The 72,089-nt window shown below is 42.2% G+C and overlaps 2 protein-coding genes and 2 long non-coding RNA genes across 12 annotated transcripts in view; 2 read left to right on the forward strand and 2 right to left on the reverse strand.

Annotated features, from left to right (window-relative positions):
- Positions 1 to 10,028: 10,028 nt before the first annotated feature.
- LOC146394569 (uncharacterized) lies at positions 10,029 to 28,861 on the reverse strand. Its single transcript, XR_014835343.1, has 3 exons — positions 28,731 to 28,861; positions 10,295 to 10,356; positions 10,029 to 10,144 (listed from the first exon to the last, which is right to left on the reverse strand). It is a non-coding gene; the product is annotated as an uncharacterized LOC146394569 (long non-coding RNA).
- Positions 28,862 to 38,997: 10,136 nt separating this feature from the next.
- DUSP21 (dual specificity phosphatase 21) lies at positions 38,998 to 39,813 on the forward strand. The gene has a single exon (XM_005673571.3). The coding sequence runs from the start codon at positions 39,156 to 39,158 to the stop codon at positions 39,723 to 39,725; it is 570 nt and encodes a 189-aa protein (XP_005673628.1). The 5' UTR covers positions 38,998 to 39,155; the 3' UTR covers positions 39,726 to 39,813.
- Positions 39,814 to 63,141: 23,328 nt separating this feature from the next.
- Positions 63,142 to 72,089, forward strand: part of KDM6A (lysine demethylase 6A) — a 199,810-nt gene continuing 190,862 nt past the window's right edge. For all 9 annotated transcript variants that reach the window (XR_014835286.1, XM_085007699.1, XM_085007700.1 and 6 more), the window contains exons 1-2: positions 63,142 to 63,664; positions 63,899 to 63,962. Coding sequence is in view for 8 of the 9 variants with exons in the window: in XM_085007699.1 (XP_084863825.1) it covers positions 63,504 to 63,664; positions 63,899 to 63,962 (225 nt within the window). In the remaining variant the exon portion in view is untranslated. The remainder of the gene's footprint in view (positions 63,665 to 63,898; positions 63,963 to 72,089) is intronic.
- Positions 70,873 to 72,089, reverse strand: part of LOC146394570 (uncharacterized) — a 4,359-nt gene continuing 3,142 nt past the window's right edge. Inside the window, exon 2 of the long non-coding RNA XR_014835354.1 lies at positions 70,873 to 72,089. This exon is cut by the window's right edge and continues 1,877 nt beyond it. This is a non-coding gene — a long non-coding RNA (uncharacterized LOC146394570).

The following is a 72,089-nucleotide window of genomic DNA, read 5'->3' on the forward strand; positions in this document are numbered from 1 at the left end:
AGGGATCAAATCCAAGCCAGAGCTTTGACCTACACCACAGCTGCAGCAATGCCAGATCCTTAACCCACTGTGCCCGGGGGGGGGGGGGGGGGGGAGGGGAGAAGAAGGGGGGGAGGGGAGAGTCCAACCGGCACATTCACAGAGACAAGTGGGATGATTAACCCACTGCACCACAGTGGGAACTCCTGCTTACACTTCTTTTTAAATGGAAGGATAAACAAAAGCTTTTTTCTTTTAATTGAAACATAGTTGATTTACAATATTGCATTCATTTCAAGTGTACAAGCAAATGATTCAGTTATCTTTTTTCAGATTATTTTCCATTATAGCTTATTACAACTTATTGAATATAGTTCCCTGTGATATATAGTAAATCTTTGTTGCTTATCTATTTTTTGTATAGTAATTTGCATCAGTTAATCCCATACTCCTAATTTATCCCCCCCAACACGGACCTTCCCCTTTGGTAACCAAAAGTTTGTTTTTTATGTCTGTGGGTCTATTTTTGTTTCATATATAGATTCATTGTGTTATTTTTTATATTCCATTTATAAGCAATATCATATAATATTTGTCTTTGCTGACTTACTTCACTTAGTAAAATATTCTCTAGGTCCATCCATGTTGCTGCAAATGGCAATGTTATTCTTTTTATGACTTAGTAATATTTCATTGTGTGTGTGTGTGTGTGTATGTCATATGTATATATATATATATAAAAGTATCTTCTTTATCCATTCATCTGTTGATGGACATTTAGTTTGCTTCCATGTCTTGGTAATTGTAAATAATGCTGCTATGAATATTTGGGTGCATGTATCTTTTCAAATTAGAGTTTTGCTCAAATAAATGCCCCAGCATAGGATTGCTGGATCATATGGTAACTCTATTTTTAATTTTTAAAGGAGCTTCCCTACTGTTCTCCATAGTGGGTGCACCAATTTACATTCCCACCTATAGGAGGGGTCCCTTTTCTACACACCCTCTCCAGCATTTATAATTTGTAAACTTTTTTAGGATAGCCATTCTGACCCATGTGAAGCGATGCCTCATTGTAGTTTTGATAGGTATTTCTCTAATAATTAGCTAAGCTGAGCATCGTTTCATGCGCCTGTTGGCTATCTCGTACGTCTTTGGAGAAATGTCAGTTTAGGTGTTCTGCCCATTTTTTGATTGGGTTGTTTGTTTTTTCAGTATTGAGTTGATTGAGCTGTATGTATATTTTGGACATAAACCTCTTGTTGGTCGCATTATTTGCAAGTATTTCCTTCCATTCCATAGGTATTCTTTTTGTTTTGCTGATGATTTCCTTTGCTGTGCAAAAGCTTTTAAGTTTGATTAGGTCCCATGTGTTTATTTATTTATTTTTTCGCTTTTACTTCTTTTGCCTTGGGAGACTGATCTAGGAAAATATTGGTATGATTTATGTCCAAGAATGAAAAACGTTTTGTAAAGTTACGGAAAGACAGAGGAAACAGGGTGGGAGAGACAGTAATGGAAGCTAGATTTCTCTGAATGTATCTTATTTTGTATATTTTACTGTGAAACCATTTCTTTTCATTAGAAAACAAGATTAAGTTTTAAAAAGCAGCCCCTAAAAACCAAAAACTGCATGAAACGAAAAAATCAAACTGTCCATCACTTTGGCAGAAAAAACACACAGAAGATAATTATTTCAAGGTACTATTTTTAAGTACATTAATTTGTCTCTATACCCCCAGGAATATTCTCTAAAGGCAGGAAATCCAAAAGCACTTTAACCCCTTTCAGCAAAATCATGTTAGTGGTAGTGCTGGCGTTAGCATGATGAGACTGTTTCATGTATACGTTGATGAAATTGGGAACCAAAATTTTTGGTCTGAGGAAATAAATAGAAATATAGATTGAGTAGCAAGAGGTTAAATAAACTCTGTAGTCCTGAATTTGAATTAGAAGTGTTATGTGTGAATTCACGATGTTTTATCTTTATAGAAAAAAAGAAGCATATGTATTTCCAAGCTCTGTCACTGAAAAGGTCTAGAAACGACTGGAAGTTCCCGTCGTGGCACAGCAGAAAGGAATCCAACTAGTATACATGAGGATGCAGGTTCGATCCCTGGCCTCAATCAGTGGGGTCGTGGGTCAGGGATCAGGCTTTGCCATGAGCTGTGGTGTAGGTCACAGACGCAGCTCGGATCTGATGTTGCTGCCAACTCTGATTTGACCTCTAGGAAAAAAAAAAAAAAAGAAGAAGTCTAGAAACAATGACCTTTACTGAGCCCCATGGCAGCTAGGCTCTTCCTCTGCCAACACCTGCCTGCTCTTCCTGCCTCCCACGGGTGTGGAGCCCAAGGGCGCCTAATGAACAGCCTACGTTCTAAGGACCAGCCGCAGAAAACCCTCAGTCCTCAACAATGAACAGTCCTTCCTCTTTTGAAATGTCCCCAGATGCCTCCAAGCAAAGACTGCCAAATATACCTGGATAAATTAGAAAGACGCCCCCCATGTCCAAAAACCGGAGGGAGCAGCATCAAGATGGCAGAGAAGTAAGACGTGATGCTCACCTTCTCCCACAAACGCATAAAACAAAAAACAAACAAACAAACAAAAAAACCCCCATCTACTCATGGAACGATTCACATAGAACATCTATTGAATGCTGGCAGAAGAACTTCAACCTCGAAAAAGGGCAAGAAACCCCAAAACCCCTCTAGAACAGAACGCTCACCCGTCAGAGACTGTCTCAGCATTTCCTCTTTTTATTCTCTAACGTCCTTGAACCAGGCTGAAATGAAAGCAATGGTTTTTTTTGTTGTTTTTTGGGGGTTTTTTTGTTTGTTTTTTTGTCTTTTTGCTATTTCTTGGGCCACTCCCGCGGCATAGGGAGGTTCCCAGGCTAGGGGTCCAATCGGAGCTGTAGCCACCGGCCTACACCAGAGCCACAGCAATGCAGGATTCGAGCCATGTCTGCAACCTACGCCACAGCTCATGGCAACGCCGGATCCTTAACCCACTGAGCAAGGCCAGGGATCGAACCTGCAACCTCATGGTTCCTAGTCAGATTCGTTAACCACTGAGCCATGACGGGAAATCCTATAAAATTTTTTTTAAAAAAAGAAAGTAAGGTGAGATGAGTTCCCTTGCCCCAAATTTGTGAATGAAGTTTGTGTTAATTTTGTCTCAGACCTGATTTTGTTCCCAGGGAACCCAACCTGGGATAATTTATCTATTTTATTTGCTTGTTCGATAACGTCTAACATCTAAATGTCTCCCCCAATGTTCCCTGAGAGTAGGAGGGCTTTGCGGTGTCTTCCAGCTCCCCAGCCAGCCAGAAGAGTGCCTTATACTGGTAGCGGCTCCATAAGGATTGGGCTGGAAACGACATTGAACTGAGACCTGAACAACATGGAGATAATCAGGCAAAGATCTTGTGGAAGAGCATTTCGGGTGTTGGGAAGAGCAAATAAAATTCCAGAAAGAGCTCTTTCCTTCCTGTTTGGTCCCTGTTCTTTGCAACTGTAATTAAGTATTTGGAAGAGTTAAAATATTTTTGGGGCGTTCCCTCGGTGGCTCAGCAGTAACGAACCCAACTAGGATCCATGAGGACGTGGGTTCGATCCTTGGCCTCACTCAGTGGGTTGAGGATCCAGCGTTGCCGTGAACCGTGGTTTGGGTCACAGATGCGGCTCAGATCTGGTGTTGCTGTGGCTGTGGTGTAGGCCGGCAGCTGTAGCTCCGGTTGGATCCCTAGCCTAGGAACCTCCATATGCCTCGGTGCGGCCCTAGAAAAGACAGAAGACAAAAAGAAAAGAAAAGAAAAGAAAAGAAAAAAGAGAAGAGAATAAAAGAGAAAAGAAGAGGAAAGAAAAAAAGAAAAGAAAAGAAAAGGGGCTTCCTGCTGAGGTGGGCTTCTGGCAAAGAGCTGCTTACATGCTTAACAGGGACCTCCTCCGTGGGTTTTAGCAGGCCTGTCAAGGCCTCTACGTTGCATGGAGAATTTTACATGTGGGTTCATTTCTGTAAGGCACGCCTCCAAGGTTTTCACCTGCTTCTCAAAGAGTCTGTGACACACCCCCATCAAGTGAGTCCCTATGTCTGAGATTCATCCATGAAAGAGTTCATCTTGCTAGACAGAAGGCTTGTCAAGGAATCTGAAGTGCTGGCTTTGGAATCACTTGTATCCACCATGGAAAGTGGCTTGGTTAAGGCAGAAAAACAGAATGGACAGAATCTGAATCTCAATAACACCCCCATCCTTTTCCCCAGCTATCTCCGAGAGAGACTAGAAAACACGTCCCTTTGTCTATTACCCTCTGAAGCAATTATGCATTAAACAAAAAATCTGTAGGAGTTCACCCTGTGGCACACTGGGTTAAGAATCTGACTGCAGCAGCTCAGGTCCCTGCAGAAGCTCAGATTCAATCTGCAGCCCGGTTCAAGGGTTAAAAGGATCCACACTGCAGCAGCTGTGGTGGAGCTGTGGCTTGAATTTGATCCCCGGCTGGGGAACTTCCATAGGCCTTGGGTGCAGCCATTGAAAAACAAACAAACAAACAAACAAATACCCCGTAAAGCATTTTGCATCTTTTTCCCTCATAGTAATTTAGTCTACCAGGAAGTATGCAGCAGGATCTATAGATCAGTTCAAAATCCAGTTAAAGTTTTGCACAGTCTGGTACAGTCAGCGATCTCTCACATCCTTGGTTTCACAAGCATGGATTTAACTAACGCACATCAGAAATAGTGGCCCCTCCAAAAAATAATTCCAGAAAATTTCAAAAAGCAAAATTTGAATTTTCCAGTCACTGGCAACTATTTACATAGTATGTACAACTACTTACACAGCATTTACATTGTATTAGGTATTATAACTGAGCGATGATTTCAAGTGTATGGGAGGATGTGTGCAGGTTATGTGCAAATATATTTTATATAAGGAACTCAATTATCCACAGATTTTGGTAACAGGGAGGTGGTGGTCTTAGAACCAAGCCCCAGAGGATACCTAGGAATGACTGTTTTTACTTCTTCAGGACAATTTCCTTATCTACTTCAAGGCTTTTGTGAGGAACAAATTAATAATTGTTCAATATATGGTGATGCTGGGTAGAGAAGGCAGTTTCTAGCCTGGACAGAAAGATGGACTAGGCAGGAATTTATCTTCTGTAATATTCCTCCTCTTGCTCTTCCCCGATCTTTTTTCCTGCCCCCCTCCCCCCTCTACCCCCACCCACCACCCCACCCCCATCCCCGGGAGAGAACCCAGGCTGATTCCTCTTCCTGCACGACCCATGTCCTCTTCTTGAAAAAGCACCCTCGGGGTGAAACTCTACTGCTCTGGAAAGAAGACAAGCCTTGAGCTAGAAACAAACCTAGCTAGAGCACTCATTTCCTACGTAGCTTTGGGCAAGTCACATGCTCTGTATGAGGCCCAGTTTTCTCATCCATAAAATAGGAGCAATACTGAAATGTCACAGCAGCGCCAGGCCCTTAGGCATTCAGTAATGATGGTTATTATTGTAACTGTGTGTGTGTGCTGTTTCCAGCCTAGGCCCTCAGCCAGATTCTCTTCTGTGGAGCAGCCTGGACCTATGTCTGCACAGAGAACAAATAAACAGAAGCAGGAACATGTAGCGTCAATGGAATCATACTGTGTGTAATCTTTTGTGCAAGGCTTCTTTCATGAAGCATAATATTTTGAAATCCATCTATGTCTTAGGTATAGCTATAGTGGATATAGTCCATTCCATGAATACACTACAGTTTATTTAGCCATTCTGTTGATACACACCTAAGCTGTTTCCAGATTTTGCCTGTTATGGGTACAGTCGCTAAGAATATTCTAGTACAAGTCTTTGTGTGAACTTGTGCTTTCATTTCTCTTGGGTAAATACCTAGGAGTGAAATTGCTAGGCCACAGGAAAGGTACATTTTTAACTTCACAATTTCCCACTCCCATCAACAATATATGAGCATTCCAGTTGCTTCACAGCCTCACCAACCGGAAGTGGGTGTTGCTCCAACCCAATCATCATAAAGAAGGAAGGATTTGCTGAAGCAAAAATGCCTCTCTTCCTTCTCAATGTCAACTTCCTCATTAGAATTTTAAGGCCTCACATGGCTCTCTAAGAACTCGTCTTTGATCTCCTACAGATGTTGAAGACAAGCTAGCTCTACCCAGAGAGAAAATAACCTGAATGAACTTGGATTTTTTTTTTTTTTTTTTGTCTTTTGTCCTTTTTTTTTTTTAGGGCCACACCCACGGCATATGGAGGCTCCCAGGCTAGGGGTTGAATCAGAGCTGCAGCTGCCAGCCTACACCACAGCCACGGCAACGCCGGATCCTTAACCCCCTGAGGGAGGCCAGGGATCGAACCCACAACCTCATGGTTCCTCGTTGGACTCGTTTCTGCTGCGCCACAACGGGAACTCCTGAATTTGGATTTGTCGAAACTGAACAGAAGACGCATCAAAACAAAAATTGATCAGCCTCCCAGACACTATGAGAATCACCGAGACTTGACTCAAAAAATGCACAACCTAAAAGGTGAGAAGTATGTCTTATTTGGCAAACGTCGTGAGCACTTAGGCCCAGGAGACAGCCTTTGGGATGGCTCTGAGGGACTGTTCTGAAGAGGTGAAGGGAGGAGTTTGCAAAAACAAACCAGGTAGTTGAATATCAAAAAATGCCTGCTAATTAAACAACAACAAAAAAAACTCAAGTTGGGAGTTCCCATCGTGGCGCAGTGGTTAACGAATCCGACTAGGAACCACGACGTTGCGGGTTCGATCCCTGGCCTTGCTCAGTGGGTTAAGGATCCGGCATTGCCATGAGCTGTGGTGTAGATCACAGACGCGGCTCGGACCCTGCGTTGCTGTGGCTGTGGTGTAGGCTGGAGGCTACAGCTCCGATTAGACCCCTAGCCTGGGAACCTCCATATGCCGCGGGAGCGGCCCAAGAAATAGCAAAAAGACAAAAACAAACAAACAAACCAAAAAAAAAAAACTCAAGTTAACGAAATGGTGCTTTTCTATGCATGGGAAGATGCCGGAGTCTGGGCTCATTGAGATCTTTCCTTTGCTATGCACTGTAACTATCTAGGGCCGGTATCCTGTTTTCCTCCATTCTGACTCTCTCTCTCCTCAGGGAGCACAATTGGTGGGGGCTGCAGTGGCTGAGGGCTTCGTGGCCACAATCTCCTTTCTTTACGGATATGGCAGGTGACATCCATAGACCCAAGTTACTTGACGGGTCTATTTTATTCTTTTTTAAATTTTGTATTTTTTTAAAAAATATAGTTTGGAGTTCCTGTTGTGGCGCAGCAGAAAGGAATCCCACTAGGAACCATGAGGTTGTGGGTTCGATCCCTGGCCTCGCTCGGGGGTTAAGGATCCGGCATTGCTGTGAGCTGTGATGTAGGTCGCAGATGCGGCTCGGATCTGGCGTTGCTGTGGCTGTGGTGTAGACCAGCAGCTATAGCTCTGATTCGACCCCTAGCCTGGGAACCTCCATATGTTGCAGGTGTGGACCTAAAGAAAATAAAATCAAATAAATATAGTTGATTTACAATGTTGCACCAATTTCTCTGTACAACAAAGTGACCCAGTCACACACATATATACATTCCCTTTCTTATATTATTTTCCATCCCAGTCTATCCCAAGAGACTAGATGTATATGGTTCCCTGTGCTGTACAGTAGGATTTCATTGCTTATCCATTCTAAATGGAATCATTTATATCTACTAACCCCAAACTCCCATTGACTGGTCTAGTCTAAATTTAATTCCCTGAATAAATATTTAAGTGCTATTTATTCGATAACCCAAGATTGAGTAGATCACCAGATACCAAACTTCATCTGTTAACTAAATCCCATTTGGAGAGACCCTTTTCGGGTTTTTAGATCTATTGCAAGGAAGGAGAAGAAATCCTCATTACCAACAAGCTTAACGTGGAAAGACCTTCTGAGCCTCATAAAATTTTGTAGGAGGAAGGGCCCTGAGGTTCACCCAGCCCGGTGGATCTCCAACTCTGATGTGCATTAAGAAACAGCTAGGGAGTTCCTGTCGTGGCTCAGAGGTTAATAAACCCAACTATTATCCATGAGGACGCGGGGTGCATCCCTGGCCTTGCTCAGTGGGTTAAGGATCTGGCGTTGCCATGAGCTGTGGTGTAGGTCGCAGATGTGGCTGGGATCCTGCATTGCTGTGGCTGTGGTGTGTAGGCCGGTGGCTACAGCTCTGATTCAACCCCTAGCCTGGGAACCTCCATGTGCCAAAGTTACAGCCCTAAGAAGACAGAGAAAGAAAGCAAGAAAGCAAGAAAGCAAGAAAGCAAGCAAGCAAGCAAGCAAGCAAGCAAGCAAGAAAGAAAGAAAGAAAGAAGGAGAGAGAGGGAGAGAGAGAGAGAAAGAAAGAAAGAAAGAAAGAGCTAGAATGGGCCTAGGAATTTTCATTTTCAGCAGCAAGCCTCAACCCAACTGTCATGCCAGTTTTCTGAAGATCTCAGACCACAATTTGGGAAAAAACTGATTTAATTGAAATATCTTCCCCAATGAAAAACCAGTTCATGACAGAACATTTTTTTTTCTCTATACAAATGGGAATTTAATAAATGATCATAGTGGCATTTCGCTTATTGGTTATGAGGTATTAGGATTATTAGATATTAATTTGAAAATAAAATAATATTAGATTTAAGAGGCACCTTCATTTTACCATTCTTGGAATCTCTTAGGCCCAGCTGCCTTAGAGGAAAAAAAAAATCATAATACATTTAAAAATTTATTTGCCACAACATTGTAAATCAACTATACTTCAATTTTCTTGTTGTTTTTTGATTGTTTTTATTTTTATTTTTTTGCTTTTGGGGGCCACACCCACCACAGCATATAGAACTGCTCAGGCTAGGGGTTGAATCAGAGCTGCAGCTACAGGCCTACACCACAGCCACAGCAACTCAGGATCCAAGCCACATCTGCGACCTGCACCACAGCTCACGGCAATGCTGGATCCTTAATCCACTGAGAGAGGCCAGGGATCGAACCCGTATCTACATGGATACTAGTCAGGTTCGTTACCGTTGAGGCACAATGGGAACTCCAAATATATTTAATTTAAAAAATAATTAAAAAAATTTTTTTTCTTTTTAGGGCCTTACCCACGGCATATGGAGGTTTCCAAGCTAGGAGTCAAATCGGTGCTATAGCTGCTGGCCTATGCCGCAGCCACAGCAACACCAGAACTGAGCCGCGTCTTCGACCTACACCACAGCTCACCACAACTCCAGATCCTTAACCCACTGAGCGAGGTCAGGAATCAAAGCGGCATCCTCAACCTACTATGGCAGGCTCTTAACCCACTGAGCCACCACGGGAACTCAAACAATGAATTATATGTGAAATTATTCTCTAGGAATTCCCTGATGGTGAAGAGGGTTAAGCATCAGCAGTCACTGCTATGGCACAGGTTCAATCTCTGGACCAGGAACATGAGTGGGCATGCAGTGGGCACAGCCAAAAAAAAAAAAAAAGAAAGAAAGAAAATAAATAAATTCTTCTCTAGAATTTCTCCTCTAGGAAATACAAAGATTTCAAATGCGATATAAGGCAAACTTTTCCTAATGCCTTTTTTTTTTTGTCTTTTTGCCATTTTTAGGGCCGCTCCCGTGGCATATGGAGGTTCCCAGGCTAGGGGTCTAATTGGAGCTGTAGCCACCAGCCACAGCCACAGCCACAGTAACGCAGGATCCGAGCAGCATCTGCAATCTACACTACAGCTCACGGCAACGCCAGGTCCTGAACTCACTGAGGGAGGCCAGGGATCAAACTCAAAGTCCTTATGGATACTAGTCAAGTTCATTACCGCTGAGCCACAACAGGAACTCCTGGATAGTATTTCTGTAGGAAGTGGTGAAACGTTACTTTTTGACAGAGTTGAATCACAGTTGACTTCAAACATTTACCAGAAAGAAGCATATACATACCAGCGTGTATAGGAGGTGTTCTATTGTTTCCTTGTGAAAATTTGGAAGGAGATTCATTCTGATTGTACCAATGACTCTTAGCCCCCTGGTGATGAATCCAGTGATGTGTCTGCAGTCACCACACAGCTGCTACATTTTGTTAACAATGAAGTTGGCTCCATGTGCTTGCTTTATTCTGCTGCAGAACAGAAAATATATGACGCGATTATGCAGGTATCCCTCAAAGGAAAGAGCGCGTGCATTCCAAAAAAGTGGGCTATAAAGTAAATTTAGCTTAAATGAATCCGACTTAGCCATTGACTTCTATCACAGAATCTGAAATACATACCGCAGGGGCGGGAGAATTGATGCTTGGATGTAGTATATTTAAACTTAATAATGCAGCAGTGCCTGTAATGAGACATATTCAAAGAGAAAATAATAACTCTCTGATAAAATATTAACAATAATGCATTCATACTGAACATAAGTCACATTATTTTAAAACTACTGCAAGTAGAACTATAAACAGTGCCAAATTCCAGAAGCTTAATTATCTGCTTCGCATGTGGTTTCCAAGATGCAATCAGCTCTTAAACTTCCAGTTTACCAGCCTTCAACTACAAAATACTTCATTTAAAAATGTTTATGTCCAAAGTAATTATTTTACCTTTTTTATCCCATTCTGGAATGGGAAAGGACAATTAATGTTCTTCTGCCCTTGAAAATTCTACCTTCTGGCTGGGAAGAAGGGTGACATAGATGCATTCATTCATTCATTCATCTGAATGCCTCCTGTGTCTCAGACATTCTACTAGTTGCTGAGGTTGGTTAAGAAAATAAAATGCAGAGTTCCCATTGTGGCTCAATGGTTAAGAACCTGACTCGTATCCATGAGGACAAGGGTTCGATCCCTGGGTTAAGGCTCCAGCGTTGCTGTGGCTGTGGCTGGTAGCTGCAGCTTCGATTGGACCCCTAGCCTGGGAATTTCCATGTGCTTAGGTGCATCCCTAAAAAGCAAAAAGAAAAAGAAAATGCAAAGGTCCTGTTTCCGGGGAGAACGATAAGAAAGCAGACAACTGTCCTCCAGAGCTCAGAGAGAGTTAAGCACAAGAAGTTAGTACAACCCATAGGAAGTGCACTTAACACAGACCTCTGAAAAATGATGCCACATTGGAGCAGTTAATGCAAGATCTCAAACTGGTGGCCTTAAGGCGCCATCCAACCTGAAGGTGTTTTAGCTGGGCCTGCTTAGGGGTTTTCTGTTTGTTTGTTTTCTTTTTTTTTTAAAGAGCTAACATTTGTCAATTGGAAGATTTCACACACACACACACACACACACACACACACACACACACATACACACTCAGTTTTCTGGCTTTTCTTGAAAACCCAAACAATCTGACAGTATTAGATCCACATTTCCATGTGGCAACGTTTGGTAGAATTGAGCAGTAGCTATCCCTTTTTAGTTCGAGAGCTAGTACCAATCCTTACTACTTCTTGCTGCGCCAATGTTGGGAATGAGAATCAGTCACCATTCATCAGTACACCTCAATTGTGGCTTTCCTAGTAGTAGAGGTCTTTCTCAGAACCTATCTTTCTATATCAAGAAGAAAAATGAGGCGTTCCCTTCGTGGCTCAGTGGTTAATGAATCTGACTCGGAACCATGAGGTTGCGGGTTCGATCCCTGGCCTCGATCAGGGGGTTAAGGATCTGGCATTGCTGTGAGCTGTGGTGTAGGTCGCAGACGTGGCTCGGATCTGGTGTTGCTGTGGCTCTGGTGTAGGCCGGTGGCTACAGCTCCGATTCGACCCCTCGCCTGGGAATCTCCATATGCAGCGGGAGCGGCCCTAGAAAAGGCAAAAAAAAAAAAAAAAAAAAAAAGAAGAAGAAGAAAAGAAAAATGAAAGGTAGACCAAGATGGCCACTTTTTTCACAAAAAGAAGAGTGAGCATGTTACTCCTATTTGGACTTCACCGATTACATTAGAGTCTGAAACTCTTGTTGTAAGGACCAGTAGGAATTAGTCAAATGGAGAATGAGACAGGGATGTAAGAAGAGTATAAGGAACAGCATGGACAAAAGGATGGCCGTGTAGCCAATGGGTGGGACTGCAGATATTTCAGCATGAAGTGTGTGTGGGGAGCTATATAATGAAAAAGCAAGAGATGAGCCAGAAAGAAGTCTAAGCCAGTCCTCTTCCAGGACGAAATTGTGACTAACGGCTTTGAGGAAGTGATTTCACATCAACCCAAGCCTACTTCTTCATTCCAGACAGCAAGGCAAGCCCATATTACCACTTGCTTTGGGTTTCAGATAGGAGTGTCAGATAAAATATGGGATACCCAGTTAAATTTCAATTTCAGGACAACAAAGAATTTCAGTTTTTAGTATAATAGTTGGGACATACTTACACTAAAAAATTAGGAGTTCCCTGGTGGCTCAGTGGGTTAAGGACCCAGCATGGTCACTGGAGCAGCTTTGGTTGCTGCTGTGATGTGGGTTTGATCCCTGGCCTGGGAACTTCCACATGCTGTAGGTGTGGCCCAAAAATTAATAAATAAAAATTTTTTAAAAAATTATTCATTGCTGGAATTCCCGTCATGGCTCAATGGAAATGAATCTGACTAGGAACCATGAGGTTGCAGGTTCGATCCCTGGCCTTGCTCAGTAGGTTAAGGATCCGGCGTTGCCATGAGCTGTGGTGTAGGTTGCAGACACGGCTCGGATCCCAAGTTGCTGTGGCTCTGGTGTAGGCCGGTGGCTACAGCTCCAATTGCACCCCTTGCCTGGAATCTCCATATGCCATGGGTGAGGCCCTAAAAAGACAGAAGACAAAAGACAAAAAAAAAAAATTTTTTTGATTGCTTATCTGAAGTTCAAATTTAACTGGATGACTGGTACTTTTATTTGCTAAATCAGGTGACATTTGATGGCTAGGTCCTACTAGGGTGATTATTTCTATTTCCATATAAAACACAGTCATCAAATTATTACTTTAAAAATAAGATTTATTGGAGTAGGAGTTCCCATTGTGGCTCAGCAGGTTAAGAACCTGACATAGTGTCCATGAGGATGCAGGTTCGATCCCTGGCCTCACTCAGTGGGTGAAGGATCCAGCGTTGCCGCAAGCTGCAGCATAGGTGCAGATTCAGCTTGGATGTGTGTTGCTGTACATACGGTGTAGGCTGGCGGCTGCAGCTCTGATTCAATGCCTAGCCCAGGAACTTCCATATGCCACAGGTGTGGCCATAAAAAGAAAAAAAAATTTATTGGGGTATATGTTGTATTATCTTCAGGTTTATAGCAAAGTGAATCAGTTATACATATATCCATTCTTTTTTTCCACATAAGCTTTTATAGAACACTGAGTAGAATTCCCTGTGCTGTACAGTAGGTCCTTGTTAGTTATCTACTTTATATCAAATTTTCACTTGAAAATAAAGGTGTCCTCTGAGACATCCCAAAATAACCTTAGTGTGTTAGTGGAAAATTAACAATTCTCTTTGTATTGATCTGCTTCTCACCATATGTGGCCTTAACTTTCTTTAGACATCTTAATTCTCATCTGTCTCGCATTCAACACTGCGACACGGCGAAATTGCCGAGGGAGTCTATAAGCTATTGGTGACCTACATAGAGAAGAAAGAAATGGACAGAAGAGAACATGATATGAAGACTCTAAAACAAAAGACATACTCTCTGAGCTAGCCTCACACAGCTCAAGACTGCCAGCTCCTAAAGATTTAGGGGCTTAAATAAGAAATGATACTTGTGGAGTTCCCGTCATGGCGCAGTGGTTAATGAATCCGACTAGGAACCATGAGGTTACGGATTCAATCCCTGGCCTTGCTCTGTGGGTTAAGGATCTGGCATTGCCACGGGCTGTGGTGTAGGCAGCAGACACAGCTCAGATCTGCTGTTGCTGTGGCTGTGGTGTAGGCCGGCAGCTTCAGCTCTGATTTGACCCTTAGCCTGAGAACTTCCATATGCTGCATAGGCGGCCATCGAAGGACAAAAAAAAAAAAAAAAAAAAGTTTTTTTTTTTTTTTTGAGAGCTCGAAAGAGGTCCTCCAAGTCAGAGACTGCATAACAGAGATGGTACCAGCGTGACAGTAAACTGAGAAAAGTTAAATGTGACTCTGATCGTTCTGGTCTGAGTGACTAAAGTCATGGGGAAATTATTACCTAAAGTAAAAAAAATATTCAGCAGTTATAGTAGGTGTGACAGAGATAATAATTAGTTTGGTGAAATGAAGAGTAATTACCATGGGATTAAATTAACTCAAGAACATAGGATGGTTTCAAATAGTAAAAATGTTCTGATTAAGACTTAAGACTTTTTATGAAATTATCTTTCTTTCTGAGGAATAACTTTTAAGCGTCAATCTCTCCTAGGAAGGACTAGAGAAGGAAGTATTAAAATATTACAAAGTCAGAGTTCTCCTGTGGCACAGCAGATTAAAGATCCAGCATTGTCACTTCTGTGACTTGGGTCACTGCTCTAGCACGGGTTCAATCCCTGGCCCAGTAGCTTCCCCATGCCACAGGTGTGGCCAAAACAATATAAAATTTATTTATATATGTGTGTGTATATATATATATATATATATAGAGAGAGAGAGAGAGAGAGAGAGAGAGAGTGTTCCCGTTGTGGCTCAGTGGTAACAAACCCAACTAGTATGCATGAGGATGCAGGTTTGATCCCTGGCCTTGATCAGTACGTTAAGCATCTGGCGTTGCTCAGATCCGGCATTGCTGTGGCTATGGCATAGGCCGGCAGCTGCAGCTCCAGTTCGACCCCTAGCCTGGGAACTTCCATATGTCACAGGTGCAGCCGTATATAACAAAGACACACTGAAGCAGAGAGCAAGGTGTTTGGTTTTTTTAATATTCTCAATGTTTATAGGTGTTGGATATGACATTCCAATTTCACTATTACAAATAGTCTAAGGCAAATGCAAATAAAAATCCTAACGCAGTTCTTATACTCCAGAAAGAAAAAAATGAAAAAAAAAAAAAGATAATATCAACTGCTAATAGGTATATGGAGCACGTGGCTCTCCCATGCACTGCTGGTACAACCACTTCAGATTAACCATTTGATAGTATTTACTAAAGATGAACATATATCAGTGACTCCACTCCCAGGTAAAACACTAACACATGGAGTTCCCTTCGTGGCTCAGCTGTTAATGGAACCCGACTAGGATCCATGAGGATGGCCTGGATCAGTGGGTTAAGGATCCCGCGTTGAGGTGAGCTGTGGTGTAGGTCGCAGGGCTCGGGTCCTGCGTTGCTGTGGCTGTGGTGTAGGCCGGCAGCTGTAGCTCTGATTGGACCCCTAGCCTGGGAACTTCTATATGCTGCAGGTGCGGCCCTCAAAAGTGAAAAACAAACAAAGCACCCACACATGTTCATAACATCATTTTCTATAAAAACCTCCAACTAGAAATAACACAAATGTCCATCAATGGTGGAAGAGTTAAATAAATCTACTTAACGAGTTCATACAATGGAATACTATAAAGCAAGAATAACCAGCTGTGACTCAGTAGGTTAAGAATCCGACTGCAGTGGTTCGGGTCACTACAGAGGTGTGGGTTCGCTCCCCAGCCCAGTGCAGTGGGTTAAAGGATCTGGTGTTGCTGCAGTGCTGCTGTAGGTCGCAGCTGTGGCTCCTTTTCAATCTCTGGCCCGGGAACGTCCATATGCCACAGGTGTGGCCAAAAAAAAAAGAACGATGGGAGTTCCCGTCGTGGCTCAATGGTTAACGAATCCGACTAGGAACCATGAGGTTGTGGGTTCGATCCCTGGCCTTGCTCAGTGGGTTAAGGATCTGCCGTTGCCGTGAGCTGTGGTATAGGTCGCAGACACAGCTTGGATCCCATGTTGTTGTGGCTGTGGTGTAGGCCGGTGGCTACAGCTCCGATTGGACCCCTAGCCTGGGAATCTCCATATGCTGTGGGAGCGGCCCTAGAAAAGACAAAAACAAAAACAAAACGAACAAACAAAAAAAAAGAATGATGAGCTACAATAATGCATAACAGTCTGACGGAATATCACAAACATAAGGTTGAGCAAAAGAAGCCAGACCGCAGAATATAATATGTACCACGTGATTCCATTTATATAAAGCAAGAGTCATCAAACTACAGCCCATGGACTGGACACATGTTTTTGCAATTAAAGTTTTATAGAAACACAGTCACACTCATTCGTGAATGTATAAGCTGCTTTAGCACTACAACTGCAGAACTGCGTAGTTGTGACAGAGACCATCTGGCTGGCAAGCCTAAAATATTTATTACCTAGCTCTTTAAAAGAAAATATACAATGTTCAAAAATAGGCACAGTTAATATATGCTGGTAGAAGTGAGGACCCAGAAATCTGTAAATACTATTATGAGTTTGTCCTTAAAACCACAAAAGAAAATTTCACCTAGACCACAGATGTGGCAACTACAACAAATAAGAATTTCTGATTTTTATTCATCAGTGTTGTTGATATCATTGTGCCCTCTTTAAGACCGGTTTCCATGGACACACTTAAAAGGATCGAAGTAAAGGTAACATTAGTTCAGAAAATATTGTCTCTGTAAATTTCAGACTAATTCAACCAAGGGCAATTTTAAAACACACACACATGCACATCCCACAAGTGACATTTGGTACTGTTTAGAGATTTTGGTTGTCACAATTGGAGAAGAGAGTGCTATTGGTATCGAGCGGATAGAGGCCAGGGACTCTGCTGAACATTCTGCAGTGCACAGGATGCCTCCCTTTATTAATTACCTAGCCCTGGAGTTCCTGTTGTGGCTCAGCAGGTTAAGAACCCGACTAGTGTCCATGAGGATGCGGGTTCAATCCCCGGCCTCGCTCAGTGGGTTAAGGATCCGGCGTTGCCGTACACTGTGGTGTGGGTCACAGATTCGGCTCTGATCTGGCATTGCTGTGGCTGTGGTGCAGGCCAGCAGCTCCAGCTCCAACTTGACCCCTAGCCTGGGAACTTCCATATGCCGTGAGTACTGCCCTAAAAAAAAAAAGAATAACTACCTAGTTCCAAATATGAATAGTTACTCAAGTCGAGAAACACTGGTTTGATGAAAGCCCTAATAAATTTAATGACCCTAAAAGTCAGATATAAATGGTAATAATGGCAATATAAGACTAAAGCAATGCTGTCCAATAGAACTTTCTGCAGTGATGGAAAATTTCATTATCTGCGCTATTCACTAGCCATTACCTAGACTGGGTATAGAGCACTTGAAATATGGCTAGTGCCATTTAGGTATCGAATGTTTAGCTTATTTAATTTTCATAAAGTCGAGTTAAATAAGGTTAGTGACTACCATACTAGACAGGACTAGAGCATAGACTCAAAGATGGATTCCTTGTGTGAATCTTTGAGGTCAATCACCAGCTATGACTTCGGTGAAGTCCTTTGTGCTTTCATTTTCTCATCTGGAAAAGGGAACTTAGGGTAGGACCGAGGTTAAAGGATTGTTGTGCCCATTAAGAGAGTCAGTGAATGTCCCCGATCTCCTCTGATCTCAGAAGCTAAGCAGGGTCGGGCCTGGTTAGTCCTGGAGCTCCTGTTGTGGCTCATCTGGTAATGAACCTGACAAGCATCCAAGAGGACGCAGGGTCAATCCCCGGCCTTGCTCGGTGGGGTAAGGATCCGGCGTTGCCCGTGAGCTGTGATGTAAGTAGAAGACACGGCTCGGATCCTGTGTTGCTGTGGCTGTGGCATAGGCCAGCGGCTTCAGCTCTGATTGAACCCCTAGCCTGGGAGTCTCCATATGCTGCAGGTGCAACCCTAAAAAGACCAAAAAAAAGGGTCAGTGTGTGAAAGGCATTCATAACAAGGAAGGCCTAGGCACATAGCAGATATACATATATTATATATACATATATATATAAAGAATATATATATATAAAGAATTATTAACATATACCCACCTACCATTTTGCCTTATTTACTTTAGATTATTTTTCAAATTTTTGAGCATTTTAAAACTTTTTATTATGGAAAAAATTGAACATCTGCATAAGTGGATAGAATAGTGTAATGAATATCCATCACCCAGCTTCAATAATCATTAACATTTTGCCAATACTGCCATTCCAGTTCTCTTAAGAAAATTAAACTTGATGGATGCAGTTAAAACTAAGATTTTAATCATGAATTAGCTTTGCAATTTTTAAAATATCTTTTCTGAACTGTGTGTGATTGGGTCACTTTGCTGTACAACAGAAATTGAAGAAACATTGGTAATCAATTATACTTCAATAAAATAAATAAAATAACTTTTCTGCATCTATTGAACGTTATATATATTATATATATATATATTTCTCTTTTAATCTGTTATTTTGGTGCACTGCATTGATAGATTTTCTGATGATGTGTTCTTTGCAGTTCTATGGTAAATCCTACTTGGTCATGAATTATTATAATTTTCATATATTGTTAGATTTGTGAGGCTAGTGTTTTACTTAGGATATTTACATCACTGTTCATAACATCAAACTTGTTTATAACTCACTTTCTCCTGTAATCTCCATCTTGTTTTGGTATTAATGTTATAAATTCTCATACAATGAATTAGATATTGAAAAGAATATATATTCTCTATTTCTTGTACAAGGTTTTACATTGAATACTAGTTCAAGCTCTAAGTTCTATATTCAAAGTCTAATTTTATATATTTTTTGTCCACACATTTTTTTTGGCCACAGCGTGCAATGGCTTAATACGAGATCTCAATTCCCAGACCAGGAATTGAACCCAGGCTGCACCAGTGAAAGCCCTGAGTCCCTAACCACTGGTCCACCAGGGAACTCCCTAGGTTCTAAATATTTGTTTTTAATATTCTTACTTTTTTTTGGTTTTTGCAATCTATCAGTATAAATCATAAGAGTTTTGTTAAATTTTCACAATATAATCATTAATTATAAATTTCTCCTTATAATTCCATCCATTTAAAATTATGTTGTTGGTTGAATAAAATTCAAGAAATGATTCCATCACTTTAAAACTTTCTATGTTACTTCGTTTAGCTATGACTTTTATAAGCTGTATATAGCTGGATTTTGTTTTATTTACTCAATCTGCCAGTTTCAGTCATTTGTTGAGTTTATCTGCAAACATTTCTGATGATTACTGATACACCTGGACCAATTTTATCCTAGCATTTTTTTTAAGATGCTTTTTCTCTTCTTTTCTTTTCCTGCCTCTGCTTGCTTGAGAATTACAGATTGCATTTCTGTGATTTTAGTGGTTACCCTTAGTGTTTATATCCATATTTAAGTACATACTTTTCCAAGAAAATCTAAAGTTAGTTGGTATTTTTAATCCCCCTTTGAACACATCACAGATTTTAATCTTTAACTCTATTGAAAAACCTCTCCCACTATAACATTTATGTTGTTATCTAGAGTTTCATTTTTACTTCTTAAATTCAATAAGTTGTTTTCTTCTTAAGGTAATAGTCATCAGGTGATTAAATTTATTGACATATTTTGTCAATTTCTATTCTCATTGCTATTTCCTATACCACATGCCTTCCCTCTGGGCTCATTTTTATTCTCACTGAAGTACATTCTGTAATAATTCTTACAGTGAAAATCTGTGAGCGACAAATTCTTCTAGCACATTGATATGTCTTTTTGTCTTTTTTTTTTAGGGCCGCACCCGCAACATATGGAGGTTCCCAGGCTAGGGGTCGGAGATGTAGCTGCCGGTCTACACCACAGCTCATGGTAATACGGGATCCTTAACCCACTGATCGAGGTCAGGGATCGAACCCACAACCTCATGGTTCCCAGTCAGATTTGTTTCCACTGCGCCACTACGGGAACTCCGCATGTTGGTGTGAAAAGGTCCTTGTTTTATCCTCGGCTTTTTAAAATGATATTTTAACAGGAAATAAATGTCCAAGTTCCAGTTATGTCCTGTCAATAACCTGAAAATACCCATTATCTATTGATGTCAGGAGGCATATGCTAGTTCGATTAATTGCTGGACCTTTGAAAGTAAGCTTTTACTCTCTGCAATAACCTTCTATATTTTCTCTCTAGCTGATGCTTTGCAATTTTTATCCTGTTTGGGACTCAGCACTTGTGATGTAAAGACTCATGTCTTCAATTTTAGAGACTTATCAGCTTTTATATCTTGAAAGAGCACCCCTCTGCCATTTCCCCCACTCTCTTACTTTAGAATACCTGCTTCTATTTCTTACTTTTTGTCCTTTGTCTTTTTAGGGCCCCACCCACGGCATATGGAGGTTTCCAGGCCAGGGGTCGAATTGGAGCTGCAGCCACCGGCCTACACCACAGCCACAGCAACATTAGATGCAAGCAGCGTCTGCAACCTACACCACAGCTCACGGCAACGCCAGATCCTTAACCAACTCAGCGAGGCCAGGGATCAAACCCGCGTTCTCGTGGATCCAAGTTGGGTTCATTAACCACTGAGCCACCATGAGAACTCCTAGAATTCCTGCTTTTAATCCTCCATGTCTTGTAACTACCCTTCCGTGTATATTTTTAATCTTCTTTTCTCTTTGTGCTCTATTTTAGAGGAATTCGTCAGAACTACTTTTCAATTCAGAAAAGTGTCCCTTTAACTGTATCTAATCTAGAGTTTATCCCATCTAGTATGTTTAAAATGTTTCAGTTCTACTTAAAAATGCATAATTTTAAAAATTAATTTAAAGGTGCACAATTATGAGAAAAAGAATGCATATATATATATATATATATGACTGGGTCACTTTGCTATACAGCAGAAATTAGCACAACATTGTAAATCAACTATAATTTAAAAAATGCATAATTGATTCTTTTTCATATCTACCTCTTCTTATTTCTCTTCTGCTTATTTTTAGTCATAATTCCATGCATTTCTTTTATTTTTATAATGGTTTTTATTTTTTCCATTATAGCTGGTTTACAGTGTTCTGTCAATTTTCTACTGTCCAGCAAGGTGACCTAGTCGCTCATACACGTATACATTCTTTTTAATTCCATGCACTTCTGAATAAAAATTATTCTTTCATTATGCTCTTCGGGCATCCTAATATTGTTAGTTTAAAGTCTTTGTTTTATAAGTTATTATTGCCTGCAGTAAATTTCTTATCAGGTTGTTGATTTATAGTTCATCTTTCTTGGCCTGGATTTCTGGATGTGTTTTTGGCATTTTGGCCGTTGGCATCTTTTGTCTTTTTTTTTTTTTTTTTTTTTTTTTTTTTAGCCACCCCCATGGCATGTGGAAGTTCCCGGGGCCAGGGATCAAACTCGCACCATAGCCACCCAAGCCACTGCAGTTACAACCCCAGATCCTTAACTCGATGAGCCACAAGAGAACTCCTCAGTAGGATCTTTTGAATGGCCAGTGGGTGGGCCTCCTCCCTTTTCTTTTTCCTATCCTCTCTAGAATTTCTGATGTCCCCTTCACTCCAGGTCCCCTTCACTCCACTCCCAGTTGGAGTGGAGTACAAAATCAGGTTTTATGATGGCATTTTCAAGGTCTTCTCAGATAGTGTCCAATGGGTGACATAATTCATTTCCAGGTGCCAAGGCAGCATCTGTGTCCTCTCACCATTCTAGATTTATAGCTTGCTAAAAGTCCTAGCCTCTAAAACTTTTTGGCAATAGCTTTTCTCCCCCCTCAGTCTTTTTACTAGATAAAGAGGTGCCGCTCCAGCCATTGGCTTTAAGCGGAGACCCTGTTGACCGTCTTCCTTCTTGTATGGGTTCTATTAACTCCCTTAACTCTGCAGAACAACGATCCGCTTCCAGACCCAGAGCCTCCAAATCCTGAGGCTTCATGACCCCCATCATTTGCTATCTGTTCTTTTTCTGCCCAAGCAGCTGTTTATCTTGCTTTTAAGTCTGGCTTTTTTTTTTTTTTTTCCTTTTTCACTTTTATGACATGCAAAGACACACACACACACACATTTTTTTTCCCCTTTTTACGGCCACACCCGCAGCATATGGAAGTTCCCAGGCTAGGGGTCGAATGAGAGCTGCAGCTACCCATCCTAGCCACAATCGTGGCAACACCAGATCTGAACCGTATCTGCAACCCACACTGCAGCTTGCGGCAATGTGGATCCCTTAATCCACTGAGGGAGGCCAGGGCTCAAACCCACATCCTCATGGATACTAGTCGGGTTCTTTATCCGCTGAGCCACAGCAGGAACTCCTATGACATATTACTTATTGACAGTATGAATTTAGACTGGAGAGGGTCTATTGTGTGCTATCTTACCAGGAAGCCAAATTCTATAACTTTTCACAAGTTGTTCCTTTGTCTATAACCTTCCAGCACTGGTCTGCCTCCAGACTGTCAAAACTGCTCTGAAGCCGCTTTCTTGTAAACTCTTTCTAGATATATTACATCTATATCATGGACATTTTTCTGCTCTGCCTTTACTGTATTGTAAGTATGTGTCTTGATATCTGTTCTCTTAAGGGCCTGAACCATGTTTCATAATTGTCTTTAGACCCTCTGGAATCTAGCAGACTGTCTAGTGCAGAGTAGGTGCTCGATAAAAGTTTGTTTTATAAAACTGAATAGAAGGGAGCAAAGACCTCAAACGAATTCCTGAGAACTGTGTTTTAAACACTTATGCCCAGCCTCCTAAAGCCATTGTGTTGCCTTACTGCTGTCTGAATAGAAACTTCAATTAGAAAGGAAATGGAGACGACAGATTCAGGAAATATTTCACAGCAGAGTCACCGGGACTTGCTGACATATTAGATATGGTGGAGGAAGAAGTCGCTAGAATAAGATTTTTTAACTCTGGTAATTAGGCATCTAATGACAGTGTTGGCCAAGACAGTGAAAACTTTGGAAAAAGCAGATGTGTAGGAAACAAGAGTTTACTGCGTTTGAGAAACTTTGCACACTTCACATGTATGCCTAACATTTCCATAGGGGTGTTATATTTATAAACATTCGAGAAAAATCTCTGATCACAAATTTTCCTCTGGGATGTAAATGGTGTGATATTTTGATAAAGTTATTGGAAATTATCCACAACAATTTAGGAAATGTAATAAATAAAAACATCTTGTGTAAAATTGTCATTCTCCCAGAGTTTGCATAATCTCTCTTGATGAGGCATATAACTGTTGAAGCATTTGCTTAATTGATAATTTGTGCATAATTTTCTAAACTTTGGAACATAATTATCATCACTTGTGTCTCAGTTAACACTGAAATGAAACACTTTGGTGAAATGTTTTAGACACTAACAAAGTTTTAAAGACAGCAAATAAGGAAGGGAGAGAAAAATTTGCATTAACATAAGAACAGCAGGCTTCTGTCAAGCTCCATACAGCTTAGCATGTCTCAGGGTAAAATAAATTTGGACATAATCAGGGCATTAATCTAAAGCAAAATTTAGCACAGTTTAAATGAGTTAAACCAAGACCAGATGATTTTAGTTTTAATTCCAATTTCCTATTACCTATTTGAATGTGGACAAGGCATTTAAAATCGCCACACCTCAGTCTCCTTATCTTTCAAAGGAATTATCATTCAGGATCCTTCCAATTCTGCCAGTGTGCTATTTAAACATCTGAACTCTACCTAACCCTCTTGTTTTTCAATTTCTCATTCATGAATACCCAGCCTGCTCACCTCGTGTTGGGAGAATTTAAATGAAATAATTTATACAGGAGTTTCGCAAAGTTAAAAATGTTTTGCAAATGTAAAGTGTAATAATGATGTAGGATTTAAAAATCATGCTGATGAAATTTTTTGGAATCTGAACGAAACTCAGCTTGGCTATGAGCAGAACCTTACTTCACAAATTGTCAAAATAAGGCACAAAGGAGATATAATAAAAGAGAATGTTAGCACTGCAAAGGACCTTAGACATCACTCAGATTAAGAAAGTGAATTCCAGGAGTTCCCTGGTGGCCTGGCAATTGTCACTGCTGTGGCATGGTTTCGGTCTGGCCCCAGAACTTCAGCATGCTGTGGGCGAAACCAAAAAAAAAAAGAAAGAAAGAAAGAAAGAAAGTAAGTTTCAGAGATGGGGTTATGGGGTTCCAAAATGTCACACAGAAAGTAAAATAACAGAAAGTCCTAGCCACAGCAATCAGACAAGCAAAAGAAATAAAAGGTATCCAAATTGGAAGAAAAGAGGTGAATTTGTCACCAAGGCAGATGACATGACACTATATATAGAAAACCCTAAGGACTCCAGATAAAAACTATTGAACCAACCAATGACTTCAGCGAAGTAGCAGGATACAAGAGTAACATTCAGAAATCAGTTGCATTTCTGTATACTAGTGGTGAAATATTAGAAAAAGAACATAAAAATATAATACCTATTAAAATTACACCCCCCAAAAATTAAATACCTAGGAATAAACCTGACCAAGGAAGTGAAAGACTTATATGCTGAGAACTATAAAATATTAATCAAGGAAATTAAAGAGGATTCAAAGAGGAGTTCCCTTTGTGGCTTAGCAGTTAACAAACCTTACTAGGATCCATGAGGATGTGGATTTCATCCCTGGCCTCGCTCAGTGGGTTAAGGATCTGGCATTGCTGTGAGCTATGATGCAGGTCACACACTCAGCTCGGATCTCTTGTTGCTGTGGCTGTGGGGTAGGCTGGTGGCTGCAGCTCCAATTCAACCCCTAGCCTGGGAACCTCCATATGCCATGGGTATGGCCCTAAAATAGAAAAAAAAAAAATTAAAGAGGATTCAAAGAAATGGAAATATATCCACTCTCCTGGATTGGAAGAATTAATATTGTTAAAATGGCCATACTACCCAAAGCAATCTACAGATTTAATGCAATCCTTATCAAATTACCCATGACATTTTTCACAGAACTAGAACAAACAATCCAAAAATGTATATAGAACCATAAAGGACCCAGAATTGCCAAGGCAATCCTGAGGGGGGAAAAAAAGGCAGGAGGCATAATTCTCCCAGACTTCATACAATATTACAAAGCTACAGTAATCAAGAAAGTATAGTACTGGTAACAAAAACAGATATACAAACCAATGGAACAGAATAGGGAACCCAGAAATAAACCCAGACACCTATGGTCAATTAGTCTTGGACAAAGGAGGCAAGAATACAAAATTGGAAAAAGACAGTCTCTTTAGCAAGTGGTGCTGGGAAAACTGAACAGCTGCATGTAAATCAATGAAAGTAGAACATACCCTCACACCATGCACAAAAATAAACTCGAAATGGCTTAAAGACTTAAACATAAGGCAAAACACCATAAAACTCCTAGAAGAGAACATAGGCAAAATATTCTCTGACATCAACCATACAAATGTTTTGCACAGCAAAGGAAACCATTAAAAAAAATAGTTGCAAACAATGCAACCAACAAGGGCTTAATCTCGAAAATATATAAACAACTCATACAACTCAACAGCAAAAAACACCAAACAACCCAATTGAAAAATGGGCAGAAGACCTGAATAGACATTTCTCCAAAGAAGACATATGGATGGTCAACAGGCACATGAAAAAATGCTGAACATCATTAATTATTAGAGAAATGCAAACCAAAACTACAATGAGGTACCACCTCTCACTGGTCAGAATGGCTATAATTAATGTCTACAAATAACCAATGCTCGATAGGGTGTGGAGAGAAGGGAACCCTCCTACACTATTAGTGGGAATGTCAATTGCTACAACCCCTGTGGAAAACAGTATGGAGGTACCTCAGAAAACTAACTATAGAACTACGGTATTATCCAGCAATCCCATTCCTGGGCATATATCCGGACAAAACTTTCATTCAAAAAGATACATGTACCCATATGTTCATTGTAGCACTATCCACGATAGCCAAGACATGGAAACAACCTAAATGTCCATCAACAGATGAAGGGAAAAAGAAAATGTGGTATATATACACAATGGAATACCACTCGGCCATAAAAAATAACAAAATAATGCCATTTGCAGCAACATGGATGCAACTAGAGACTCTCATTCTAAGTGAAGTAAGTCAGAAAGAGAAAGACACATACCATATGATATTACTTATATCTGGAATCTAATATGTGGCACAAATGAACCTATCGACAGGAAAGAAACAAACTCATGGATGTGGAAAACAGACTTGTGGTTGCCAAGGGGGAGAGGGAGAGAGTAGAATGGAACTGGGAGTTTGGGGTTAATAGATGCAAATTATTGCATTTGGAATGGATTAGCAATGAGATCCTACTGTATAGCACAGGGAACTATATCCAATTACTTGTGATAGAATATGATAGAGAATAATGTGAGAAAAAGAATGTATATACTTTTTGCCATTTCTAGGGCCGCTTCTGCGGCATATGGAGGTTCCCAGGCTAGGGGTCTAATCAGAACTGTAGCCATCACCCTACGCCAGAGCTACAGCAATGTGGGATCCAAGCCGCGTCTGTGACCTACACCATCCGGTGTTGCCATGAGCTGTGGTGTAGATTGCAAATGTGGCTTAGATCCCAAGATGTCAGCTGTAGCTCCTATTCGACCCCTAGCCTGGGAACCTCCATATGCCAGGGGTTCGGCCCTAAAATGATTAAATAAATAAATAATTTTTAAAAACCCTACATGTATACATCATTCTGTTAGGAAAATATGCAGAGATGCAAGGAAGCCTCTCTCGCCCTAGATCTCACCACTTTGCTTAGGAAATTACACACTTTGGTGGCTAGCTTCTATCTGATGACTAAGCTATAGCATTGCATATTTATCGACATGCAAACTGTAAACAACTTTTCCACCCTGGAGGCCTCATCTTCTTTGTCAAGATTTGATACCTGATTTTGCCAAAACATTACAGTAGTTTTTAACTACAGTTGAATGAGATCCTAGAGATGTTCTCAGGTTACAAATGAGAAAACCAAGGCTAGGGAATTCCTGTTGTGGCTCAGCGGCAATGAAACCAGCTCGGATCCTTGAGGACGTGGGTTCAACCTCTGGCCTGGCTCAGTGGGTTAAGGATCCAGCATTGCCGTGAGCTGTGGTGTAGGTCACAATCACAGATGCAGCTTGGATCCTGTGTGGCTGTGGCTGTGGCCGTAGGCAGTTAGCTGCAACGCTGATTCGACTCCTAGCCTGGGAACTTCCATATGCCACGGGTGTGGCTGAAATGGACCAAAGAAAACAAAAACAAAACCAAAACAAAACAAAAAGGGAAAGAGAAGAAAATCAAGGCTAAGCTATTTTAAGTACCTGCTCAAGGTCACACAGCTGCCTAGGGAAAGAGCTGTGTCATTCTACTGGTTTAAACGGGCTAGGAAAATATGCCTATATTGGTAAAATAGTTTGTATAGTATACTATTCTAAACCATTTTATATATATATATATATATATATATATATATATATATATACATATATATATATATATGTATATATATATTTTTTTTCCCCTTTTCTTTTTGGCCACACCCATTGCATGAAGAAGTTCCAGGGCCAGGGAATGAACCCTTGCCACAGCAGTGACCCAAGCTCCAGCAATGACAACACCGGATCCTTAACCCACTATGCCACCTGGGAACTCCCAAATCATTATGTGTTTAATGATGACACATTTTGGAGAAAAGCAAAACATTCTCCTTCAGTATGAAACAAAGGGCAGTCATCAGATCTGTTAAACTCTAGCTTGCTTGATAAATAATATCCTATAATCTGCCTTCACTGACTAAGCTTGCTTTAATTATTTTTACAAATTGCACACCCTCCAAGCTTCATGTAGTAAAAATAATATATCATGGGGAGTTTCCACTGTGGCTCAGCGGGTTAAGAATCCAACAGTATCCATGAGGATTCGGGATTGATCTGGCATTGCCGGAAGCTTCGGTATAGGTTGCAGATGTAGCTGGGACCTGGAGTTGCTGTGGCTGTGGTGTAGGCTGGCAGCTGCAGCTCCAATTCAACCTCTAACCTGGGAACTTCCAGATGCTACAGGTGTGGCCATTAAAAAAGATGGGAGTTCCCATCGTGGCTCAGTGGAAACGAATCTGACTAGTATCCACGAGGACCCAGGTTCGATCCCTGGCCTCTCTTAGTGGGTTAAGGATCTGGTGTTGCCATGATCCCACATCACTGTGGCTGTGGTGTAGGCTGGCAGCTGTAGCTCCAATTCGACCCCTTGCCTGGGAATCTCCATATGCCGCAGGCGTGCCCTAAAAAGACAAAAAAAAAAAAGGTTAAAATGGTAAATTGCGTTATGCATATTTTACCAAAATAATTAATGAATTAATATGTAAAGAAATAAAACTTTAAAAAACACACAAAACCAAAATGTAAATTGCTTACAGATACACACACACACACACACACACACACACACACACATTACATCCACTTTAAGGTGATAATTCACGGCCTAGGTTTTATCTTAAACCATCTTAAACATCCCCTCCGATTTTGGTAAAAAGTCTGTGTGTGCATCAATGCCCAATAAAGATCTAAACAGAAACTTATTATCAAGAGTTACCTCCGACTGGTCGGGGGAGCTACAGGGAGAATTTCAAGAATCACAGGTCCAGGTTATCACCTGTGTTTCTGACCATCTCAGCATAAATCAGAGGTTCCCACAACCCCTTCCTCAGGCTCGGTTAATTTACCCGAGAGGCTCACAGAAATTAGAGAAACATTTTCTTTACTAGATGACAGGTTTATCATAAAAGGATATAACGCAAGAGCAACCAGATGGAAGAGGTGCGTTAGGCAAGGAAGAGGGAAACAGTGCAGGGCTTCAGTGCCCTCTCTGAGCTCACCACCATGTCGCAGTCTCCACGTGTTGACCAACCTAGAAACCCATCCTTTTGGGGTTTTATGGCAGCTTTATTTTCTAGGTATAATTGATTAAGTCAATGGCCAGTGGTGATCACTGCAGCTTCCAAACTCTCTCCCCTCCCCAGAAGTGGCGGTGGAGAGCCTGAAAATGACAACCCTCTAATCACAGGTTGGTTCCCCTGGCAACCAAGCCCTCCTCCTTAGGTTACCTAAGGATTTGCCAAAAGCTGACTCATTAACATAAACTCAGGTGCGCTTCTATGAATAACAAAAGCCACCCATTCCACCTTTGTCATTCTTATTATTTAGGAAATTCCAAGAGTTTTAAGAGCTCAGTGCCAGCAAGGAGGATGAAGACCAAATATATATTTCTTATTGTCAATCACAACATCACAGTATTTTAAAATTTTTCATGATAAAAAGCTCTTTTAAGTGAAAAAAAAACCTAAATATCAAAAACAAAACTATGAAAAAAACGGGAAGTAAATAAAAGCGAACATTTGTTTAAATCGTGGTGTTGGAAAGTCTTCCTAAGGAAAACAAAAATCCAGAAGCTTCAACGGGAAAGATTTACAGATTAAACAAAATAACAATTTTAAGTTTACATATGGCAAAAGCTCCTAAAAACAAAATTGAAAAACAAGAACAAAAGATTAGCAGAAAATATGTTTAACATATACAACAAACAAACGAATAAATTAAAACCCCTATTTTAAGATTTCCTATAGATTGTCAATAAAAGACTGGAAAAATATGTACAAAGGATATTAACTAGTAAATAAGGGTGATAAAATGAAGTTAAAACAATGCTTTTTTTAAATATAGCCTTTTGCCCTAAATTCCCTATCTCTAGTGATAAAGATGCTTTCCACCCTCCTGGTACAGGAAGGGTATTTTTTCTTTTTTTTTGACAAATTTATTAGTTTGCAGTAGAAAAAGCAAAAGTCCAAAAGCTTTGATTCTTCAATAAAAACCAAGCCTCTTGATTAGAGAGCAGCCAGACTGCTCTCTCCCTTCCTCCAAACAGCCCACCCTACTACTAAGGCACTTGAGAAAAGGGAGGCAGAGAAATCTCAGAAAGGCCCTAAATCCCGGAGAGGGCCAGTGCTGCCCACCAAGTCCCTTCAGCCACACAGCCCAGCAAGGAAAGAGCTGGCAGAGACCTCTGCAGGGAGGGTAGTTTTTACATAGGAGATTTATCTCCTGCCTTCTGGGGAACAAAAAAGCATCAGAGTGTTGTTGTATCAGCTCTTTCTTTCTGTCTGTCTGTCTGTCTTTTTTAGGGCTTCACCTGCAGCATGTGGAGGTTCCCAGGCTAGGGGTTCAATCAGAGCTGTAGCCGCCGGCCTACACCACAGTCACAGCAACATAGGATCCGAGCGGTGTCTGTGACCCACACCACAGACCACAGCTCATAACAACGCCGGATCCTTAACCCACTGAGCAAAGCCAGGGATGGAACCCACGTCCTTATGGATTCTAGTCAGATTCCTTTCCACTGAGCCACAACGGGAACTCCTCTTTCTTTTTCTGAAAAAAATTTTTTATTGAAATCTAATTCATTTACAATGTTGTGTTTATTTCTGCTGCATGGCTAAGTGACTCAGTAGTTATACCCTTTATCGTATTCTTTTCCGTTCGGGTTTATCATAGGCTATTGAATCTAGTTCCTTGTGCTCCAGCTGTTTCTTAAGTGCTTTTAAGTCAAGATAATCAGTATGTCAAAGTGGCAGTATTTGGGGGTAACAAATACTGAACCTCTATACATCCCCAAATCAATCAGGATGGTCATGGGTAAATAGTATATGGTGAAACCAGACTATGGAATACTACACAGCCTTTAAAAAGAACGAAGTCAACAACAACAACAGCAAAAGATACCCAAGATATATTGTCAAGTGAAACAAATTTGCAAATTAATATGTATAGTGTAATTACACAAATATGGTACTCCTTAATTTCCGCAGCATTACTCTTATATTACCCACGCTTCAAAAAATAAATCTCTGCTACTACAACTCATCCTGAAGAATCCTGAGAATGCCTCAAAAGACCTCAGCCTGGGAATTCCTGCTGTGGCGCAATGGTTTCATGATCTGGCTTGTCTCTGTGGAGGTGCCAGTTCCACCCCCAGCCCGGCCCAGTGGGTTAAGGATCTGGCATTGCTGCAGCTGTGGAGTAGGTCATGGCTCCGGCTTGGATTTGATCCCTGGCCTAGGAACTTTCATATGCCTCAGGGGCAGCCGAAAAAGAAAAAAAAAAAAAAAAAAAAAAAAAAAACTCCTCCTAGAGCATGCTGTGTTGAATTGCCCACATGAGAAGCATCTTTCTCAGAAATCAATGGCAGAAAATTGAAGTCTGATGGCAAGACTTCTGACTGGAAATATGTTCGTTTTCTCTGAACACACCATTTTCATCCATATGTCTGTTTTTCTTGCCCAGCATTTCCACCTGCCCATTGACATATTATTTCCTCTCTTCCGAAGAAGACTACCGTATCTCTGTGTACCCAGAGCAATTTCAAGTGTAATGCAGGGCCTTTGTTTTACCTTAGGCCATCTTGAACAGTCCCTCTAATTTTGGTAAAAATGTGTGTGTGTGTGTGTGTGTGTGTGATCTGAAAGGAAACTCATCATATTATTCTCAGCAGTTACCACTGAATAAAGGAATTAGGCTTGAAGTGTAAATGAAAGGGAGAATTTCACTTTTTATTCTATAAACGCCTATATTGTTAGAGTTAAAATAAGCCTGGAGTTATGCAAATGAAATATAATGCATATACTATGTTCTACTGCATTTACAATTTCAAGACAATTTAAATCAACCAAATAACTTGCCTGAGATTTTCAGTGGGACCCAGACTCTGCTACTTAGAACCTCAGGCAAGCCTTCCTCTCAAAAGCCTTCGTTCTTACCGTGGACACCGTCACAGGATTATCCATCTTACTTCAGACGAATGCTGTGAGTGCCAGAAAATTCTGACTCAAAATGCTTAAACAGTAAGAGAATTTCTTATCCCACATAGCAAGAAGTCTAGAGGTAGGCGGGTTGTGGGGCTGGTTAAGAAAAAAGAAAAAAAAAGCATGATTACTCCATCAAGGATCTGAGCTGTTTCTGCCTCTCCACACCCTCATCTTCAGGATGCTGGCTTTGCCCTCAGGCTGCTTCTCCACGTGGGTGCAAGAGGGCTGCTGAGATCCGGATATCACATCTGGAAGTGGCTTATTCTGAGGAAGAAAAGCCCTCTCTAGTACTATTGTCTCTTCCTTAGGAGCCAGGAAACCTCTCTTGGAGACCCCTCAGTAGGCTTCCCTTAGCATATCATTTGCCAGAGTTACCTTAAGTTGCCCATTTCTAAACCAGTCATTGGCACGAGGAATGGATTCGCACGACTAGCTTAGAATGATCAGAATCCACTGCAGGCTCTCCTTGCCACTCTAGAAACTGGGAATAGGGATCGTTTCCCTTGAAGCAGGTGGTTGTGTAGACAGGGTAGGGCTCTTGGGGAGGAATAGTCAGAAAGGAAGGGATGCAGGATAGGAGCCCCACACTGCGGATGCTGGTCCTGGAGCCTGTCAATCTCGTCCTGTTCCAAACTATATTCTTTGCTTATCTTTCAGGCAGAATCTGACCTTCCTCATGTACTTCCTACTTCAGGGAATGATCTTGTCAGCTGCCCAAGTTGGAAAGCAGCAAATTGTCATGCTGTTCCTCCTCTCCCCCCTCTTCTCAATCTGCTAGACAATCTTGTTTGTTTGTTTGTTTGTTTGGTCTTTTTGTCTTTTTTAGGGCCTCACCCGCGGCATATGGAGGTTCCCAGGCTAGGGATCTAATCGGAGCTACAGCTGCCGGCTATGCCACAGCCACAGCCACAGCCACAAGGGATCTGAGCCGTGTCTTCGACCTACACCACAGCTCATGGCAGCCTTGGATCCTTAACCCACTGAGCGAGGCCAGGGATCGAACCCACAACCTCATGGTTCCTAGTCGGATTCGTTTCTGCTGCGCCATGACGGGAACTCCATCTTTCTTTCTTTCTTTCTTCCTCCCTCTCTCTCTCTCTTTCTTTCTTTCTAATGGCTGCACCATGGGCATAGGGGATTGAACCACACGTTCACGGCAACTCAAGCAGCTGCAGTTGGATTCTTAACCCCCTGTGCCACAGCGGGAACTCCAGATCTCTTTTCTTTTCTTTTTTTTTTTTTAATTTTTTTTAATTTTTAGGACCGCAGATGTGGCCTATGGAAATTCCCAGGCTAGGGGTTCAATCGGAGCTGCAGCTGCCAGCCTACCCACAGCCATAGCAACATGGGATCTGAGCCACAGCTCATGGCAACACCAGATCCTTAACCAACTGAGCTGGGCCAGGGATTGAACCCGCATCTTCATGATACTAGTCGGGTTGGTAACTGTCTGAGCCACAACAGGAACTCCCAGATCTATTTTCTTAACAAAATAAAATATTAAGACATTGAAACACCCTATCTCATGCACCCAGATCCAGTTCTTTCCCTGGAGGAATCACTATCCTCAATTTGGTGTTTCTTAGTTCCATACAGGTGTGTGTGTATGTATGTATGTATGTATATATATGTATATAAAACATATATATACATATGTATATGCATTTATAGGTATCTGCATGTGTAAACAATGTGTGATAGTGTTGTACTTGTTTTTAAACTTCATGTTACACATTTTCTCCAGCAACTTGCCTTTTTGTACAACATTATACTTTTGGGGCTGATCCAGGTTTACACATGTAGCTATAGTTCATTCATTTTCATAGCTGTGTGTGTGGGATTCTTTACATGACGATGTTGTCAAATTTTCATTTCCTTCTTGGTGGACATTTTTACTGCCTCCATTTTTTCACTGTTGTAAATAACATTGTGAAGTTCCCATCGTGGCTCAGCAGTTAACGAACCCGACTAGCATCCATGAGGACACAGGTTCGATTCCTGGCCTCGCTCAGTGGGTTAAGGGTCCAGTGTTGCTGTGAGCTGTGGTGTAGGTCGCAGATGCGGCTCGGATCCTGCATGGCTGTGGCTGTGGTGTAGGCCGGCAGCTGCAGCTCTGATTGGACCCCTAGCCTGGGAACCTCCATGTGCCGCGGGTGTGGCCCTAAAAATCAACAAATAAATAAATAAATAACATTGCAGTAAATATCAGCGTAAATATCTTCTTACGTGTATGCACAAGAGTTTCTACCTGGGCTAGAATTGCTGGGCCATAGGCAGTGCGCATCTTCAGCGTTATTGCATTGGTCTCCTAATAGATGGTACCACCTCACCCTGCATCGCTCCTGTGAGAGTTTTCTTTGCTCTACATCCTCCTCTCCATAGGGTTTGACCGGTGTTACCATCCCCGTCTCCAACCCCGGCCGTGGAGGAAAGCAATCATTTCTCTGAATTCTGTCCCCATGAAATATTAGCCATTTTTCACCTTTGCTCATATTATAGGCAAAAAAAGGTCCCTATTGATGATGTCTAAACACATCTTGATCCATTTTTTCTAATTATAAAGACAACACAAATTATTTTAGAAAATTTGAAAATGTAGACAAGCAAAAAAAAGAACATACCCTTTAATCTCATCACTCAAATATAATACCAAATAATAGCTGACATCTGTTGAATTCTTACTTTGTATATACCTAGGACAGATTGTGATACTAATATTTCCATAAACAAGATTCACTAATAGATATTTAATATACTTGTGATACATGTGTGTATATATATATGAATGTATTAATATACATATGTATATATTTCACCTTTACAAAAAAATCATTACTTTGTTTTGGGTCATGCCCGCAGTATGTGGAAGTTCCCAGGGACTGAATCTGCACCAGAGCAGTGACCTGAGCCACAGCAGTGACAACACTAGATCCTTAACCCACTGTGCCACAAGGGAACTCCCAATGACTACATTTTATAAACTGATTTTTTCCACCTAACAAATAAGTCACAATTGTTTTCTCATATTATCTGTGTTCTGGCCCGGAGAGTGTTATTTAAAGACTTCCTCATTCATTTCCATCTGTCTCCCTTCACCATCCAGAAACCAAGCACCAGACTGAGCCCAGCAACCAGTCCTAGGACTCTGGTTTGCTGCTGGCTGCATACAGAGGTGCAACTGCCTCAGTGCCACAGGGAAGTGGAATCAACACAGGACTCTCGGTACTCGGTACTCACTACTCCTACCTCTGCCTTAGAGCCTTCTGCTGGGAACTACCTACCCTGTCTATCCATAGGACAATATAACATGCAACTCCTTTTATTTATTTTTTTATGATTTTTATTTTTTCCATTATAGTTGGTTTACAGTGTTCTGTCCATTTCTACTGCACAGCAAAGTAACCCAGTCTTACATATATATTCTTTTTCTCACATTATCCTCCCTCATCTTCCATCACAAGTGACTGGATAGAGTTTCCAATGCTGAACAGCAGGATCTCATTGCTTATCCACTCCAAATGCAATAGCTTGCATCTATTAACCCCAGATCTGAAGTCTGTCCCATTCCCTCCCCCTCCCCCTTGGCAACCACAAGTCTGTTCTCCAAGTCCATGAGTTTCTTTTCTGTGGAAAGGCTCATTTGTGCTGTATATTAGATTCCAGATATAAGTGATATCATATGGTATTTGTCTTTTCTCTTTCTGACTTATTTCATTTAGTATGAGATTCTCTAGTTGCATCCATGTTGCTGCAAATGGCATTGTTTTGTTCTTTTTTATGGCTGAGTAGTATTCCATTGTGTCCTTTTATTTATTTCCTTATTTAAAAAAAATTTTTGGCCGCCCCTGCAGCATGTGAAAGTTCCCAAGCCAGGGATCGAACCCTCATTATAGCAGCCACCCGAGCCACTGCAGTGCCACTGCTGGATTCTTAACACACTGCAGCATAGGAGAACTCTAAAAGTTATCTTTATAATGTAGAAACCTAGCTCACGTCACCTTCAGCAGGGTGGTCAAATTTATTACCGTCATTAACGGGGCAAACATATCACATGCCCCCAGTGCAATGTACTGAGAATGACACAATCTTGTAACTATTCTTGCCAAAAAAAATATTCCAGAGGAATGATCAAACACTTCTAAATTGAAAGATGTTCTGCAAAACTGGCCTGAACCCTTCAAAAACATCAACAGCCAGAAGAGACCAAAGCCAAACAAAAGGCTCAGAAACGGTTCCAAATTAAAAGATGCTAAAGAGACATAACAACTAAGTGCATTGGGTGATCCTTAATTCCATACTGGATAAAGAGGGAGAAAACAGCTACAAATTGCATTATTGGGAGGACTAGTGAATTCTGAATATGGGTTATATATTAGATAAAAATGTTGGATCAATGTCATATTTTCTGAATACGGCCATTGTACTGTGGTTATGGAGAATGTCCTTGTTCTTAGGAGGGGCTGAAAGGGCGAAAGTGTTGCTATGTTTGCAGTTGACAATGGCTCAGCAAAAAGAAACGAGCTAACAGATAAAGATGCGTGTTTGTCCCTCTGAACAGAGAGAAAAGGAAATGTGATGGCGAAGGGTTTACAATAGAGAAGTTATAGGTGAAGGGGAAACAGGTGCTCGTTATTTTATTCTTGCAGCTTTCCCGTAGGTTTGAAATTTTGCAGAACAAAAACTGGGACAAAAGCTGGGAGAATAAACAATAAATAATAAAAACAAACAAATGAATAAAAAGCTTTTGTTCCAGGTCATGTTTTCAGTGAAGCCTTTCATGACATCCCCCGAACGGCTCCCAGTCCCCAAGCACATGCACACATAACACAATGAATCACCCTCTCTTCTGGACTCTTTCATGACTATGTATCTCTCTGGCTAAACTATAAGCTCTTTGATATCTGGGCCTGTGTGTGTTGTGCTGCATCTACACAATGCTAGAACTGTACTTGACACAGATTGGATGCTCAGATGGTGTTTTTTTTAAATTTTACTTTATTTTATATTATTTTATTTTTTAGGGTCACACCTGTGGCATATGGAAGTTCCTGGGCAAGGGATAGAATCAGAGATAGAGCTGCCAACCTACGCCACAGCCATAGCAACTGGAGATCTGAGCCATGTCTGCGACCCATACCAGAGCTCACAGCAACTCCAGATCCTTAACCCACTGAGCGAGGCCTGGGATCGAACCCCCATCCTTGTTGATACTAGTTGGGGCTTGTTACCACTGAGCCGCAATGGGAACTTCCAATGCTTTTTTAAAAATTAACCAGCTGATTCTTGAGGCTTGGAAAGCGTTCAGTAAGTAGGCAGGAGTGAGAAAGTTTTCTCAATCGAGAGGAACGGCTTGGGCAAAAGTAAGGAAGCACACGTGTATATTTTGCCAATTACCAAGAACGTTGGATTTCTTTGGTCAGAACTGAAGCTTTATGTAGGCAGAATGGCCTAGCACACAGGCCTTAATAAAAATTTGGGGAGTCAATGAATGAATGATATTGGAAAAGTAGGCTTAGATCAGAAAGGAAAGAGCCTTGTCTACTAAATTGAGAAATCTGAATGTGAACTAGTGTTTTTTTGTTTTGTTTTGTTTTGTTTTGTTTTTTTTAGGGCCGCACCTGTGGCATATGGAAGTTCTCAGGCTAGGGGTTGAATCAGAGCTATAGCTGCTGGCTTAAGCCACAGCCACAGCAACGTGGGATCCGAGCCACGTCTGCCACCTACACCATAACTTACTGGCAACACCAGATCCTTAACCCACTGAGCAAGGCCAGGGATCAAACCCACATCCTCATGGATACTAGTCAGGTTTGTAACCCACTGAGCCACAATGGGAACTCCTACCTAGGAAAAGTTTTACAGTGGAGGCTTTTTGTTTCTTTAAAAAATTTATTGAAGTATAGTTGATTTACAATGTTGTGTTAATTTCTACTGTGCAGCAAAGTGATTCAGGTATATATATATATATATGTATTCTTTTTCATATTTTTTCCATTACAGTTTATCATAGGCTATTGAATATAATTCCGGGTGTTTATTCATCTTATATATGCTAGTTTGCATCTGCTAATCCCAAACTCCCAATCATTCCCTTCCCTCCCCCCTCCCCCTCGGCAACCACAAGTCTGTTCTCTGTGTCTGTGAGTCTGTTTCTGTACAGTGGAGTTTTAAGACATCCCAAATCCCTCAGCTGAAAGGGCATCACAGGATATTGGCTGGGAAAAAAAATCTATTTAATATGAGCCATGTTTGTCTTTGAGAATGGCGTATGGAATCATTTCGGGGTTTTTTTAACTCCATTTTTTACGTTTTCAGGAGCACACTTTTGCACACAACCCCAAATGGCAAGGAGTACTGCGAAAGGTAATGAGTCTCTTAGCTGCTCTGTGAAAGAATTTGTTAGTTTTAGGTTACAGTTGTTTTGAATCTTCAGTCAAATTCTACAAAAATCTTAGCCGAGAGGAAATGCAAATCTCAGGGAGTGTTTTAAAAATCTATTTTGGGCCCAGTTATGATGTAGCATTGACTTGTTCCAGAATTTTGAACATTACCAGGGAGAGGCCATTGGCGTAGTCAAAATGACTTGTAGTTTACAAAGCCCGCAGACATTCTTTTTGGAGAAAGTACACAAGATAATTTGAGCTGTTGTTTCAGGTAATAAAGTAGAATCAAGTGATGAATCATTTGGGCCATATGCACAAATGGACAGTGACACAGCTAAATTAGTCACAACTGCTCACCACAGGCCAACTTCACTCATAGATAAAGGGCTGTATATCAGCCATGTTCCCTTAAAAATAGTCCTGATGTGTCTGTGAGCAGGGACATAATTCTATGGCTACAATCAACAAAGAAGTATCAGGCCAGCTCACCAAGCCCAGCCACAGCCCTATCTCGCTGCAGTTTTATAGAGATTAGCCTATCACATGAGCCAAATGCGGTGCCCCCAATTTAAAACATGATACTGTTACTCTGTAGGAAAAAAGTGTAAGCCCTGCTCAACAACAAGATAGAAGCATTCATAGATTTGGTGTTCACCGTGGTCCAATAATTGAGGCATAATATAGATATCTGGTAACAGAACATTTTAAAACACTAAGACAGATAAGAATTCGGCTCAAAACATAAATGACTCTGAAGAAAGATAAAAGAAGAGGGAGCCGGTGTTTCTCTAAAGACCCGACCCTGCGGCCAAGTCCTCCCTGTAGCAAGCTGTCATTGCTATGGAAACCAGTGGGAAGGGCAGTGAGGGATTGTGACGCTTGCACTGGGCCCGGGGGGGGTTTGGGGGACACATGGGTACAGTGAGAGGTGGTGTCCAGTGACCGGTGTACTTGTCCCCCGGACCCTCTCCAGAGACTTCACGGAGCTGAAGCTTCCTGAACTCGCTCCCAGGAGCAGTGCCCCAAACCAGCCCAGAGAGACCCCTGTCCTGCTGTCTTGATGACGACACCGCCGTGTCCCATCTCGGCTCAGGCTGTCCAGCAGCCCACCGTCCACAGCCTCTCCCAGATAACCAGCAGTCTGTACCTTGGCAATGGTGCGGCAGCCAACAGCAGACTCATGCTATCTGCTCACCACATCACCACCGTCGTCAGTGTGTCCATGGAGGTGACCGACGTGTTCTTCGAAGACATCCAGTACGTACACGTGCCGGTGGCGGATGCTCCCACCTCGCGCCTCTACGACTTTTTTGACCCTATCGCAGATCAGATCCACAGCGTGGAAATTAGGCAGGGCCGAACGCTGCTGCACTGCGCCTCGGGGGTGAGCCGCTCTGCCGCTCTCTGCCTCGCCTACCTCATGAAGTACCGCTCCATGTCGCTGCTGGACGCCCACACGTGGACCAAGTCGTGCCGCCCCATCATCCGGCCCAACAGCGGCTTTTGGGAACAGCTCATCCATTATGAATTCAAGCTGTTTAGTAAGAACACCGTTCGCATGGTCGATTCCCCGGTGGGTCTGATTCCTGACATCTATGAGAAAGAAGTCTGCCTGACGATGCCCATGTGAGAGGCCGTTCGCGGCCAGCCCCTGACCTCTGCTGCAGATCCTGCCCCAACACTGAACTGAACGTTGAACTTCGTTGGTAAAGAAACGACATCACCTTTTAGAAGGGCACGTGAAAAGGGGGATGGGGGATGTTTTTAGCTTAGGATGCTTTATCTTTAAAGAATAAAATTCATTCAATGTAAAATGGTGACTGTTTCTTATCCTGTGAGTGGCAGGGCATGGCTGCTGGGGCCTGGCGGGAGAGGATGGGGGCGGGGGAGGTGGTGCCCAGTTCAGATGCACCTGTGTTTTGGGACCTGCCGGAGGCTGACTAATCCAAGGGTGAGTCCCTCCCAATCCCTCCTCGTTCTTCCCAACTCAAAGTCAGCGCGTTAGACATCGCGGCATTCCCATGTGCTTCTTATAAGTGCCAAGCTACTGGATAAGTGGGTTTCTTGGGGTTTTCTGGGAGTCCTCGGGGGAGCCTCAGGCCGCCCCTCTCCCCACCTTCAACTACGGTGGCCCGACTCTGGTTTTCTAGATTAGATAAAATAGTTTCCCAAAAAACCCATCCCACTAAATAAATTTGTTTTTTTTTTTTTTTTTTTGGTCTTTTTGCCATTTCTTGGGCCGCTCCCGCGGCATATGGAGGTTCCCAGGCTAGGGGTCGAATAAGAGCTGTAGCTGCCAGCCTACACCAGAGCCACAGTAACGCGGGATCCGAGCCGCGTCTGCAACCTACACCACAGCTCACGGCAACGCCGGATCGTTAACCCACTGAGCAAGGGCAGGGATCGAACCCGCAACCTCATGGTTCCTACTCGGGTTCGTTAACCACTGCGCCACGACGGGAACTCCTGAAAATATTTTTGCCAGTGCCGTACTATATGGCAGGGTCTCAGGGTGCTCTCGGCAACCCTCACCAGCCTTTGTGAAAAAGGAACATTAATCCCCTTCTCCAGGGCACCTGCAAAGAGAGAAAGAGGAGTTCCGGTTGTGGCTCAGCATCTGAAGGACCTTTTGCTCCAAACCCTCCTCCACTCCTGCTTCCACAAAAGGAGAGCCCTGGGATGCAATGTGCGGGACTGGAGGGGTGGGAGAGGGGTCTCTATGAAAACCTCTGCTCTCGATGGATTCTCTCCTTTTACAGATAGAAGACCGGGCTCACGGAATACAAGGGCTAGTGTGGCAGAGCCCCCACAAAGCAGCCGTTCTGGCAGAAACCCAGAAGGAAAATTTCTTTTCAAACATCTTAAAAAGAAATGTGTTTGGGTATATGTATGTGTGCATGTGTTTTCATTTTTTTTTTAATACCTAAATTAACAGACCATAAAATTAACTCTCGTGGGACGTAGAATTCTATCACTGTTACCAATGCGTAGATGTGTGTAGCCGCTGCCGCACGCAGGGTACGGAGCAGTTCCATGACTCCAAAATTTTCCTCATACTTTCCCTTCCGAGTCAAACTCTCGTCCCCACCTCAACCTCTGGCGAGCACTGATGTGTTCTTCGTCCAGTATTCTTGGCTTTACCAGAATATTCCGTACATGGAGTCATACAGAAGGTGACAGGCTTATCTCCATTTTTGCGATTCACCCCTGTTGTATTCCATTGTATGGATGTACCCCTGTACCCCAGGTGGTTTTGCATTCACCTGTGAAGGATATTTGGGCTTGTATTACCTCCCTAGGGGCTGCTGGAACAAAATACCCACAACCGGGTGGCTTCAAACAACAGAAATTTCTTTTCTTTTCTTTTTTGTCTTTTCTAGGGCTGCACCTGTGGCATATGGAGGTTCCCAGGCTAGGGGTCGAATCGGAGCTGTAGCCACCAGCCTACACCACAGCCACAGCAACGCGGGATCCGAGACGCATTTGCAACCTACACCACAGCTCACGGCAACAATGGATCCTTAACCCACTGAGCGAGGCTAGGGATCCAACCCGCAACCTCATGGTTCCTAGTCGGATTCATTTCCACTGCGCCATGATAGGAACTCCCAGAAATTTCTTTCCTCACAGTTCTGGGGGCTAGAGTCCTAAATGAAGGTCTCTGAAGTGCCAGGAGCCCTCTGAAAGCTGTCGGGGGTGAGGGATTGGGGGTGGGGGGGACTCTTTCCTTGTCTCTTCCTCCTGTCTAGTGGTTGCAGGCAATCCTTGACATTCCTTGACTTGTAGATGCTTCACTCCAATGGCTGTGTGGCCACATTCCTTTTTGTGTCTTCATATCTGTCTTCCCTCTGTGCACATCTGTGTCCAAATTTCCCTCTTTTTATAGGACACCAATCGTATTAGCGGCTCCATCTACTCCAGTATGACTCCAACAACTCTGTTTCCAAATAAGGTCACATTCTGAGGTTCTGGGGGTTAGGACTTCAACTTTTTTTTTCTTTTTTTCTTTTTAGGGCTGCACCAGTGGCATATGGAGGTTCCCAGGCTAGGGGTGGAATCAGAGCTACAGCTGCCAGCTACACCACAGCCACAGAAACAGGGGATCCAAGCCACGTCTACAACCTACACCACATCTCATGGCAATGCCGGGTCCTTAACCCACTGAGCAAGGCCAGGGATCAAACCCTCATCCTCATGGACACTAGTCGGGTTCGTTACCACTGAGCCACAGTGGGAACTCCCAAGGTTGCCATGTTAAGAAGCCTGACCTAGCAATTGCTGTTGTCCCTTCCTCAGGCAGACAAAGTCACCAACTGGTGTTTTAAAATATTTTCATGGGAGTTTCCTGAAGGCCTAGTGGTTAAGGATGTGGCATTGTCACTGCTGTGGCATGGGTCACTGCCAAGGCGTGGGTTCAATCCCTGGCCCAGGAATTTCCATGTACTGATGGCATGGCCAAAAAAAGAAAAAAAAGGGGGGGGGGAAAGGATGAGTATAAATTACATTAAAAAAAATTTTTTTCACAAATTCTTGGACACTACAGCCACCAAGGTGGAATCTACCCTTTCCCTTTGCATGTGAGCTGGCCTGTGGTGACGCACTTCTATGCATAGAATGTGAAGGAAGTGTGACTGCTAGGTCATAAAAGGTAGGACAGGAGTTTCCATGTGGCTCAGCGGTAATGAAAACAACTAGTATCCATGAGGACCCAGGTTCGATCCCTGACCTCGCTCAGTGGGTCAGAGGATCCTGAGTGGTTGTGACTATGGCATAGACTGGCAGCCACAGCTCTGATTCAACCCCTAGCCTGGGAACTTCTATAAGCTGAAGCTGTGACCCTAAAAAGACAAACAAAAAGGTAGTGCAGGAGTTTCCGTGTGGCTCAGCGGGTTAAGGATCCAACAGAGTGTCCGTGAGGATGGAGGTTCAATTCCTGGCCTTCAGTGTGTTAAAGGTTTGACATGGTGCTTTTTTGTAATTCAAAAATTTAGGAGTTCCCGTCGTGGCGCAGTGGTTAACGAACCCGACTAGGAACCATGAGGTTGTGGGTTCAATCCCTGCCCTTGCTCAGTGGGTTAACGATCCAGCGTTGCCGTGAGCTGTGGTGTAGGTTGCAGACGCGGCTTGGATCCCGCATTGCTGTGGCTGTGGTGTAGGCCGGCAGCTACAGCTCCGATTCGACCCCTAGCCTGGGAACCTCCATATGCCGTGGGTGCGGCCCTAGAAAAGACAAAAAAAAAAAAACAGAAAAAATTTTCAGATATTTAAATAGGTTAGACAATTGTTAGCCTTTTGTCATATGTTATTTCTCTGTCAATATAATGCTTTTTTTTTTCCTGATCCATTTGAAAGTTTCAGATAGCATGATCCTTCACCTTTGAATATTTCAAAATACATCCCCTAAGAATAAGGACATTCTCCTACATACTCACAATATCATTATCAAACCTAAGCCAGTTAAGTAACAGCAATTCTCTCTTAATCCATAGTTAAAATTTTCCCACTATGTCCTTAATGTCTTTTAGAGCTATTTTTTCTTTCCCAAACAGATCTAATTAAGGTCCTACAATGTACTTAATTACTGTATTTATTTTTCTTGTAATCTAGAACACTGCTTCTGATCTTGTTTCTCGACATTTTCCTCTTCCTTCCCTCCTTCCTTCCTTTTTTCTTTCTTTTTTTTCCTCTGTACAGGTAATGTGGAAGATCCTGGCCCAGGGATCCAACCTTGTGCCAGAGTTGTGACCTGCACCATAGCTATGGCAATGTGAGATCCTTACCCGTCCCCCACCCCCGCCACCAGAACTTCTGACATTTTCTTTTTGATGAGTCCAAAACAATTTTGTGGTATAATGTCCAGCACTCTGGATGTGTCCAATTATTTCCTCATGCTATTGCTTTACTTGTTCCTTTATTACCTGCATTTTCTTTAAACTGAATGTTAGGAGTTCCCTGGTGGCTCAGCGGGTTAAGGCTCCAGTGTTGACACTGCCGTGGCTCTGGTTACAGCTGTGGTGCATGTTTAATCCCTGGCCTGGGAACTTCATGCCCAGGACGTGGCCAAAAAACCCCACCAAAATATTTTGAAAATAAGACAACAACTACTGGATGTTCGGTCTAGAGGTCTGATTAAATTTGGGTCAAGCACTTTTTTCCTAGAATGCTTCAGAAGTTGCAGCACATCAGGAGGCAGAAATGCCTGTTTGTCCCATTAGCAATGATGCTAAGTTTGATCACTTAGTTAAGGTGCCAACCACCAGATACTTGCCTTTAAAACCGGTAAGCAATCTGGAGGCCGATACTTTTATCCTATGGGAACATCCTGCTCTATCCAATCATATTAGCATTCATTGATGAACCTCACCTCAATTAATTATTACATGGGGGACCATGTAATAATCTGTCCCAAACTAATTTTGGCATATGGTATATGATTTTTTTTTTTTTTGGTCTTTTTGCTATTTCTTTGGGCCGCTCCCGCGGCATATGGAGGTTCCCAGGCTAGGGGTCGAATCGGAGCTGTAGCTGCCAGCCTACACCACAGCTCACGGCAACGCCGGATCGTTAACCCACTGAGCAAGGGCAGGGATCGAACCTGCAACCTCATGGTTCCTAGTCAGATTCATTAACCACTGCGCCACAACGGGAACTCCTGGCATATGGTATAAATTGGAGCTACTTGATTTTTAAAAATAATTTCGAGATGGTGCAAAACCGCCATACACAGATTTGTGTCTGTGTTTGTTCCTTCTGGTTTGTTACATTGTCTGTAATTTCTTGTGCCCTATCACATTCCTTAAAATTGTTGCAGGCTTCATAACAGGCTGTGACATCTGGTAGAGCAAGGACATCCCCCCACCATGCCCCCACAGTTAACCCTTCTTTTTCAGAGGCTTTTTTGTTGTTGTTGTTAGCTTCCTTCTGAAGAAACCATTTTCATAGCTTTGGCAGTTTGGATTGGAATTCCTGTTTTCTTGCGTATTCGTCAAGGCGGAATCAGGAAAACAGAAACCATGGTAGTTATTTTATCAGAGAAAATCTAATAGAAAGCAACCAGTTATTGGAGGACCGAAAGGCAAAAATAGAACACACGTTTTTACATATTTACCCAAATAGAAGATCTTTGATCCAGGATGTGAAACTTGATCAGTAACGTGTGAATCATATTTCTGAGGTTTGTATAGCTTAAGCCTAAAGACTCATAACGTTAGAAAATTTTAATTTAATGTATACACACACACATTCAAGTCTTAACAGTTTAATGTTTAGAAAACAGCTTTTGCCTGCTAAAATATTTACTATTATATCTGTCATATTACCAACGAGACATCTGTGACATCATATGATTATCTGTCCTGACCTACACTGTTGAGGTTAAGAGGTAAAAACATATTGGAGTTCCCTGGTGGCTCAGTTGTTTAAGGATCTGGCATTGTCTCTGCTGTGGCTTGGGTCACTGCTGTGGCATGCATTCAATCCCTAGCCTAGAAACTCCATATGCTTTGGGGGCAGCAAAGAAAGAAAGAAAGAGAGAGAGAAAAGAAAGAAAAAGAAAAAGATATACAATAAGAGAGTTACATTTACCTGCTGGTACCTGAGAACGCATCTCCAGCTACCTCAGTGTCTCCTTCCCATACACCTCATTGTTTCCCTATTAATTAGGGACAGAGGCATGTGGGAGGTGACCTCTTGACCACATTTTGGGATTGCCTGATAAGGGGAGAGGAGGCAGTGAAAACATGAGGTTTTTTTTATGATTTTTATTTTTTTCATTTTTTTTCATTGTAGCTGGTTTAGAGTTGTTCTGTCAATTTTCTGCTTTGCAGCAGGGTAACCCAGTCACACATACATGTATACATTCTTTTTTCTCCCATTATCAGACTCCATCATAAGTGACCAGACATAGTTCCCAGGGCTACACAGCAGGATCTCATTGCTTATCCATTCCAAAGGCAATAGACTGCATTTATTAACCTCAAGTTCCCAATCCATCCCCCTCCCTCCTCCTCCCCCTTGGCAACCACAAGTCTATTCTCCAGGTCCATGATTTTCCTTTCTGCGGAAAGGTTCATTTGTGACGCATATTCGGTTCCAGATGTAAGTGATATCATATGGTGTTTGTCTTTCTCTTTCTGACTTACTCCACTTAGCATGAGAGTTTCCGGTTCCATCCAGAAAACATGAATTTTATGGTAGCCTTTTGGTGCCTGGGCCAGACTCCCTGCCAGATCCTCTCCATCCGGAGAGATGGATCCAGGTCTCGTCACTAGCTGTGCTCAGAAAGTATACGTAACAAGACTTTCTGAAATAGGGCTTAACAATATTAGAATCTGGACTCAAAATTGGCTTCTTTCTTCAATAGCCTCGATGGTGAGGGAATAAAAAATGAATATGGAACTTGGCCAAGTGAGAAAGTTTGCGTGATAAATTTGATTGAAACTTGGAGGCTCCAAGGTTAGGCAGGTCTGGGACCTGTGCTGGGGAAAGCGAGAGTTTGTATTCACTTCCAGCTTTATTGCATGATGGTCAAAGAATATGGCCTGTTTAATTTTTGCTTTAATAGCACTGAGATTTTCTCATTAGCTATCTCTTGAGCAGTGACACATGCATTACCTACTGGTAGGATTCTAAGTATATATACATAGATAGATATACACACACATATATAGGTGTATATATATATGCACTTAGAAAAAAAGTATATGTTTTATTATATTTTATCACTTAAAAAATTTTAAGGCGTTCCCGTTGTGGCGCAGCGGAAACGAATCCCACTAGGAACCATGAGGTTGCAGGTTCGATCCCTGGCCTCGCTCAGGGGGTTAAGGATCTTACCGTGAGCTGTGGTGTAGGTCGCAGACACAGCTCGGATCCTGCGTTGCTGTGGCTGTGGTGTAGGCCGGCAGCTACAGCTCTGATTCGACCTCTAGCCTGGGAACCTCCATAGGCCGCGGGTACGGCCCTAAAAAGACAAAAAAAAAAAAAAATTGAATGGGTAATATACTTGTGATTCGGCATTCAAATGCTGCAGCATATGGAGGTTCCCAGGTTGGGGGTCTAATCAGAACTCTAGCTGCCGGCCTATGTCAGAGCCACAGCAACGCCAGATCCGAGCCACATCTGCAACCTACACCACAGCTCACGGCAACGCTAGATCCTTAACCCACTGAGTGAGGCCAGGGATCGAACCTGCAACCTCATGGTTCCTGGTCAGATTTGTTAACCACTGCGCCACGACAGGAACTCCTTGATGGACATTTAGGCTGTTGCCATAATTTCACTATTACAAATAATATTGCGATAAGTAAACTCAGCGCGGCCCTAGAAAAGGCAAAAAGACAAAAAAAAAAAAAAAAAAAAAAAAGGCAACTCTTGCAGTTTAGTTTCCGTACATAAATTATTTTACTCATGTGCAAGTACATCCACGGGCTATGATTAGAAATGGAAATAGTGGTTCAAGAAAACCTCATTTTCCACCCTCGTGTCTCCTTTTCTACTCACAAAACTACCACATACATTCACACAGAATATTTCACCACTGACACTTCTGGTCACCAGATTTTATGGAGGTTCTTCCTCCCACCAAGCAATTTTCAGTGCCACCAGCTGGTGTCCTACAATTTAACTCAATTCTAACACTATCTACCTGGGGATTGCATCAGATCCCACTGCTTAAGGACTCAGTCTCCCAAGACTGTTCCTTCCAATTCAGATGCCAACTGCAAGTAGTCGGTCCCAAGGGTACCTACAGCGACTGTGGCTACACATAGGAGGTTCCCACAACCCCCTCGTCAGGTTCAATTAATTTGCTAGAGGGGCTCACACACCGTAGGGAAAGGCTTACTTCAGGTTTACCAGTTTATTAAAGGGTAGGATAAAAGATACAGATGAACAGCCAGATGAAGAGATATACGGGGCGAGGTCTGAGAGGGTCCTGAGCACAGGAGTGTCATCTCCGTGCAGTTGGGGTGCAGCACCCTCCTGGTATGGAGATGGTTCACCAACCTGGAAGCTTCTGGAACCCCATGCTTTCGGGATTTTTAGGGCATGATTCATCATTAACTCCATTTTCAGCCCTCTCCCTTCTCTAGAGAATGGGGCCAGTGGGGGTGGGGGAGTTGAAAATTCCAACCTCTCACCATGGCTTGTCTTTCTAGGGACCCTTCCCATTCAAGAACCATCCAGGCCCCCCTAGAGTCACTTCATTAGAACAAAAGATGCTTCTAGTGCTCTTATCAAGTAGGAAATGACAAGGTTTTTTTAGGAGCTCTGTGTCAAGAATGGGGAGGGAGAGGGCAGACACCAGTGTATGTATTTTCTATTATCTAATAATTTCTTACTTTGAAATTTTGATAAACATGGCCAGATTAATTCCTATGGATGTTATTAATACCTAACAGCAATGTATCAAACTACCTGCTCCTCAGAGTCAGCAGCATAGGGTATTATATTTTGTATCTTTGGCCATTCTGACTAGTGAAAAATGGTATCTCAGTTTACACTTAATTTGTTTGTCTTTGAATTCTAACATCCTTTTATTCTTTTAAGAGCCATTTGAATTTTTCTTTCTATGAACCGGCTGCTCATATCAATTTTTTATTAGATTGTTAGTCTTTTTTTTTTTCTTATTTATTTGTAGGAAAGAACTCAGAGAAATAAGGCTTTTGACTGTGATAAGAATTTCAAATATTATCTCCAATTTTTTCATGTGTCCTTTGACTTTGCTTAGAATGCATTTGCCAGGCAGAGGTAACTTTTATTTAGTCTAATTTATGTATGTATGTTTTTATTTTTATGACTCTTGGGTTCGATGTCATTTTCAAAAAGGCTTTCCACACCCTAAGATTATACTAAAAAGTCTACCATGGCTCTCCAAGTACTTTCATGGTTTCAATTTAAACATTTAAATATTTGATCTATGTGGAATATATTCTGGTGCAAAGTATGAGATATGAACCCAACATGACTTGTTTTTTAGATTGCTACCACAGTTCTTATTCATATACAAATTTTTTGTTTTGTTTTGTCTTTTTAGGGCCACACCTGCGGGATTGAACCCGTATCCTCATGCAACAGTCACAGTAATGCAGGATCCAAACCGTGTCTGGGACCTACACCACAGCTCACAGCAACACCGGATCCTTAACCCGCTGAGCGAAGTCAGGGATTGAACCTGTATCCTCATGGATACTAGTCGGTTTCGTTACCACTGAGCCACCATGGGAACTTCTATATATAATTTATAATATAAGAAAATATAAGAAACGATTCACATATAGTTTCTATGTAATCCATAATGTATATTTGAATAGTATTCATATTCCTTATATTCTTATTTCTTATTTATTTTTTTCATTTGTGGCCTCCCCATGGCATATGGTGTTCCTGGGCCAAGGGATCCGATCCAAGCGGCAGTCCTTACTTTAGGCGCAGCTGCAGCAATGCTGGATACTTAACCCACTGGGCTGGGCTGGGATTGAACTGGTGTCCCAGCACTCCCGAGATGCTGCTGTTGTGGCACCACAACAGGATCTCCTTTATCTATTTATTTAATTTTTATTTTTTGGCCACATGTGCAGCATATGGAAGTTCCTGGGCCCAGGGGTTGAATCCGAGCTGCAGCTGCGACCTAAGCCATAGCTGTGGCAACACTGGATTCTTGACCCACTTCGCTGGGCCAGGGATCGAACCTGCGCTTCAGCGGCAGCCAGAGCCACTGCAGAGACAAGGACAGATCCTTAACCCAGTGTGCCACAGCGGGAACTCCCGTATTTATTTTTCGATCTGCTTGATATGCCCATTAACTAAGAGGTATGTTAGTCTCATATTGCTATTGTCTGTGGGTCAATTTCTCTCTATATTTCTGGGATGAAATGTTAACTTGGCTAGGCTGTTGTGCACATTTGTTTGGTCAAACACTAGGCTAGATGTTGCTGTGAAGGTATTTGTGGATGGGATTAAGATTTGTCAACTGACTTCAGCTAAAGCAGATTATCTCCATTTTGTGGGGGAGCCTCATCCAATGAGGGGAAGGCCTTAAGAGCAAAGACTGTGGTTTCCCAAAGAAGAAGCAATTTTGTCTCAAGACTGCAGTATAGAAACTCTGCCTGAGTTTGCAGGCTGCTGGCCTGTCCCGCAGATCTTGGACTCAAGTCTGCAATATCAGCTCTTATCCGAGTTTCTAGCCTGTTGGCCCCCCTACAGATCTACAGATCTTGGACTTGCCAGTCCGCATGCGATGACATGAGCCAATTCCTTCAAATAAATCTCTCTCTGCTAGTTTTGTTTGTCTGGAGAACCTTGACTAATGCAATTTCTAATAACATATATGTGTATATTTTGTATTTGTTTGTTTTGGCCATGCCCATGGTATGTGGGAGTTCCAGGGCCAGGGGTCAAACCTGTGCCACAGCAGCAACTCAAGCTACAGCAGTGACAATGCCAAATCTTTAGCCCCCTGAGCCCCGAGGGAACTCCTTTCTTATATATTTTGATAGTATGATAGTCTGGCATTGAAGGTCAAGACACTGAGAATTTTATTTGTATCCTTTTACTAGTATAAAATTAACTCTTGGAGTTCCCACTGTGGCACAATGGGATTGACAGTGTCTCTGCTGGGGCAAGAACACAGGTTCGATTCTCAGCCTGGCACAACGGGTTAAAGATCTGGCATTGCCACAGCTGTGGTATAGATTGCAACTGAGGCTCAGATTTGATAGCCTGGCCTGGGAAATCCATATGCCTCAGGGCAGCCAAAGAAAAAAAAAAATTAGCTCTCTTTGCCTGATTAATGCTTTTTGTCTTGATTTAATAATATTACCAACTCCCCCTTCCTTTTTTTGGTCTGCATTTATCTAATATATCTTTGCCTGTTTTTTACTTTGTAACATGTTATGTCATTTTTAAAATAGTATGTCTCCTGTGACTAGATTATACTTAATCTCTCTTACTCAACCAAGTCTTTTAATAGGGGATTTACATTTTAAAATTCCGAAATCTTTGGTTTTATGCCATTTTGTTCTATGACTTATTTACTGACATTTCGCTGCCGTTTTCTTGATTTTCAGTTTTGTTTTTATCTTCTCCACTGTTTTAACTTTATTTATTAATTGAAATGAAAGCAGTTACCTGGAGGAATGGGATCCCCGACCCACTCCACAGTTCACCGCAAAGCCAGATCCACTGACCCACTAAGCGAGGTCAGGGATCGAACCCACAACCTCATGGTTCCTAGTAATATTCGTTTCCGCTGCACCACAACAGAAACTCCAAAACTTGTACTTTTTACTACGCCTGTTTCCTGAATTGATAAAGATTTTTTTTTTTTTTTCGTGTTTTTAGGGCCGCATCCATGGCATATGGAGGTTCCCAGGCTAGGGGTCTAATCGGAGCTGTAGCCGCCAGCCTACACCACAGCCACAGCAACGCGGGATCTGAGCCGAGTCTGTGACCTACACCACAGCTCATGGCAATGCCAGACCCTTAACTCCCTGAGCGAGGCCAGGAATCGAACCCACAACCTCATGGTTCCTAGTCGGATTCGTTTCCGCTGTGCCACGACGAGAACGCCAATACAGTAAAATAACTTGGCATGGACCTTTCAGTTGTTCTTTAAATTAATTTTTATCTAATTGCTGGTGAAACCACGCTCCTTCTCGGGTGGACCTTGAACCCAGCCAAAACTCAGATTGGAACTTGAACCCACCGTCTTCTAATTGAAATTGCTTGCCTTGTGTCAGGACTTAACTGAAGCTTGGGTTCTTTTGTCTTGTCGCAGAAAGAATTCAGCGTGAGGCAAAGTAGCAGGCAAAGAGTGAGTTTATTAGTATAAAATGCCTGTGAGAGATGCAAGCAGGCTGGCAAAGGAATGCAGCAGCCCCCAAGGACAAAGAGGGCTACATTTTTATAATCAAAGAAAAAGTGGGGAGGGAGTTCCTGCTGTAGCTCAGTGGTAATGAACCTGACTAGTATCCATGAGGATGTGGGTTCGATCCCGGGCCTTGCTCAGTGGGTTAGGGATCTGGTGTTGCCGTGAGCTGCAGTGTAGGTTGGAGATATGGCTCGGATCCTGCGTTGCTGTGGCTGTGGTGTAGGTTGGCAGCTGCAGCTCCAATTCGATCTCGAGCCTGGGAACCTCCATATGCCTCCGGAGGGGCCCTAAAAAGCAAAAAAGAAAGCAAAAAAGAAAAAGTGGTAAGGAGAGAAGATCTCCTTCTTCCTCATTTTGGGATAGATTTCAAGGCTTACATCATTAGTCTCATATGGTTTAACTGGGACTGTCACGTGCCATTTGTCACATGGGTATTAGCAAAAGAGTGGTAACGTATACTAAAATGTAGTCATGCATCTTAGGTTTCCATATAAGGTCCCTTTTTACCTAGTTTTTTCCCCTTTCACCTATATTTCTGTCTTGGCTACATGCAGAAATGCTACTCTTCAAGGACTGCGAACTTCCTGATTTCATGTAGCAAGATTCAGACTCCCCATCTACTGTCTTGTGTTTTAACTATCAGGGTTTGTCGCTTGAGAGTGTCTGGTGCTTGGATGCACCTGGCCTTCCTTCAAGGTAGTGTAGATTGTTTGTTGCCAGGTTACTGAATTCTTTGCTTTGCTTTTGCTTTCCACGACTGCACGCACGGCCTGTGGAAGTTCCCAGGCTAGGGGTCAAATTGGAGCTGCAGCAGCCTATGTCACAGCCACAGCAACGCCAGATCTGTTTCATCTGTGACCTATGCCACAGCTCACAGCAACGCTAGATCCTTCACCCACTGAGTGAGGCCAGGGGTTGAACCCACGTCCTCGTGAATACTCGTCGGGTTTGTTACCACTGAGCTAGGACTGGAACGCCTAAACTGACTATTTAATCATCCTGCTCTATCCCTATCACTGGGTCCAGAGTGAATCACACTTTAGAGATATAGAATGTAGCACATTTTATCTTCAGCTCCTTCCCCATTCTAACCCATGAAAATGTTAACTCAGGTTTTAAGGTTCGGATACATTTTTCCTCTTTAAAAAATTCTGAGCCTACTTGGAGAAAAATATTGAAATTTAGATTTTGCATTATAATTAAATAGGATGCAATTATTTAGGTACATTTCTATTTTGGCTTGACAATGCTTCCCTTCATGACGTCCCCATTCTTGAGCTTTTTGTTTTTTTTTAACTTCATCTCTCAGTTGGTTGAAAAAATATTGTAAACCAATTTTTTTCAAGAAAGTGTTATATTGTATGACCCCTTAAATAGTAGACAGTGTTCTTCTGACATCTTTACACCTGAAAAACAACTCAGATGAATATCACTCTAGATATGAGAAGTCACACAGGGCGATGTTTGTTCCTATCTGGGCAATCTGGTTTCATTTTTTGCCTAAACAATTATAGACCTGTTCATATGGCCACTTAAAATTTTGCCATGAGGTGTCCAATTGTGTGTCCCCTTTTATTGACTCTGCCTAGAACATAGTAGGCTCTTTCAATCAACATACTTTGCTCTTCAAAAGAGAAAATTTCTGCTTTATTTTAATCATGGCTCTTCCATTTGCCTTTGTTTCTCTTTTAAGAATGCAAGTTATCCATATGTTGCTTCTCCATTTTCTCCATTCTGTCTCCATAGCTATCCCCTCATGGTCACTGTCTTTTTAGACTCCATTTAATTTCTTAGCATCAGTTTTGTTCTTGACAGAAATTTCAATTTTCTGCCAGGTAAATTTTCCTCTTTACTGCCTCCAATGTGTACTTTAATTTTGGTCCTGCCTTTTTAGAGTACTTGTTCATTTTCCTTACCCTGTTTGTCTTTCATCTCATCCTGTTGGATCTTCTTAGGTCCCACCTCTTCATTCTTTCTGCTTCTTTTTTTGCAGAAGCTTTAAGGATGCTAACAGGTTTCTATTTTCTCCTGGATCCTCCTGACAGAGAAGAGTTCTCACTTCCTCCATTTGCTTTTCTAGATGCTGTGCTCTTCCTCTAGCTCTGGGCTGATTATTCTCCTTACCCTGAAATAAGACAAGGGTTTCTGGAGTTCCCTTGGGGCTCAGTGGCTTAAGAATCCAGCATTGTCATTGCTGTGGCTCAGACTGCTGCTGTGGTGCAGGTTTGATTCCTGGCCCCGGAACTTCTACATGCTGTAGGCATGGCCAAAATAAATACATAAATAAATAAGGAAAAATAAGAAAAAGACAAGGGTTTCTATGGCCTCAATATCTGTCTACAGGTGATTAGTGAGCCACTTACACTTGGATCCACCATTCGTCGATGGAAGTAATAGCAGAAGAATCTCCATCTCAAGTTTGTAGCCAGAGGGCACACCAATGTACACAGGGTCTGAATTTACCTTTTTTTTTTTCCGGTCCATTTTTTTTTTTTTTTGAGGGCCACACCCACGGCATATGGAGGTTCCCAGGCTAAGGGTGGAATTGGAGCTGCAGCCGCCAGCCTACACCACAGCTCGCAGCACTGCCAGATCCTTAACCCACTGATCAAGGCCAGGGATCGGATTCGTTTCTGCTGCGCCACAACACAAACTCCTATAATCAATATTTTAGACTGTGAAGGTCAGGAGGCAAAGTTAAAGATATTATGTAGGTACTTTTAAAACAAGAGAGAGGAGTTCCCGTCGTGGCTCAGTGGTTAACGAATCAGACTAGGGACCAAGAGGTTGCAGGTTTGATCCCTGGCCTTGCTCAGTGGGTTAAGGATCTGGCATTGCCGTGAGCTGGGGTGTAGGTCGCAGAGGCGGCTCGGATCTGGCATTGCCGTGGCTGTGGTGTAGGCCGGCAGCTGTAGCTCTGATTCAACCCCTACCTAGCCTGGGAACCTCCGTATGCCTCGGGTGTGGCCCTAGAAAAGACAAAAATACAAAGAAATAAATAAATAAAACAAGAGAGAAAACAAGTTTTCGCAAATATTTTATTGATGACATTTAAAATATAATAGTAATGACTGAGTATTTTTTTTGTTAATACAGGTCTACTAATGCAAAGAATAGGAGTCTTTGTTTTTGGAATATATATTTATTTGCTTAATTAAAGTTCAAAATTCCCTATCATCAGATTAGTTTGCAAATGTTCATCTGTTAATGCTGATCTGTAAGAGGATTTTATGTATTTTATTTTTGAGAATGTCTTTCCACACAGGCCCTGCCAAACACTGACACCAATCCATGTGTATGTGATTTTAATTGAGCATATTCATTGCATGGAAGGCATTTATAGAATTCTATTAGATTCGTTTGATATTTGCATTTCAGTATGTCACTACATTGCAGATTAATCATTTTCAATTGATGGTTAGGTAGGAACTCTTCAATTGAACAGTTAAATGAATTTTGAAAGATAGAAACTTCCTTTGCCCTGCCTTGAGGCCTAAAAAAATGTTGCTTGGAATTGTAGTTTGAGCTTAGAAAATGTATCTGTTGCAAATCTGTATCAGAATGGATAATATGCTTCTTATTTTAACTTTTCATAGCATGGAAGTGTACACAGTGGCTTGACAGTACTTGCAATTCAAGCAATGCTATTCATCATCAAAATGATTTCACTGAAGTATAAGTTTCATGTATAACTGTTGTTTTACCTTGGAATTGGTGAAATTCATTAAGACATATTATCAGGTCTCCCACAAAAGCTAATTTCCAAAGCCATTCATAGTTTGATGATAGTGGTTGAAGACTGTTCTCATTCAATAATTTTCAGTTTTGTTCTTGAGCTGAAAAGAATCACAATTGAACTGTGCGTGATAGAACTAGTCAGGATATTCAATTTCTATTTCTGATAAAAATTCACAGAAGTGATGGTTAAAGCCATGCGAATGCATGAAGTGACTGGTTCAATAACACATGATGAGTTCAAATGCTACCACAAAGTAATTATTAGTGAATAATACAATAAATAGCCATAAGGGTTTAAACACCTTACATTTTCTTTTTATTATTATTTTAATAGTTTTTATTATTATTATTATTTTTAATAGTTATTTACACCTTACATTTTCATAAGTTTTGTTTTCCGTTCAAATAAGCATTTCTCTGTTTTACATATATTTTTTCTACTATAGCTTATAACACATCTTGGCAGGTTCCTCTTCATGTTATATGGAATCAGTAATTTTTAGCTTCTTTGAAAATATTTTCCCCTTGTAGTTGTTCCATGCAGACTATGCACAGAAGCTAATTCTTTAGTTATTTCAAACAAGGCTTTGACTCTTCAAATGAACAACTGAGTAATAGCAGTATTACCTGTTAACTCATGAAGAGCCAGGAATTGCTTTGCGTTTTTGTTTTTGTTTTTTAGGGCCGCACCCACTGCATATGGAAGTTCCCAGGCTAGGAGTTAAATCGGAGCTGCAGCTGCTGGCCTACACCACAGCCACAGCCACGCCAGATCCGAGCCACATCTTCAACTTATGCTGCAGCTTGCGGCAATGCTGGATCCTTAACCCACTGAGCGAGCTCAGGGATCGAACCCAAATCCCCATGGATACTAGTCAGATTCTTAACCCACTAAGCCACAGTAGGAACTCCTGCTTTGTTTTTTAAATGACTATTGATGTTGCTCCCAATACCCTCAACTCTTCACACAACTATTCTAGCTGAAATAGTCTTAAATTTATTTTCTCTGGACACATTACTTTGGCTATTGCAATCCAACATAATTTAATGAAACAGCTTTCCTTATTTGCCTAAGAAATGAGCCACTCAGAAGATTACTTTGGGTGCAGCCTCATATTCGTTTTTTATTTTTGTGAAGAAATTCTGCTGTGAGAAAATAGTCTGTTTTAAACTCTCTAATTGTTCTCACAGTTGCTTTTCTGTTAGTTGGGAATATTGTGAAGAGTGTGGTCTGACAATGTTGACACATTCTTTTAGCAAAACTATACTTATTATATCATAAATGCTTGGCTATTGAATTTGATAACAAAGTAGTCTACACGGTGCCTTAAAAAGCATGACATATGAAGTCCTTTTTAAAGCTCTTTTTTCCGGTGTTGACATGATAGGTATATACCGGTAATAAAAAAAAATGTCATGATATTGTATCTGTGGTTCTTGAAACACCGCCAGGTTATAACAGCATCATTGTGATTTTTGAGGCACGAAGCAGCAGTGTGAAGAGATGAGAGCACCACCTACATTCTCTGTTGCATCTATTCAACTCTGGGTTGCTTTGTGAAAGTGGCCATAGATGATACATAAATGAATGACCATGACTGTGTTCCAATACACCTTTACTTACACACACCAAAATTTGAATTTCACGTAATTTTAATGTGTGATGAAATGGCTGTACAAATACAGGTGGTGGGCTGGCTTTGGCCTGTAGATGATGGTTTTCGGGCCCCTGGTCTAGCAAAAGGGCAAGACCAGCGAGCAAGTCAATATTCTTTGAGCTTGGTGCCAGCTGGTGAGGTTAGGTGAAAAGAAATCTTCTGTTGAATGCAGCAGCACTAATACCAATAAGCAACCTTACTGTTTCTGTGCTTAAAATCATAATATAAACATTGGTATGATTCTTTAGTAAGCTGTTACTAGACTCTTCATGGTTCTGCCTAATTTTCCAACTTCAACTCCCAATTCTTTCCTTTTGGTCACAGCCATACTCAACTTCTTGACTTTATCAGAACTCTCATATTCTTAGCTTCTGCGCTTTTGCAGATCTGTTGCTGCCTCTGCCAGGAAGATATCCACCCCTGTACCTACCCCCAAGCTCCCAACAATCCATCTTTTATTCTCTAGGAGCTTTACCTGGTACCTCTAGGCTTATAAAGATGCCTCTTCTATGAGCCTCCGCAGAAATTTGGGCAAAGCTTATAGCACTTGTCATTCTATTTTATGGTATAGAATTTTTTTATACAACTCTCCAAGAGTTCAGGACAGGAACTGTGTCAACTTGGAAAGTTTTCAGCCATTATTTCTTTGCATAACTTTCAGGCCCTGACCTATTTCTTCTTTCCTTCTGGGACTCTGATGACACAGATGTTATGTTCCTTGTTATCTTCCCATAGATCTCTGAGGCTCTGTTTATTATTATTACCTTTTTTTTCTCTTGTTCACATTGGGTAATTTCTATTGTTCTGTCTTGAAGTTCTCTGATTCTTTCCTCTACCCACTTCATTCTGATGATAAGCCCATATACATTGAATTTTGGATTTTGGTTACTACACACACACACACACAATTTTTTGTCTTTGCAGGGCCGCGCCAGCAGCATATGGAAGTTCCCAGGCTAGGGGTTGAATTGGAACTGCAACTGCTGGCCTGCACCACAGCCACAGCCACGCTGGATCCAAGCTGCATCTGTGAACCAGACCACAGCTCAGGGCAACGCAATATCCTTAACCCACTGAGTGAGGCCAGGGATCGAACCCGCGTCCTCATGGATACCAGTCAGGTTCATTGACTGCTGAGCCATGATGGGAACTCCTGGTTGTTATATTTTTCTCTTTTCTTTTTCGGATGCACCTGCAGCATATGGAAGTTCTGGGCCAGGGATCAAATCTGAGTCACATGTGCAACCTATGCCACAGCTGTGGCAATGCCAGACCCTTAACCCACTGCGCTGGGCTGGGTTTTGAACCATCAACACCACAGAGTTGAGCTGGATCATTAATTCACTGTATCACAACAGGAAGTCCTGCTTATTATATTTTTCAGTTCTAAAATTTCCATTTGGTTTCTCTTTATATCTTCTACGTCTTTTATTTTTTTGGCCAAGCCTGCAGCACGCAGAAGTTTCTGGGACAGGGATCGAACCTGTGCCGCAGTGGCTACCCGAGCCACAGCAGTGGCAGATCTGGATCCTTAATCCACTGAGCCACCAGGGAAATCCTGTATCTTCTATTTCTTTGCTGAAATTTCCTATTTCTCCGTTAAGACCTTTGCGTTTCTCATTTGTTTTGAATGAATTGATAATTGCTCACTGAAACATTTTTATGGTTGCTTTATAGTCATTGTCAGATAATGTGAACATCTGGTTCACCTTAACATTCACATCTGTTGATTGTCCTTTCTAATTAATGTTGGGATTATTCTGGTTCTTGGTATGAGAGAAACCTGGCCATTTGGGTATTCTGTTATAAGACTCTGAATCTTATCTAAATATTCTGCTTTCGCAGGTCTCTTCTGACTCACTCTGTTGGGTAAGGGAAAGCACTGCCTTGTTACTGCCAGGTAGGAGTGGAAGTCCAGGTTCTCCACTTAAACTTGGTTGACGGTGGTGGAGGTGGGGGGTGTTCTTGTTATTGCTGAGTGTGAATGGAAGTTCTGGCTTCCCTCTAGGCCTCCATTGATGCCCCTATACTTGGAGGTATAGGAGTGCCTCTTTACTGTTGGTCACATTGCTTCCACTGATGCCATGAGAGTGGTAGCCTTGTAATCACTGTGCAGGGGTGAAATTTCTGACTCTCCAGTAGGCCTCCTCTGACACCAACTCAGCAAGGAAGGAGACTGATGCCTCATTACTGCTAGGTGGGGACGGAAGTCCAGGCTCCCCAGTGTGGTGGCGGCGGGTAGGATTTGAGGTGCCTCCTTACAGCTTGGTAAAGCTGGACATCTAGGCTCATGGTGGTTTGGGAGTCAAGGCTTCTCTCAGAAGAAGTCCGGAAACTATTTTGACAACTAAAGTTTTTGTAATAGATGAAGATCTGTCTGTACTTGGCTACCTCTCCGGAACTCTAACCCTATATTTATTTTTGTCATCAACGTGTTTGGACATCAGTTGGATAATCTTTATGACATCAGTAAGTGTGGGAAAAACTCAGTTTATTTTTGAACCTGATTTAAAGCATAAGTATAGTTCTATATAAGACTAGATAAATCATGGCTCTATTACGTGACTTCTTATAGCTTATGTGGCACTAACATTGTAAAAGAACTATGTATCCTTTAAGAGTTCAGGTTAAGTAGTTGTTGGAAAGGAAGTTAAATTCATTTTCCTATAATTGAGTGGGTTTCTCCTCTGATATTAATCAATGGTACTTACATTAGTATTAATACAATGCGGCTACAAATGATGCACTGATTAGTCCATAATCCAACTCGGCATGATACAAATTTCATATAATTTTAAAACATTGATTTATCTATGCATATATTAGTTATATCAACTTGGTAAATTCAAATTACTCTCCCCACCTCCTAATGTATTAAGTTATAATTATGAAACAAGAATCAGTACTACAATGATATAAGGTTTAATTTTAGAATAGAGATGTGGTAATGTTGGGTTATATGCCCCCAATAAAAAGTAGATTAGAACTGCCCATGTGTTGGGCTTTTCCATAGGGGAGGGATAGATAAAGAGGAAGTCATTGGTAGAGTGGTGATTAACTTTCTTAATGAATGAATTATTTATTTTTAGGCCCGCACCTGCGGCATATGGAAGTTCCCGGGCTAGGAGTTGAATTGGAGCTGCAGCTGCAAGCGGAAGCTGCAGCCACAGAAACACTCGATCTGAGCCGCATCTGTGACCTACACCAGCAGCTTGCAGCAATGCCGGATCCTTGACCCACTGAGCAAGACCAGGGATTGAACCTGTATCTGTATCTCTGTGAGGATACAGGTTCAATCCTGAGACTATGTTGGGTCTTTAACCTGCTGAGCCACAATAGGAACTCTGTTCCTTTTTTTTTTTTTTTAGGGCCACACTCGCAGCATATGGAGGGTCCCAGGCTGGGGGTCAAATCGCAGCTACCTCTAGCCTGGGAACACTGGCCTTACACCACTGCCACAGCAACGCGAGATCCGAGCCATGTTTGCAGCCTATACCACAGCTGACGGCAACACTGGATCCTTAACCCACTGAGCGAGGCCAAGGATCGAACCTGCATCCCCATGGATGCTAGTCGGATTCATTTCCACTGAGCCATGACAGGAACTCCTGTTCCTATTTTTTTGAGGTCTTTGAATGCATATTAGGTGCCTGGCACTTTACCTACATAAATTTACTTGACAGATTATAAACTGTGCAAGATCTAAAAAAACTGTATAGTGATATCAGGACTATATTATTGCATACAAATTGTCTCATGCTTCATGATGGAGGACGGATATCTGTAGTTGGACTAGACATCCAGTTCTGGCTTAGAGGATAAATAACTTTCCCAAGGATGCACAGCCTGTGCAGAGTAATGATTTGCATCCAGGTCTGCTAGACCTCAACCCCACCCATCGCACTCACTCCATGCAATTCTGCTGCTAAGAAGGTTTTGAGGGGCTGGAGGTGGGTAGTCTGAAAATTCGTGGAAAGGGCCTGAGTCAAGAACCACCAGCTCCAGGAAAATTGTCAGAATTTCTCTCTACTTGTGGAAGTCTAAGAGTGTGTGTGGTGTGGTGGTGATGGGGAGAGAGTGGTGTCAAAGTCTCCCAGGCTTTGAAGGTCATCTGTTTTGACAAAGTTAATGCATGCATTAATTTAGCTGTAAAAAACATGCAGCCTTGTACTTACTCATTCAAGTAAAATGGAAGGACTAGCATAAAGACTGGGAGAGGCGTTTCAGAGAAAGTAATTAAACATGAAATATAATCCATATAAAACTATAGTTTGTTAGTCTAGTTACTAGTCTCAGGGGAACTATTTAAAACTGTGTTTGTGTGCAAAACCAGTTGGGATTTCCATAGCTTCTCACTGAAAAACTGCTAGGATTATTGAGTCAGCACTGAATTGTCTTCCTTATATTTTGAAATACAAGTTAAAGATATCACGCTTATTGGTTACATTGTTGAAAATATAGAGTCCATGTTTATAAAGGAAACCTTGTCTTTATATGTCCATTAATTTTGTCCTATCCCTGATGACTGGAGGTGTGCCCTCTAACAGATCTGTTATATGAGACATAGCTTATTCAATGTCTTTTGAAAAGCGTAATGGACCGAACACATGTTTTCTTTTCCTCCCAATTATACTGTAGATAGAAAGGCAGACTAGTGACTTTTATTTGCATATGGCCGGAACAAGTTACTGTTGCCAAAGACATGGGGCGGGGGGGGGGGGCGGTGGACAGAAAAAGGTTTTCTGGGCTGCAAGCTTCGATGAGGATCTGAATTATGTCTTCTCTCAGGCCTGTCTACAAGTAGCCCCAACTCTTCCATGAGGGCCCCACTGAGATCAAACCAACATTCTGGAGATGTCGCTTTAACAATTTTTCGTCATCGCTTTTCCTTACAACACTATAATGAACTACTGATAAAACGCGGGTAGCACGAAAATTTGGCCCCAAAGTGCCGCCAACAGACCTTCGGCGGTGGGGAGCGTGGTCTGCGAGCCGGACCCCCGTGGGCGACTCTTCATTCCCTCCGGCTGGGGATCACGGGGCCTTTCTCCCTTCACTTGCGGCGCGAGCGAGGGAATCGGGGCTGGCAGCGGAGGCCTGGCCTAAGGCGCCGCCCGAGGCGCGGAGCACGGGGGCCGGCAGTCGCTGCCCGAGTGCACTCCTCGCGGAGGCCATTATCTCCAGCGGTGCCAAAAGTGTGCGCCTTCTTTGGAGGGCGGAGGTCAGGGGCCAGGCACCGCCTCCCGGCGACGCGACCCTTATCAGGCCCTCTGGGGCCGGGACCCCCGGAGCCTATGCTGCTGGAGCCGCGATCCCGGCCCAGCCCGGGGCTCTCGGCCAGGCAGAGGCCGTCCATGGCGTCCTCGCTCACTGCTCGCGCCCGCCGCGGGCGGTGCCGGACCTCGCCCTTCCCCAACGCTCCCCTCCCCCTCCCGAGCCCGCCGCGACTCCCGAGGTGACACGGCCCGGACCCTCCATTCTCTGCCCCAGTGTATTTAACCGGCACAACCTAACCAGCTAGTCCCTCTCGGTGCCAACCCTTCGCCCCGACAGACGGGCCGAGCAGCCAACCACCGGCCGGAATTGGCGTGCGTCCCGCTCCCCGTCGGTGGCGGCCTCGGTGGGCGGGGCTCGGGCAGCTAGCAAGTTGAGTGGAGCCACGGCTGACGTGAGTCAACAAAGGTCACGTGAGGCGAGCGGGCCCCGCCGATTGGCGGCGCTGGCCGGGCGGGGAGGGGGGGGTCACGGCGGCGGCGTGGGGTTCGCTGTGTGACACAATTACAACAACTTTGTGCTGGTGCCGGGGAAGTTTGTGTCTCCAACGAATCCCCCCCGAGTCCCTCAGCCCCGCGCGCTCCGGCCGTCCCCGCCGTCCCCGCCCGTGGCTGCCCCTCGCCCGCCCCCGCGATGTGACCCTACAAGCCGAGCCGCCGTCGCTGCCGACCCGGGGGCTCCGCAGCCCCTGCCGCCGCCACCTTCACCGCCGCCGCGTTGGGATTTTTCGTCGCTGCCGCCCGCGGCGGAGGAGGAGGCGGCGATAAAGTTGGTGTGCCGGTCCCGCGCGGAGATTGGGAGCGTCGTTGCGGGCCCCGGCCCGCGAGGGGGGGTGTCGGCGTTGGAGTTGTGAATTCGCTGCGTTTCCATGAAATCCTGCGGAGTGTCGCTCGCTACCGCCGCCGCTGCCGCCGCCGCTTTCGGTGATGAGGAAAAGAAAATGGCGGCGGGAAAAGCGAGCGGCGAGAGCGAGGAGGCGTCCCCGAGCCTGACAGCCGAGGAGAGGGAGGCGCTCGGCGGACTGGACAGGTACGGGCCGCCGTCACCCGCCCGGTCGGCTCCGGACGGGTTGGCGCCGCTCTCTGGGGAGGCCCGAGCGCGGCTCGCCTCTGGCCGCGGTAGCAGTGGCGGCGGCGGGGCGGGCACCTCGGCTTGGCGCTCTCGGTGCCGTGATCGCCGCCGCTGGGGCCTCGGGCTCGGGCAGGGATGGGTCGGTGGTGCCGGCGGAGCCTTAACGGGCCGCGTGTGTGTCTCTCCCCACAGCCGCCTCTTCGGGTTCGTGAGGTTTCATGAAGATGGCGCCAGGACGAAGGCCCTACTGGGCAAGGTAAGGCAGCCGCGGGCCGGAGCGCGGACACGGTGTACGCGGCCGGCGCCCCGCTCGCCCCGGGCCCGGCGGCCCGGCCGGCGCTCATTGTGGCCGCGAACGATGGCCGAGGGGCTTCCGGAAAACTATTTCCTGCCTCTGCTCTCCCCCCACCCCCCCACCCCCGGATCCCTCGCTCGCTCCCTTGTGAAATCGCCCTCTCCTCTCGTAGCTGGAGGAACAGAGACGGCAGCGTTTCGGGGCCGAGCTCCCCCCGGGTCGACCAAAGAGCCTGTTATTTGGGGGCTTTTGGAAAGTCGAGCCACGATCTCTCCGAGGTGGCAGTTTAGGGTCAAGGGCTCGTGAATGCGTGTAGATTTCCCCCACATTTCCGAGTTACTTGCCTGCTGTGGGTTTTTTTTTTTTAATTTATTTTTATTTTTTATTCTTTTTCTCCAGGCAGGCTGTTGGTGAAGTCCCCTGTTAACCCACCGTTGGGGGCTTTCTTGTGTCCCCGCTCCCAGAAGGGGGAAGTTGCACGTAGGTTAGGGCGGCGAAGAGTTTGCATGGGGCTGTTGACATGCCTCTCGATGGGTCTGTCTTCTACCTGAAGTTAGGTGACTTGTTTACTTTCGGGGTGTTTGGGCGGCAGAAATCCTGCACTTATTTGTGAACGTGTTTTCTTCCTGGAGCCTCGCTTCCTGCGCGTCTGACAGGGGAGGCCGGGGAGAATTCGGGGTGTAGTCTCTGTTTATTTGTGTGGAAAGTTGTTGGCACTGTCATTTAGTTAAGTAATGGCTGCTCCTATCGGCCCAAGATGGCGGGACAGGGTGGGAGGAGAAAGTGAAGGGGGGGGTTTGGGGGGAGGGAGGAGAGGTAAACATGGAAATAAATAGTAGCGATGAATAGGCCTCTCCTTCGGAGTGTGCAGCTCGGTGAGGTTTGATAAAAATTCCCCAAGACTATTTGCATCCAGAATGCTTGTACCCTTCTCAGGCTTGAAAGCAGCATTCAGAAACCTGGTAAATGCTTATCAACCTGTAGCACATTTAGTTACCCATCCGTCAGCTATTGAACAAAGGCAGTGGAGTCTCGATCTGTGTTCATCAGTTTGTGTCTCTTGACCAAAATCTGATCGAAGTGATACTTGTACGCTTGCTTCTTGATCGGGACCGTGAAACTTGGAGTGTGCGGGATAGGTGGTGCATCCATTAGACGTTATCTTCCCCAGCTGAAATCAGTAGCTTTGCAATTGACACCTGGCGTTATTGTTGCGATTGAGAAGGAAGTTTGAAATGACTAAAGCCTTGAGTTATATTCTTAAGTTGATTTTTTTTTTTTTTTGTAATTTAGTTGTCCCGAATTTTTATCTGTAGTTTGATTTAGGAGAGTCACTAATTCCTTTTATTTGAAATTATACTTTTGTTTCTGTTTCAGTGTAACTTAAGTGTAAGGGGTTTCAAACACAGGTAAATGACCAGAAAGCTAAACAGGAATAATCCTTTTCAGTAAACCCAGTCCCTTTGACCGGTGGACAAAAGTTGAATTAAACTGACTATGTAGGTATTAATTGGCTTCATTGAAATTATCGCCGGAAAAATGAATAGCGACTAGCTCTCAAATGATTTGAAGCCTTGAAAAAATTTTTTTCAACCTGAGTATTTAAAGTATGTTATTTAAAATTACTTGACTACTGTCAAAGTTGTCCTCCCAAAAGATTAAGCAAAATATTTAAACTTAGGAGCATTTAGTTTGGAGTGATTTTTGCCCATGTAATAGGGTGTTGGTGAAATTGTTTGCAAAGATAATACATTTGGAAAAGTTTAGCCAAAATCTATTTGCTTTTGGTTACAGTAATGAAGAAATAAATGGGATCTGATGTTTTATGTGGATAATATGTAAAATGCTAGGTGATTTCATGTGTCAGAATGCTTGTATTTAGATGAATTGACAGTGGATCGTGCTTTACATTGTTTTGCAGATTGTAGTTTCGAATATTGAGCCCTGCAGTTATTATGCACTTTTGAGTTTAAATTATAAAAGAAGCAAGCATTTTCAAATTTTTTTTGTGAAAGTGTGCTTTACTTTATTGATGTTTGAATACAGTAACATAAATGAGAAACTTGTAAAGCTTCATGTGTTATGTTTTGTGGAAGAAGGAAGGCTTCATAAAGTACTGGGTAGTTTGATAAACTACTGAGTATTTTGTTAAGCTAAAAAAAATTCTTCATTGCTTCAGACCCCATGCTTGTGATGTCCTGTGTATTTAGGTCAAGACTCATTAGCCTTAACATTAAAACAGTCTAGAGTATGTGCTCGTAACCACATACAATTCTTGGTTGCATCCTTGTGAGCGTACCCGTGAAATGTGTAATGTAAAGCTTGATATTATATAACCTCGTACCATGTGCTCGAACTGGGTTTTGAATAGAATGAATGATCTGGAGTCCTGCTGTAGGAAGTAATTGAATTTTTTAGTTTCATCCATCTTTTGAACAGTCCTGGTAAACTGTGTTTTTTTGTGGAGTGTTGAGCTGTGTTGGTTTCAGGATTCTTTTTCTCTGAAATTCTTGAAAATAAGAGTTGGTTTTTCTTTGTCGGGTAGGTTCAGGCTACTTACCTAAGGGCAGATACTGGAATTGAACAACTACCAGGATTATTCTCTTTTTAGCTATGATCTTTGTCGCCCCCCCCCACCACAGATGTAGTCTGCATCTTGTATAACTTTTTTTTCTTTGTGATAGAAACTTAGCTGAAACTAATTGCTTTCAAAAATTCTTATTCCTGTATATTATTGGATTTTCTTTTAAGGTTTTAAATTTTCCTTAGTAGGTTTTAAAGAAGATTAACTCTTGACTTTAAAGCTTTGGAAAGTTTAAAACTTTTAATAGTAAGTATGTCTTACTGGCCCCTAAACTTGTATATTCCTTTTCTAAGTGTGAGGATACTTTGTCCAAACTGCTGATTTCTCTTAGTCTCTGAATGCTTTTGAAAAATTAATTTCTGTTGGAGTCATTGAAAGAATTTCGTTTGAATGATTGTCATTTGATATACAGTGCTTGGGGTTTTGGATTAAAAAATAAATTAGTAATACAGTATATTGTTTTTGTAGTAAGACCTTTAAAAGATTGTAAACAGCAAGTAGTAGCTTAATCAGAGTTCTTGAAATTGGCATTATCTTGACCACTTTCCTTTTTAAACTAATGCTGACCGTTAATCTTTTGGAAACATAGTAGTTCAGGATTCTTATTTTTTTAATTACAGTAGAATTACTGAAAAGTAACTGAAAAGTGAAACATTTTTAACAGAAATTACGCTATGGTGGCATTTTAGTACATTTTCGAAAATCTTTTGGGTTAATCTTGTTTTCAATTGATAAGGATTTGAGTTAAAGTATAACATAGTAATAATTCATATAGTATATGAATATGGCAATACTATACATTTATGTCTATAGTAGTAATATGATCAAGGGTTGTGAATCCTTGTCAAGGAACTATTGCTAAAATACAGAGTTGTTCCTTTCGAAGTATCTGTATCATTTTGAAATTTGTATTAAATACTCTTAATGGGATTTTTTTTTTTTTTTTTGGGTAATTCTGTTGATCAATAGAAGGACTATGTAGAATACCTAGAAGTAGTAATGGATTGTTTACCATTTTAAGATATATGTGCCTTTTTTTTTTTTTTTAAACTAGGTGCTAGTTAGTATGAAAATAGTTGAAATTTAAAATTTTGGGGGCAGTGGAAGTAGTTTAAGGTCCATTAAAGGATATATTTTCCTAAATTTGGTTTGCCTGCATGTAGATGGTAGGGGAAAATTATTAGGTCATTTCTAGAGGTGTCTTACTTATACCATGATATTTGAATGTTGATGTTTCAAATTATTCTATATTATGTTCTGTGTTTTGTTTGCTGGCACTTAAAGGGATATATTTATTTCCAGTGCTTTTTAAGTTGTGACCCCCCCCCCCCACATACACATACACAAACACCAGATAGCTCTTTCTGTAAAATCAATTACAAGTAGAAATGACTAGGGAAGAAAAACTGCCTGAGAGATGAGTTTTTGTGACGTAGGTTGTAAAGTGGAATGGTGGGCCATACACTTTAAGCCAAAGTGAAGGTTCACTGCTTGGCTAGATAGCTACAGAATAAAAAATCTTTTTCTGATTTGGTTATGTAACATTAATTTTTTATTTATGTAATGCCAGTATTATTTAGCAGGTTTGAAAAGGTTTTTTTTTTTGTTGTTGTTGCGTTTATTTTTACTTTGAAACTCATTGCTATGCTTTGAGCTCTTTGAAATTGATGTTAAAGACAGTGGATTATTAATATTTTTGAAATGTGGTATCAAGAGAACTAATTTATGTTACAAAACACCATCAGATTGTCTAAGCATTGAAATAGTGGTTAGGTTATTTAGGACCCACACGTATTTATTTGTGGACTAGTTAATTAATGGAGTTTATGTATTAAATACATAATTGATAGTCTTAATGTACTCACACTGAAGCTTCGCATGTAATTGTATCAGTTTTCCATATTGGTTTGTAATTTGTGGACAGTAAGTTACAGCAACAAATATTTGAGAATCTTAGATGCAAGTCCTCTATGCAGGGAATATGGAGGAAGATAACATAGATATCCCCTATTTGCACTGAAAACTTAAAATTCCAAAAGGGTGAGATAAGTATAACTAACACAGAGACATCAGTGGCAGAAGCAAAGTGTGAAGTATCCTGAAAGTTTATGATAAAAGTCAAGTTAACAATTTATACAAGTTAAAAAACTTCTTTCTGTCTTTTTTTTTTTTTTTTTTTTTTTTTTGCCATTCATGAAAACGTTGAAGCATGCACAAAAAGCAGTCGCAGGAGCCTGTTCGTGAAGCATGAGGAAGTCCCAGCTCTTTGTCCTTGTAGGTGGTCTAAACAAGGACCTTGCTGGAAAGGTGCTTTGGAGGCACATGTAGCATATGGTAGAAGGAGTAGGCATTAGCCTCAGAATCACCTGGTCAGTGGTGGAACACAGGGCAGAAGGTACCCATAGACTGTGTGTGTACTCTGGAGAGTATTGGGATCCTGATTAGACCTTGTTCATGCAAAGATGGAGATGCTTTTACAGTATTTCTAGCCAAGGCACATTAATTTGAACGTCATTCATTTCACAGATGAAAACATTTCTTTTTTTTTTTTTTTTGTCTTTTTTGTCTTTTGTTGTTGTTGCTGCTATTTCTTGGGCCGCTCCCTCGGCATATGGAGGTTCCCAGGCTAGGGGTCGAATCGGAGCTGTAGCCGCCGGCCTACGCCAGAGCCACAGCAACGCGGGATCCGAGCCACGTCTGCAACCTACACCACAGCTGGCAACGCTGGATCGTTAACCCACTGAGCAAGGGCAGGGACCGAACCCGCAACCTCATGGTTCCTAGTCCGATTCGTTAACCACTGCGCCACGACGGGAACTCCGAAAACTTATTTCTGACATCCCTTATGCTACCTAACACATTCTAGGGCTGACTAAAGTAAAGGTAGGAGTGCTGTCCTGGCTCCTGTCCTCCTCATGTCTCTCATTTTTAGATTTAACTATTAACTCTTCTGGACTGTATATTCCTGATTTGGGAATTTCAAAAGTTAATTAACAGTCCCTGGATTTTAGATTATTAGAATTAATTTCAGAAGTTAACTGACAGTTGCTAGCTTAAAATGAGTTAAAGCACATGAGACTCACCGTATCCTGATGTATTTTATTTTATTTTTTCCTTAAAACATTTAATGAGAGGGAGTTCCCTTGTGGCTCAGTGGGTAAAGGATCTGGCTTTGTTAATGCTGTGGCTTGGGTAGCTGCTGTGGCTTGGGTTAGATCCCTGGCCCAGGAACTTATGCGTGCTACAGGTGCGGCCAAAAAAATAAGTAGAAGATACAAAGAGGAACATGGGATCTGAGGATACAGGTCTCCATGAGGATACGGGTTCAATTCCTGGCCTTGCTCAGTGGATTAAGGATTTGGCATTGCTGTGAGCTGCGTGTAGGTCACAGATGTGGCTCAGATTTCCAGTTGCTGTGGCTGTGGCTAGCAGCTGCAGCTCATCAGATTGGACTGGGAACTTCCATATGCCTCAGGTTTGGCCCTAAAGAGCAAAAAAAAAAAAAAAAAGAAAAAGAAAAAAGAATAAGAAGAAAAAGAAATTCTCTGACAAAGTTTTGGAAGGATGCTCAAGAAATAGTTAATTAAGTAATGATCATATTGGAGTACAAAACAGCTTTAGTGTGAGGAGGGCAGGTGATTTTAAACCATATTTCTGTACTGCTGTTATTTTTTTTAACCATAGACATGCATTACCTTAACGTTAATAACATAAGCACACTGGTAGTGAGTGTACCAGAATTATATTTTAGTTGATTAAAGATGGATTTTTATACTACTGTGTATACCTGTGAATGACTTATTGTCAAGTTGGGATACTTCTGATCTTGATCGTCCTTCAGTGAGGATAGGTGGGGGCAAATGGAGTAGAGATGTGAATCCTATTTGATTCTATTTCTTTGCATTTTATTTATGTGGCTTTGTAATAGTTGCTGTACTCATTCATTTTGATCTTCAGCATCTGTTTCATTGACGACTATTTTTGGTCCTGATTTGGCCCAGGCTGACATTTGGGACCTGATTAAAAATTATAACCTGGAAGGGTGGGCGTAATTGCTTATATAGACAGTTTTAGGTTTCTCAGCCAAATTATGGGCTGTTTGCCACTTCTATGAGAAAATAAATAAATATTTATATAAAAATTATTTATTTTCTCTTACCCATTTCTTCCTTTTATTTTGTCTTCTCTGTATTACTAAGACTGTCATCATTTTGATGTCAACGTGTTCTTTTTTTTTTTTTTCTTCTTTTTTTCTATTTTTAGGGCCGCACCCACAGCATATGGAGGTTCCCAGGCTAGGGGTCTAATCAGAGCTACAGCCACCAGCCTATGCCACAGCCACAGCAACATGGGATCCGAGCTGCGTCTGTGACCTACACCACAGCTCACAGCAATGCCAGATCCTTAACCCACTGAGTGAGGCCAGGGACCGAACCGGCAACCTCATGGTTCCTAGTCAGATTTGTTTCTGCTGTGCCATGACGGGGACTCCCATGAATGCGTTCTTGTATTCTTTATGTGGTTTTGTCTGTGGTAACATTTTGTTTGTGTTAGCATAAGTAAAAGATGCTACTGCTAAGTTTATTCTCAGGAAGAAGGTTGGGCTTTGTTATAGTTAAGAGTATTATATAAGGTCATTTAATTTAATTTAGAACAGTGGAAGAAACCTCTTTGGATAAAGGATTGTTTTCAGACTATAGATCTAGTACATTATGTTCATTTAATCTTTCTCTTTTAAAAAAAGTTTATCAGGGAAAATTTCCCATATTTTCAAAAGCAGAGAAAGTAAACCAACCAACCATCACTGATCATTACCCAGCTTCAACAATTTTCAACTCGTAACCAGTCTTGTTTCATCTATATTTTGCCCCTCACTGCCATTATTTTGAAGGAAATCTCAAATATCAATCTCATCATTTAATCCATAGATATTTCTGTTTGTCTCTGAAACTTAGCCACAATGTCCTTATTACACATAAAAATAACTTCTTAATATCAGATATCCATGGGCACTTATTTATTTGCCCTATGGAAGTTAAGAATTAGTTCCTTGGGAAATGAGTAGAAAACATTTAGCTGAAAACATGTGATTTTGTATTTTAATATTGTGGTAGAATTCTATAATAGAATATTTACATAAGGTGTGTCAAAAGAGATAATTGTTCCTGAGAACTTTATGAGTCTTTGTTGTTTTAGTCTGTTTGGATAGTTTGTATATTTTAGGAAATATGTTTTTAAGATAAACTAAGTGTTTCAGATTTTTGAATTTCAGGTATCAGAATGAGAACTAGAAAAGCTTCTACTTGGCTTGATTGATTTGTGGAACTGCTGAACTGTTCTGAGTGAGGGACTGTGCCAAGTCCTGGGGGAACAAGTAAGACCTGGCCTTTGCCTGTGCATTCTATAGAGAGAGTGAGTGACCACATGAGGTAGTAAGTACAATAACCTGGGTATATGCAAAGGGCTATCAGCTCTCAAATGATGGAAGAGTGAAAACATTTGAA

Source organism: Sus scrofa, chromosome X (assembly GCF_054392235.1).
Source record: "Sus scrofa isolate SSC_HxYL_T2T_F1_AM1 chromosome X, Sscrofa_HxYL_maternal_Yorkshire_Landrace_v2.0, whole genome shotgun sequence".
Lineage (NCBI taxonomy): Eukaryota > Metazoa > Chordata > Mammalia > Artiodactyla > Suidae > Sus > Sus scrofa.

Excerpts from the sequence above, each read along its gene's own strand:
- DUSP21 (XM_005673571.3), top strand. The coding sequence starts at position 39,156 with ATGACGACACCGCCGTGTCCCATCTCGGCTCAGGCTGTCCAGCAGCCC.